General features: G+C 37.1%; 2 protein-coding genes and 1 non-coding gene across 4 annotated transcripts; 2 read left to right on the forward strand and 1 right to left on the reverse strand.

Annotated features, from left to right (window-relative positions):
• The first annotated feature begins 10,147 nt into the window (after positions 1-10,147).
• LOC120277691 (O-fucosyltransferase 19-like) lies at positions 10,148-23,362 on the forward strand. The gene is made up of 4 exons (XM_039284544.1): positions 10,148-10,227; positions 22,690-22,822; positions 22,914-23,147; positions 23,231-23,362. Exons 1-4 carry the CDS (start codon positions 10,148-10,150, stop codon positions 23,360-23,362), a joined length of 579 nt encoding a protein of 192 aa, XP_039140478.1.
• Positions 19,983-20,089, forward strand: LOC120278283. The gene has a single exon (XR_005541622.1). It is a non-coding gene; the product is annotated as a small nucleolar RNA R71 (small nucleolar RNA).
• Positions 23,363-36,269: 12,907 nt separating the features above from the next.
• Positions 36,270-42,002, reverse strand: LOC120276789 (protein BREAST CANCER SUSCEPTIBILITY 1 homolog). Of its 2 annotated transcripts, none has more exons than XM_039283492.1 (14): positions 41,877-42,002; positions 41,591-41,644; positions 41,449-41,519; positions 40,690-40,803; positions 39,685-40,169; positions 39,495-39,593; positions 38,390-39,376; positions 38,198-38,298; positions 37,906-38,092; positions 37,560-37,657; positions 37,340-37,457; positions 37,100-37,265; positions 36,897-37,015; positions 36,270-36,801 (listed from the first exon to the last, which is right to left on the reverse strand). In XM_039283492.1, the coding sequence occupies exons 1-14, from the start codon at positions 41,942-41,944 to the stop codon at positions 36,457-36,459; spliced, it is 3,012 nt and encodes a 1,003-aa protein (XP_039139426.1). In that variant the 5' UTR covers positions 41,945-42,002; the 3' UTR covers positions 36,270-36,456. The 2 variants fall into 2 exon arrangements, with proteins under 2 accessions (XP_039139426.1, XP_039139427.1); XM_039283493.1 differs by having other exon boundaries at positions 36,457-36,801; positions 39,685-40,154.
• Between the last annotated feature and the right edge of the window lie 30,087 nt (positions 42,003-72,089).

Genomic DNA, 72,089 nt, shown 5'->3' on the forward strand with positions numbered 1-72,089 from the left:
TAAGAGGTTGCAAGTAGATGTCGATTTATTTGCAGGACCTTTGTTGCCTGGAATAATTAATGATAAGATGAAAGAAGGTTGTTTCATCCCAATCCATGGCGGCAAATTATAGGGAATCAAAACTATTGGGCAAGTACTATAAGATGTACTTAAAATCTTGAATGGGTTAAATCCATCTGAAGAAAGCCCAAGCCTAACATTTCATGGTTCTGAAGCAAAATCAGGATATCTTGCATCAAATGATTTCCATGCCTCAGCATCGGCAGTGTCACACCCACCCCTTCTACCGAGGTAAATGTGGCACCCATCAGTTAAAAATTCCTTTTTAACTGGAAACCTGACACCTCTCAGAAACCAAATCAGAGTTACAAATTACAATTTATAACTTTACACCAACTGCAGGATTCAAATACATAAATACAACAAATATAATAACTCAAATTTGTGGGTACAACCGCTACAAGATCACGATACCAACAAATATAAAGAAAAGTATGGGACCCACTGCAGTCTTGGACTTAACCCTGACTAGCTCTAAACTTGAACAGGCAATCTAGGGTCTTGCTCCTGCAGTTACAGCACATTCAGTTGGTCGGTAGTGGCTTAATAATTTCAAATATTCAAATACAGTATATATAAAATATATAAATACCAACCTCTCAAATAATTTTCCAACTTTTCCAAAATACCAGAATTCTAGCAAAATACATTTTTAAAGAACTTTTGAAACATAAATTCATCACAAATCAATATCAAATCAATTTTCTAAGAAAATCCAAATTGTTGTGAGAGACTGCCCTCCTAAGAGCGACAGCTGGGCTTCGCCCCCTCATCACAAAACATAAATTCATCACAAATCAATATCAAATCAATTTTCTAAGAAAATCCAAATTGTTGTGAGAGACTGCCCTCCTAAGAGCGACAGCTGGGCTTCGCCCCCTCATCACAACCCAAAATAACAAGTAATATAAAAATCCATTCTCAATTCCACAGCCTGGAAAACTCTCCCCCACTTAGCCGCCGTCGCGACTAGGTTGGGAGCCGCCAAGGTCTTCGCACCCTTGACGTTGGCCCATCGGTCCCATGTGGTGACTCTAGGATCCCGATGTATAATCCAATCAGGGCTCTACGCTCCCACCTGATCTGGACAAATCAACACTCAGGTCCACCACGCCACCTCTAAAGGCTGGCCCGTGGGGACCCACTACTGCAGTAGTCGGGCCTTAGCCCGCCGTCACCATCCAAACCAACATGTAAATACAGCAATAAAACAATCTGTATAAATCACATCATAGGATCCTTATCCAGGACAAGCATTCACATCACGAAAATAAACATCATTTCCACAAAGCCAATGTCAAAAGTATAACAATGCATAAAACCAGTAAAATCCAGATCCATGATACCATTCCTATTCCAGGAATGAAAACCAATTCCACAAATATTGTCGGTAAAACATTTTAAAACGCTCACATGATTTCACAAATCATTCCAAATCAAAGCATATATAACCATCAAAAATAAATACATGAATTGAATAATTAAATCACATATACATGTATTTTTCACTATTCACAAATCACGTATAATTATACTGAAATCGATGTATCAATACGATTGTCGGGGAACATCAACTGTAAGTAAATATACATATATTTTAACCTTATACATAAATTAAACATGATAAAATGAAATACTTAAATAATTATTTCCAAAAATACTAGTTATTAAACAATTATTTTCAAAAATAATAATAATAATTAATATTAAAAAAATAATAGCCACTACTCAACTCACTCGGTGTCCTTGGGTTCCTTCCTAGATCCGGAACTCCCTCTCAAGATCGAACAACACCTAATGTAATAATATAATAAAAAAATAAATAACATATTTAAACTCAAAAAGAAAATACAAGAAACAATAATAGACTCTCTATTGGGCCCACTCACTCCAATCGGTTAAAAACCCCGACCATGCATAGTCCAATTGCCTTTCGGTTGTATTTAAACAAACTCGATCCCAGAGCTAAACACTCGAATCAATCGAACCAACCTTAATTGCATCGAACCAAACTTAATTTCAATCGAACCAGCTTGAACCAACTCAATTCTTATTCAAAATCCATTGAACCAACTTGGTTCAGTCCCAAAAACCCTTAACCCAAAAATCAACTGAACCAAACCCAACCTCATCTCAACTTGATTTGATCAAGCCCAACTCAACCAAATCAACTCAACTCAACCAAATCAATTCAACTCAATCAATTCAATCCAACTTGGTTTGATCTAATCAAATCAATTGGACTAACTCAACCCATTTCAATCTAACCATTATCATTAACCTCCTAATCATCATAATTATCAACTTAATTAATCAAACCAAACCCCTAATCTCGGTGCTACAAGAATACTACAGTAGAATCCGCAGAAACTCACCTCCATTTCAAGCAAATTCCAACTCAAATACAAGTGTTTTTTTCCAACCAAAAATTGAAGCAACAACTCTTATTAACAATAACTCATCATTTTTCATCATAAATCCTTCTTCTTTCTCAAGAAAAATTACATTTCTCAATCCAAAATACACACACATACATTCAAGTATACCAACAAATAAATCATCAAAAATACTTTACCAAATAATACTTCATCCATTCTTCTCTCCAAATACCAAGCTTTATCTCTTCCAATTTCTCTCCAAATCTCTCACTCTTTTCTCTTAACTCTCAGGGTTATCAGAAGAAATGGTGGAGAAGAAGATGAACAATCATCAAAAAGTCTAGATTTTTTTCTCAATTAACTCTTCAGCCGAAATTCACTTTTTAGTCCCTCAAAACTTAACTTCTTACAAACCAGTCCCTGAAAAAAACTCACAAATGGTCCCTGGATTATAAAATAATATTCTCAAAAAGGTCCTTTCAAATTATCCAATGGTCCTTGGATTATAACACAATATTTCCAAATGATCCCTTCAACTTACCTTTCAGTCCTTAGTTTTCACAAGCATTTCATATCAATCCTTTTTCTATTACTCTTTAACCCAAAATCTTTTAAAAACTTTTACACTTAAGTCCTTATTCCGTCCACTTGGGGTTTCTCAACAAGATTACTCAGAGAAAAATTTCTATCGCAATCGTAGTAATACCCTCGAATATTTTTTTCAACCGCTTATCCATGTGTTCAGTAGTATTACAATCCTTCCTCCTTATTTCGTCCTCGAAATTTCCTTAGCATACATCAACTCGATATCATCGATTTCACTTACCGGCCCAAGACCCGCTCTTTCTTGCTACAACCGCTTTCAATAGTAAATAATCACACTACAAATCACTATGTATCAATATAAAAAGCACGCCAAACACCTTTCTTTCGCATCTTTAAGTTAACTCATTTTGAATAAAACCAATTCCGACAAATATCTCAACACATGATCCTGATCACAGTACACTACTCAAATTGCCTCAAATGTCAAAAACCTACTATCCGTCCTCAATCCCAATTTGCAACTTAGGTTTTTAACCCGATCGGGAGACTCTAAATACTTCTACCGGGCCCTTAACTTTCTCGCTCTAATCACTACTAACCCTCTAAGTCTAGATACGACTTCTAAACTTAGGGCTCGGATCACAACCCGCGATCTCTACCAACCAGTGATATCTCAACCTACACCTGATACCAAAAAGATGTCACACCCACCCCTTCTACCGAGGTAAATGCTGGCACCCATCGCTAAAAAAATTCCTTTTAACTGAAACCCCGACACCTCTCAGAAACCAAATCGAAAGTTACAAATTACAATTTATAACTTTACACCAACTGCAGGATTCAAATACATAAATACAACAAATATAATAACTCAAATTTGTGGGTACAACCGCTACAAGATCACGATACCAACAAATATAAAGAAAAAGTACGGGACCCACTCATAGCCTTGGACTTAACCCCCGACTAGCTCTAAACTTGAACAGTCAATCTAGGGTCTTGCTCTCGCAGCATACAAGACATCTAGGGGCTGGTCGGTAGTGGCTTAATAATTTCAAATATTCAAATACAGAGATATATAAAAATATATAAATACCAACCTCTCAAATAATTTCCAACTTTTCCAAAAATACCGTAATTCTAGCAAAAATACATTTTTAAAGAACTTTTTGAAACATAAATTCATCACAAATCAATATCAAATCAATTTTCTAAGAAAATCCAAATTGTTGTGAGAGATCGCCTCCTAAGAGCTGACACATGGGCTTCGCCCTCATCACAAAAACATAAATTCATCACAAATCAATATCAAATCAATTTTCTAAGAAAATCCAAATTGTTGTGAGAGACTCGCCTCCTAAGAGCTGACACGGGCTTCGCCCCTCATCACAACCCAAAAATAACAAGTAATATAAAAATCCATTCTCAATTCCACACTGGAAAAACTCTCCCCACTTAGCCGCCGTCGCGACTAGGTTGGGAGCCGCCAAGGTCTCGCACCTCGACGTCGGGCCCATCGGGTCCCATGTGGGCGACTCTAGGATCCCGATGTATAATCCAATCGTGGCTCTACGCCTCCCACCGATCCGGACAAATCAACACTCGAGTCCACCACGCCACCTCTAAAGGTCGGCCCTGGGGACCCACTATCGCAGAGAGTCGGGCCTCAGCCCGCCCGTCACCATCCAAAACCAACATGTAAATACAAAGAATAAAACAATCAGATAAATCACATCATAGGATCCTTATCCGAGACAAGCATTCACATCACGTAAAAATAAACATCATTTCCACAAAGCCAATGTCAAAAGTATAACAACGCATAAAACCAAGAAAATCCAGATCCATGATACCATTCCTATTCCAGAATGAAAACCAATTCCACAAATATTAGTCTGTAAAACATTTTAAAAACGCTCACATGATTTCACAAATCATTCCAAATCAAAGCATATATAACCATCAAAAAAATAAATACATGAATTGAATAATTAAATCACATATACATGTATTTTTCACTATTCACAAATACGTATAATTATACTGAAACCGATGTATCAATACGATTGTCGTGAACATCAACGGCAAGTAAATATACATATATTTTAACCTTATACATGAAAATTAAACATGATAAAATGAAATACTTAAATAATTATTTCCAAAATACTAGTTATTAAACAATTATTTCAAAAATAATAATAATAATTAATATTAAAAAAATAATAGCCACTACCAACTCACCCGGTGTCCTTGGGTTCCTTCCTAGATCCGGAACTCCCTCTCAAGACCCGAACAACACCCTAATGTAATAATATAATAAAAAAATAAATAACATATTTAAACTCAAAAAGAAAAATACAAGAAACAATAATAGACTCTATCGGGCCCACTCACTCCAATCGGTTAAAACCCGACCTAGATAGTCCAATTGCCTTTCAGCTTGTATTTAAACAAACTCGACCGAGCTAAACACCTCTGAATCAATCGAACCAACCTTAATTGCACTCGAACCAAACTTAATTTCACCCGAACCAGCTTGAACCAACTCAATTCTTATTCAAAAATCCATTGAACCAACTTGGTTCACTCCAAAAACCCCTTAACCCAAAAATCAACTCGAACCAAACCCAACTCCATCTCAACTTGATTTGATCAAGCCCAACTCAACCAAATCAACTCAACTCAACCAAATCAATTCAACTCAATCAATTCAATCCAACTTGGTTTGATCTAATCAAATCAATTGGACTAACTCAACCCATTTCAATCTAACCATTATCATTAACCTCCTAATCATCATAATTATCAACTTAATTAATCAAACCAAACCCTAATCTCGTGCTACAGAGAATACTACAAGAACTCGCAAACTCACCCTCCATTTCAAGCAAATTCCAACTCAAATACAAGTGTTTTTCCAACCAAAAATCGAAGCAACAACTCTTATTAACAATAACTCATCATTTTTTTCATCATAAATCCTTCTTCTTTCTCAAGAAAAAAATTACATTTCTCAATCCAAAAATACACACACATACATTCAAGTATACCAACAAATAAATCATCAAAAATACTTACCAAATAATACTTCATCCATTCTTCTCTCCAAATACCAAGCTTTTATCTCTTCCAATTTCTCTCCAAATCTCTCTCACTCTTTTCTCTTTTTAACTCTCGGGTTATCAGTAGCAAAAATGGTGGAGAAGAAGATGAACAATCATCAAAAAGTCTAGATTTTTTTCTCAATTAACTCTTCAGCCGAAATTCACTTTTAGTCCCTCAAAAACTTAACTTCTTACAAACCAGTCCCTGAAAAACTCACAAATGGTCCCTGGATTATAAAATAATATTCTCAAAAGGTCCTTTCAAATTATCCAATGGTCCTTGGATTATAACACAATATTTCCAAATGATCCCTTCAACTTACCTTTCAGTCCTTAGTTTTCACAAGCATTTCATATCAATCCTTTTTCTATTACTCTTTAACCCAAAATCTTTTAAAAACTTTTACACTTAAGTCCTTATTCTGTCCACTTGGGGTTTCTCAACAAGATTACTCTGTAGAAAATTCTTACTGCAACTGTAGTAATACCCTGAATATATTTTTCAACAGTTATCCACAGGTTCAGGGTATTACAGGCAGGGTGTCTCAAATAGCCATCATTTGTTCGGCCGGTAGCATGCCAAACCATATCAACTACAGTCTTCGAAGACATGAAAATCTTCTACAACCGTGGTATTAAAGGAAAATACCGTAAAACTTTTGCGGGTCTCTTATGAATGATATCACCATCATCATCCAAAGAATGCTTGGGATCATTCGACACCCAGTGAGAACACCCGCACACATCAAAAGATTGTTGATGTTCATTATGCTCCCAATATAGCATGTAGTCATTAGGGAAACTATGAATTTTTTCATACCCAAGACCCAAATCCTTGATGACTTTCTTGGACTCATGACTACTTCTAGGAATAGCAACTAAGGGAAAAAATTCTTTTAGAAATTCAATCAGAAGATCGAGCCCTTTTCCAGTCATCCAACACATGCATTTCAGATGAAACAGGCGAACACAGAAGTACAATCTTGAATGCTTTGAACCCTCATAAAGGTTTTCATTCATATTTGTCAACAACTTGCAAAACTTTGCAGCTTCCTCTGAAGATTGTTCTTCATCTACCCCCCTGTAAGTTCTATCCCCGACATTCACATCAACATCAATTTCACAGATATTAGGATCTGAAGTCTCTTGATCAACTTGATGCATATTAAAAGCATCCCTTAACAATTCATCCATGCCATCTTTCCTGACTTAAGGGGTTATGTTCTGAGAATTTAAAATTGAAGCATCTGTGAAAGTGGTTGTTATATTATCAGTGGGTGATGAAACATGTTCTCCATGGAAAAAACCAACATGTATATCCTTGTAGAATTCCATCACATATTAAATGTTCAAACACTACTTCATGGGTTCGCCAATGAATATTTACGCACTTTACGCAAGGGCATACAATAATACAATCTTGGCTTGCATTATCGAATGCAAACTTAAGAAATTCTTCCACTCCATGTTCATATTCTTGGCTCAACCTTGATTTATGCATCCAACTCTTATTCATTTCTGCTTAATATATAAAAAATAATAATTGGATAGTTACAAATATTGATTATTATAAAAGAGAAATCCTACCTTGCAACTAATGTTATGTATGTGTATGCCCCATACAATGCATAATATAAAACTAATTTAAATTTGGCACTATTAAGAAATATAAGGTTTTAAACTAAATTGAAACTATTCAATTGATAACCTATAAATGTCAACTTTAATTGGTATTTTAACCAAAAACAAATCCAATCAACCCTCCATGCCAAAATGAAACTAAAAAAATGCTACAAATTTAAGGAACAAGACCAACATCAAAAGGAAAAAAAAACCAAATTCCAAACTAAGAAGGAAGGTCCAATTAAACCAACAAAGTGGGGAATTAACTGCCTTTCATCCTCAAATCAAATCTAAGAAAATTCTCTTGAATTAGACTCACTTAAACCCTAAATCACCACCTACATTGCACAATCAAATAGCTCGTGATAAGAAAAACCATAAAAAAAATAACACAATAAAATATAATCAAACTTAGACCAAGCCAAGCAAATCACTTAAAGATATCACAAAATTTGGGGATGAAGTGATGCACTAATCACTTCTTTGCTTTCAGATTAATGGATTCAATTGGATTTGTAAGAATTAATCTCTTTTACATCCACAAAATTTGGGGATGAAGTGATGAACTAATCATTTCCTAGCTGATCATTTTTAGCAGATAACAAAAAACTATAAAAAAAAATGATGATGATGATTACAGTTAAACAAGACAAGACAAGAAAATTCAGGTTTAATACCAAACTTGTACCAAGTATAGAAGAAGCAATTCTTGAAAGTGGGATTTGATCTCATGGTTTGTTCACATTAGTTACTTAAAAAAAAAATAAATTAAAAATAATATCTGTTACAAATAAATGCCTTTAAGTGGGATTATCCGATTTGGCTTCTTATAACTTGTAAGAGAACCAGTATTATAATCTTGATTTATCTCACTTATAATAGCTTTTAATTATTTCTTGATTGCTTGCTTTATTTTGAAGCTTTATCATTATATATATATATATATATATATATATATATACATATATATACATATAGCTCTTTTGTGTTTGAATGTATTTTAAATATCCAATACTATATTTGTATTTTAGAAAAAAAAAATGTTTATTACAATGACCTAGAACATGAATTTATATTTTTTTAACTTTATAGCATATATATTTGTAAAATATGTTGTATGTTAACATATCATGTTACATCAGTTCTTACTTGAATTTTTAACATAAGTTTTTTTTAATTTCAAATTAATAACAACTTGGCCAAAAATCTAGCTCATTGTTGTTAATATAAATTAATAAATAATTATTATTATTATATTTTTCAACCATCAACAAGAATGATAATGAATATTATTCCTAAAACACATGACTTATATTTTTATTAAATTATTAATATAAAACTAAGCACTCAAATATATATTTTTTTTGGTATTGTATCACAGCTATGATTCTACCCATTGTTAACAAAAAGTACACTTGTTAAGATTGGAAGCAAGAGCAAAAGAAGAGTTAGTAATGAAACTTAAAACCAAAGAAGTTGAAACTGTACATACAGTTTTTACTGTGCATATATAAAACACTAATTTATTGTTTTTTTCCAATATGGTGCTATGAATAAAGTTCTTATGAACCAAGCTAGCATTCTAGGCATACAATCATTACTTCAAACTAACTAAAGGTGATCTTATCACTAATCTATAACTTAATTAAACAAAAGTTGATATGAATATATAATTATCAGTGCATGATATCAGAATGAATTAAAATTCAGCAAAAGAGATGGTTCAAATTCTCAAATGATTATTGCTTGTTCTTGTTCTTCTTGTTCATTCTGTGAATTCATATCGATCGTCTTCGAAATCAATGCATAGTCACAAGAACATCACATATGATCCTCAGAAGGTATTATTTCTGCAGAAATATAACCTTTAATGTAATTTGATCACAATGTATGTTGTCTTTTTCTGCAGATGAAACCTCAACTCTCATTCCAAATCATATTGCATGCACTGATTCTCTAGTTTTCAGCTGATTTTTTAATGCCTCCAGAAATACTTATTGTAAGAATGTCCAACAAAGTTCATTGTTGAAGAAAACTCAAACTTTTGTTTTACTGTCATGTATTTCTACAGGTTTGTAATCAAAACCATGTACACGTGCTTCTGTACAAGTTCTTGAGATTTAGATGAAGCCCAACAACAATGGATACTATTAGTGTATTCAATGACCAAGAAACCATTTCAGTACGCTACATGTCAATCTGAAACTGTACATACAGTTTTTACTGAAGCTAATCTAATGTTAACTTCCTCGAATTTCAGGGAATGGTACTAATTCAGATGGTTACCTTCTAGTTCGTGCAAATGGTGGATAGAATCAAATGAGAATGCGGGCGAGATCACTGGAAAATTAACCAGTTCATATATATGTATACTCTTAGGTTGTGACATTATATAATTAATATTTGATGTCCATTCCTCTGCAAATAAGTGACATGGTTGTTGTGGCAAGGATGATGAATGGCACCCTAGTTCTCCTTTCTCTAGATCATGATTCCTTCTGGACTGATCCAAGGTACCAAACATCCTCCTGACACGTCCGTATATGCGTGTAAACCGCAAGTGCACGAGTGTCGAAGTAATAATCCCAGATGAGTGGGTATCGTATCTACAAAGAGTAGGAAATAAAGACACTTAAGTTATTTCTTAACTAATGTGGAAGATGAATAGTGATAAGTGTGACAAAATATGAAATAACGAAAATAAAAGCAACAAGATAGAGAGCACAAGTAAAGGAGAAGGTAAGCCAATCGATAAAGATGGGGTACCCGGATATTGATCCGCCTAGGACAATCATTTCAAGTGCAAGAACCCTCTATTATACTTCCTAATTGATGCAACAATGAGTCAAGGAAATCCTTAATTACATGATCCCAAATCTAAGGTCAACCATGCCTAACTATATACATGTCCCGGAGGAGAGATTGAATAACCACTCAACCTCGCACTCGCATAGAATTGCAATGAGCTCTAGGGATTCCAAGTGATAAACCCTATTCCTATGTATAAACCTAACCCTTTGGTCCAGGTGAAAAATCCCTAGCCACAATTAAGCCCTAGGTGCTAAAATCACTTCAACGCTTCACTCCGTTGCACTCACAACTAAGCCCCAGCGTAAGGTCATCCCTTAGCCCATTCACTCTACTATGGCCGCAAAGAACTCTTGGAACATGGAGGTAGGATAAATCACACCGGAGGGGAAAGGGAACACTCCGCTACCTCTCGAGTCACCCTCTCAACCCTCTCCAATCTAGCTTAGTCTAACTCTCATGGTGTGTCACTCACTCACAAGAGTTACCAACAAGAACTCTCAACCTAGTGTCACTCTAGGGGAGTATTCATACAATCAAGTCTCCAAGATTGGAACTCACAATAAACATCAATTAATTGAAAGCATAATAAAGAGATTCAATGAAACGAATACATCCTAGGATTCACAAATACCCAAGTACCCACTAGGGGTTTAGCTCTCCGTGGAGCTAGATACAATCAATGAAATCAAATGTAAAAACAAAACATCCATAGAAAACCGCCTCGTTAGTCATGGTGGTGGTCTTGTGGAGAGTCCTCTACTCATCGTAAGGATCCCTTTGTCTGGCCTAGGATACACCTCGCTAGATCGGTGCCGACGAAAGCTCTCCCACTAACCTTCTTCCAAACGGTGCGTGATGTCAGAGCCATAGAACCTCTCCAAAGCCCTAGCCAATACCTCTCAAAACCCTAGCCGCCGCCCTCTCTCATGTTGGGGAAAAGATGGAGAAAAGAATGCGGAAATTGGGGCTGAAATCGGCTTTTAAAGGGCTAGAATCGGGAATCTACACGCCCATGTGGGCGCCCCTGTGGATTTTTCACATGGGCGTGTGGAATTTTCACACGCCCGTGTGGATTCTCTATTTTCCTGTATTCTCGACCGACTGTAAATAGTGCTGGTGCGGTATTTTTGCTATAGTGTTTTCTACAATACCCTGCTACAGTACCGGCCTGAAATACTCCCGAATCCATACTTTCATCAAGGCAACGCAAACGGGTACACATTTACGTCGTGGATCACCTTGGTTCTTTAATAACGAACATGTTGGTGGAGATCTTGTTCTATATGCACAAGTCGGAATGCTTGAATGTGACTGCCCTTGTGCCCCTCTAAATAGTTGTGCTAACTCGAGTACGAGGAGGTTGGCACACATTCCTATATTTGGAACCCGACCTATGTCTTCACATTTGAAACTTAGCAAGATTTCCTCCAAATTAGTGCATTACCACCCACATTGTCTTCTTTCTCTCATAATTGGCCTCACAACCTTATCTGCATAAATGTAACATAAATACACCCATATTAGTGTTAAAACCCATGGAAAGTAATGCTCAACATAAGGAAAGAACACTTCGTATTCTTATCGCACAAGCACTTATCAAACTCCCCCACACTTAAGCTTTTGCTTGTCGTCAAGCAAATATTAAAACATTATATGCATAGATGAAGGAAACATTGGAAGTGCTTGTCATTATATTCACCAAAGCATACAAAGAGAGCATTCTACAAGTAAGGAAAATTTCAACACTAAATACGAAAAATCAATGCTCTAGCTAAAAACTTGAATCAAAAAGGACAACAAACCAGAAACCGTGTAAGTGTGTGAACTCACTCAAAACAACCCAAAGTATACTACTCACTGTTCTAAGTATAAGGGACTTATTTATCTACAAATAGTAACAAAAGTTTCAAAAATGGTAGTAGCTTCAGACATCCTCTAAGGTAGCCCTTTCCAAAGCGGCCGCTAAGGTGGCTTTCACACTTTCGAAGTGGTGGCCCTTTCTACCGGAGTGGTAGCTTTCACTCATCCTATGAGATAGCTCTTTCTCTCATTAGGGCATAACTAGTATCCGACTTATGAGAGTAGCTTCATACATCATAGGTGGTAGCTCTTTCCACCCAACAAGCACAAATAAATAATAAAACTATTTTGTTCCTTCTTTTCATTTTTTTCCATTTCTTTTTTCAAAATTAACACAAGAAACAACTATAACTAGTCCCTTATACATCAAACATGAGTTTCCAAAAAAGTTCAAAGAGTGAGTAGTGCAACAAGTGTCAATCGGGCAAAAAATCTTAGAAATTTATGCAAAAACTAGAGCATGAAAACATTCAATGTTAAAAAAAATCTCCTAAACTTAAGACTACAACCAATGCAACTAAGGTGAACCGCCATTGGCTATGGGAGCATGTATATCAATCAAAAACTACTATAAAAGAGATGCGTGCACTATGAAACTCCCCTCAAAGCTTAAGTTGTACATTGTCCCCAATGTACGCATGCAAGCTCATTCATAATGTAAATCAATTGAATTTAGAGTGGGGGAAGCAATCAAAACAATACTCCCCTGACTCCTAGTGTTGCATTTGATGGAGCTAAGTTCTTGGGAGTGTTGTTCCAACGGGTTGTGAAGCTCACATGGCCAAGTGCCAAAACACCTTGGTCGTGCCAATGACAAAGTCTCAATTCCCATGATGACAAGACCATCTGCACGTATACACAAGGGGGTTCAGTGAAGCTCAATAAAAATAAAACAACTCGAGTATATAAAAGATGAAGCAGTGAATACAACTCGAGACAACAAAATAAAAGATAAACTCAGAAGGAGAGTCCTTTCTGAGTGTACAAGTCCAAAACAAGATGCAAAAGTAAAATAAATGAAAAGTAAAATAAAATATAAAGTCAAGTGTCGATGTTGTCCTCTAGCTCTGCTGTTGCTGATGATGATGATGAAGTACATGGTGGATCAACTGGTGCTGGAATAGGGGATGGAGGTGCCGGAGATGCCGAGGGAGCCTGAGGAGTCCTCGGTTGCAGGACAAATGATGAGCTGACGTCTCGCTCTAAGATCAACTGTAATGTGTCGAAACATGCCATAAACTCTATATACTTGATAAGAGCTTGTGCGATAAGAATGCATAGGGTTCTTTCCTTATGATGAGCATTACTTTTGTCAGGTTTTAGTGCTAATACGTGTGTATTTATGTACTTTTATGCAGGTTGGCTTGTGAGGCTGATTATTTGCAAAAGAAGCCATTGTAGATCGTTTTACTCATTATTTGGAGGAGATTTTGAGAAGGCTCAAACGCAGAGACATGAGTCGGGTTTAGAATGCTAGAATGTGTGCCAACCTCCTTGTATTCGAGCTAAGGCAATGATTCGGAGGGGCACGAAGGCAGTTACATCCTAGTATTCCGGCTTGTGCATATTTAGCAAGATTTCCACCAACGTGACCGTTTATTGAAGAACCAAGATGATCTACAACGTGAACATGTGCCCATTTACGTTACCTCGATGAAAGCATGGATTCGGGGAGTATTTCGGAAATTACTGTAGCAGGGTATTGTAGAAATCACTGTAACAAATCACTATAGCAGGTATCGCTCACAGCCGGCCGAAGAAGGAGCAAAACAGAGGAGCCACACGGGCGTGTGGAAATTCCACACACCCGTGCATTATTTCCACAAGCCCGTGTGGAATATCCGCAGGGGCGTGTGGAATCCTGATTTCCAACCCTATTTAAGGCCGATTTCAGCCCCGATTTCAACATTCTTTTCTCCATCTTTTCCCCAACTTGAGAGAGGGTTGCGGCTAGGGTTCTGAGAGGTATTGGCTAGGGATTTGGAGAGGTTCTACGGCTCCGACATTGTCATCTCTTTGGAAGAAGGTTGGTAAGGGAGCCTCCGTTGGATTGATTCGGCGAAGCGTATCATATACTAGACAAGGGGATCTTGCGACGAGTAGAGGACTCTCCACAAGACCATCGCCACGACTATCGAGGGGGTTTTACTACGGATTATTTTCTTTTACATTTGATTTCATTATCGTTTGTATTGTGCTCCATGGAGAGCTAAACCCCTAGTGGTTACTTGGGTATTTGTGAACCCAAGGATGTATTAGTTTCATTGAATCTTTTTATTATGCTTTCAATTAATTGATGTTATTGTGAGTTCCAATCTTGAATATTTGATTGTTTGATTGTTTGAATACTGCCTTAGAGTGACACTAGGGTTGAGAATTCATGTGGTAACCTTTGTGAGTGAGTGACACACCACGAGAGTTAGACAAAGCTTGATTGGAGAGGGTTGAAAGGGTGAGTCGAAAGGTACAGGAGCGTCCCCTTTCTCCCCCGGTGTGATAGATTCTACCTCCGTTCCTCGAGTTCTTTGCGGCCATAATAGAGCGAATGAGCTAAGGGATGACCTCCGCTAGGGCTTAGTTGCGAGTGCAACAGAGTGAAGCGTTGAGGTGATTTTAGTATCTAGGGCTTAATTGTGGTTAGGGACCTTTCTTCTGGAGCAAGGGTTAGGTCTACAATTAGGAAGAGATTTAACACTTGGAATCCCTAGAGCTTAATGCAATCCTTCTTACGAGTGCGAGGTTGAGAGGTTGTTCAACCTCTCCTCCGGGACATGTAGAGGAATAGGCTTGGTTAACCCTAGATTCGGAGCCATGCATTAAAGGATGTCCCTGACTCACCATTGCATTAGTTAGGAAGCATAATAGAGAGTTCTTGCACTTGAAACGATTTTCCTAGGCGGATCAATACCCGGGTACCCCATCTTTATCGATTGCCTTATCTTCTCCTTTACTTTTGCTCACTTTCGGGTTATTTTACTATTGAGAATTGAATCTTGTCACACATATCACTATTCATTCTTTCATATAGGTAAGAAGCAAATTAAGTATTTTTATTCCCTTTTCCCTGTGGATACGATACCCCACTCACTTGGGATTTATTACTTCGATAACTCCGTGCACTTATGGGGAGCCCTGTCAATACTGTGCGACCTACGCAGCCCTAATATTGGCAATCTCTACTCGAGCCTCTGCTACCTCTGTTCGTATCACCCCCACAGGGCTCTCGAGGCTCTCAAAATGATCATAGGCTTGAGATGGTGAAAACATGCGCACGGGGGGTGGGTCCTCTATCACCGGAGGCGCCTCAGTCTCCATAGGTGCTGACTGAGGCTCGGGGCAGGCTGGGAAGCCTCAGCATCATCACCCTCTTCCTCGGCTATCTCTGGGGCTGGTAGAACCAGAGCATAAACCCTCGTGCGAACCCTGCGAACCATGACCATCAATCTCATCGTCTCCAGGCTCAAGGGCGTAGGTATACTCATCTTCTAGGCCCCACGAATCGCGCCCAAAAGACCCATGCCCGAAACTAGTCTCGTAATGTAAGGGCCCGAGAAGATCGCTCCCAATCTAGCATAGTGGCCCTCATGTCGAATGTACTCAACGACGATGTGCGCTAGATGGATCGGTATGCACTGCATCATCGAATACAAGTACAGAAGCTCCTGCGGGCTCAGAACGCCAGCGCTATCACCATGGTCATTCACCGATCTGCTCATGATGGCATGTAGATATTGGTACGTAGGTCAAGAAAGGCACGTGGCCTTGGACACCCCCGGCTCATACTGGCCCTGACCACATAATGCTCTATAAGCTCTCTGTGGGGTCAGGGCTCCATGATAATTTGTCGGTAACTGAGAGTACTCCTTAGTGTCTGTAAATGCCTCCTCATACAAGCCGAGCCGAATTGAGAACTGAGTGATACTCAGACTATAATGATGTCCAAGTGCTATGAACTGAACAATGTCGAGGTCGTCGAATCTCGCATAGGATCTGTCGAACTCGAATGACGACAGAACCTCCAGTGTAAGCTCCCGGATGGCAGACTCTCTAATCAACAACAACCGCCTCCAACCACCCACCGACATGAGATCCTTAACCTCATCGGCGAGCTCGTCTCCTTACTGTAAATCTCTCAGTATGCTCATGTCTAAGAACCGAGTCTGTCCGAACCAAAGTCTCAACAAACGCTCAAACTGAGCCTGGTGCGCGGGGATGGTGAATTTCATGCTCTCAGACTCAGGAGACGACTCTCGCGGTCTCTTATTAGCTTGCTTCATTGACCGAGGTGTCATAATCTACAAAAATTAAAAGAGAATCGATCAAACAAATTAATTAAACATAGCTGCAAAAATCCACACGGTCGTGCGGAATTTCCGCACGCCCATGTGGATCCACGGGGTTTGAACAAACGCACGACCATGCCTCAAACTCCCCAAATGCACCATTATAATGCTTCTACATCATTCTAAATATAAATAAACATTCTAATTGAAGAAACGAAGCATTATTGACTCGTTTCATCGATGAAAATCATGAATTTGTGAATGAAATCAAAGATAGGGCTTACCGTCGAGGTGAGATGAGAAAGCTTTGAAAAATGGCCGGAAAACCAAGCAAAATCCTTCCAAATTGGCGATACAAGGTCGGGAAACAATATAGGAGTGCTCTTAGACAAATGGAGGATATGAGGGTGAAGAGAAACGATAATCCTTTTAAGAGGACTCGCGTCTCTTGGCGTTCTATACATCCGCACGGGCGTGCGGAAATTACCCACGCCCGTGCGTCTCCACAGGAAAGCCTTACAGGGGCAGATGCATGCCCTTGTGTGATCTCAGAAAAATACTCACTGCCTCTAAATGCTCTCGCACAGGCATGCGGAAAATACCCACGCCCGTGCACCCGACCCACAGGGGCAGCCGCACATCTCTGTGGCAACTCCGGACATCCATGAAAATTTGCTAAGTGTTCTGCACGCCCGTGTGGAAATTCCACACGGGCATGGACATTCACAGGCCCAACTCACAGGGGCAAGCACTCGCCCCTGTGCCTTCTCGATATGGAGAGAGCTCCTCTGCAGAGATTCGCACGGGCGTGCGGAAATTGCCCACGCCCGTGTGATTTTCACAAGGTCGCCCACAGGGTCGAGTCCACGCCCCTGTGTGCTCTCGGGCTAATCTGCCAATCTCTGTAGGAATTCACATGCCCGTGCGGAAATTACCGACGGGCGTGCAAGAATCGCATAGTCGTTCACGAGTCCACGCCCCTGTGCCTTCTCTGGATGAGCTCGCAATGCAAATTCATGGGTGTACGGAAATTCCACACGGCCATGTGTTTTCTCTGGATGCCTTAGAAAATTCTGCAGGCTCTGCAAAAAATTTCTGAACATGTTTACACACTCAGAGCCTGCCCTAATATGCAAATTTTACTAGTGAAAAACATGAGAAATAACTCACACGACCCAACTTCGCCAAATCCACTTAAAAACACACGATGACAATTTAAAACCCATAATAAAATTGCAGCACAAGTATATAAAAATCAAGACACCAACACTCAACAATTTATTCAAGCAACACTAAACTACCAAATTAAGAAAATAGTAAACACTTGGGTTGCCTCCGAAGAAGCGCTTGTTTAATGTCACTTAGCTTGATGTACCTTATCTTACCTCACGGGGGTTCATAGATGAAAGTTGCCCTCTTACCCATGGCTTGGAAGCACGACGAGCAAAATCTCTTGAGGGTAGAGGGTGAATTATTGGGCTTGGGACCACCTAACAATGGTTCATCCAACTTCTTCGGTTCACGCACGTCTCCAACAGCCTTAGAGCATTTCCGGTGGCGTCTCCTAGCCCTCTTCATCTTCTGGAGCACCTTCTTCAAGATCCCCGGGGTAGATGGTACTTCTTCCATCGAACCAAGCATAATTACTTCTTCATTGTCCTCCTCTTGGTCGAACAAGCCTTCGTATGAATCCAGGTTGAACATTTCATGCATGTATATATCAACAATCTCATCAGTAGCGTTTAGAAAATACAAAGTATCATCGAAATCAAGAGAATGCCGCATGGCTTCAGCAAGGCGGTATGTGAACTTGTCATCTCCAACTCTCAAAGTTATCTCTCCGCTGTCCTTGTCAATCAATGCCTTGGAGGTCCGTAAGAACGGCCTCTCAAGTATCAAGGGTACATCCGCATCCTCATCGATGTCTAGCACTATAAAGTTAACCGAAAAATGTACTTTTCCACCTTGACAAGCACGTCTTCGATGATGCCCCTGGGATGTCTCACCGTTCGCTCCACCAATTGCAAAGTCATTCGAGTGGGTCTAGGCTCGCCCAAGCCTAACTTTTGAAAGAAGGTATATGGCATGACTTTGATACTGGCCCCTGAGTCCGCCAATGCCATTTCTTCAACTAGATTGCCAATATTACACGGAATGATGAAGCTTCCCGGGTCTTTCTTCTTGTTCGACATGTTCTTTTCCAAAACCGCCGAGCAAGATGCATCTAAAATCACTGAAGCACTCTCCTCTAACTTCCTCTTGTTGGTCAACAAGTCTTTTAAGAATTTTGCACACTTAGGCATTTGGGCCAATGCCTCAACAAAAGGAATATTGATGTGGAGTTATTTGAACAAACTCAGGAACTTCTTGTATTGTTCATCCCCTTGGTCATTCTTCAATCTAGAGGGATAAAAGATTCTTGGTCTCAAAGGTTGGGGTGCTACCTCCTTATCTTTTCTTGCTCCCTTCTCAACCTCTATAACCTCAGGTGCGTGTTCATTGGGCTTCTCACTCGGAAGCTTACCCTCAACCTCACGACCACTTCTCAAAGTGATCGCTTTCACATACTCTCTAGGATTTATCTCCGTATTACTCGGCAAGCTTCCTTGCGGCCTATCCGATAAGAACTTCGCAATCTGCCTACTTGATTTTCAAGATTATGCAAAGAGGCGGTGTGGTTGCGAAGTGTAGCCTCAACTAATTGAAACCTTGTATCAGATGATTGCACAAACCTAGTTAAGGCCTTCTCCAAATCGTTCATCCGGGTCTCCAAACTTGAAACTCTGTTTTCCATGTTTGGGGCTTGCTGTTGTTGTTGGAAACCCGGTGGCCCTATGGCCTTTTGTGGACCTTGGTTGCTCCACGAGAAATTGGGATGATTCTTCCAACCCGGATTGTAGGTATTGCTATATGGATTTCCTTGATTCCTCATTCCATTACCCACAAAATCGACATTCTCAACCGAAGATGCATCACCAATAGAGATCGGGCAATCGGAGGGAACATGTCCTCCACCACACCTGGTGCAAGTAGTCACAGCCACCACTCTATTCGAAGTTAGGAGATCTAGCTTCTTACTCAATGATTCTACTTGAGCAGCCAACGAAGTCACTGCATCTATCTCATGGAGACCGGCCACCTTTTTCTTCTCCCTAGCATTCTATTGGTAGTTGTTTAACCCCATTTCTTCAATTAGTTGATGGGCCTCACCGAGGGTCTTGCTACCTAAGGTACCTCCTGCTGCTGCATCCAAGAGTTTCCTTGTACTCGGATTTAAACCGTTGTAAAAGGTCTGAACAATCATCCACTCCGGAAATCCATGTTGCAGCCACTTTCTCAGGAGCTCCTTGAACCTTTCCCACATCTCAAATAGAGACTCCAATTCCAACTGTACAAAGGACGAGATCTCATTCCTAAGCTTTCCGGATTTTCCGGGAGAAAAATATTGGGCAAGAAAAGCTTCTACCATCTCCTCCCATGTGGTAAGCGAGGCTCTAGGTAATGAGTGTAGCCACTGCTTCGCTCTCCCCTTTAAGGAAAATAGGAAGGCTCTCAGCTTGATGGCATCATCCGTCACCCCGTTTATCTTCAGCATATCACACACCTCGAGAAAGCTCTCTATATGACTGTTTGGATACTCATCGGCCAAACCATTGAACTGTGCGGATTGCTACAACATGTGGATGAATGCCGGCTGTAATCGGGGGATGCACAATGCTCGATTGTGTCCTCAATACTGAAGGTTTGGTATAATCGGATAATATCCGTTGCTGCTCATTCTGTTCTGCCATGTTTTCATATTCTTCAACTTCCAAATCAGCTAGATTAGACTGTTCTTGTACAGGTTCTTTCCCTTTTCTTCTAAGTGTACATTCGAGCTCGGGATCTCTTTCAATCAGTAATTGGGGGGTTTCCTCGGGTCATAACCTGGAGCTGCAACCAAAAAGAATGAAAAAGAAATCAGAAAGATGATAGAATAAGAACGTATGAAATAGAATGAATAAATGAATAGCTAAGAAAACAAATTACAAAGTATCTCTAAACGCCTACTCCCCGGCAATGGCGCTAAAAACTTAACACGTCCGTATATGCGTGTAAACCGCAAGTGCACGAGTGTCGAAGTAATAATCCCAGATGAGTGGGTATCGTATCTACAAAGAGTAGGAAATAAAGACACTTAAGTTATTTCTTAACTAATGTGGAAGATGAATAGTGATAAGTGTGACAAAATATGAAATAACGAAAATAAAAGCAACAAGATAGAGAGCACAAGTAAAGGAGAAGGTAAGCCAATCGATAAAGATGGGGTACCCGGATATTGATCCGCCTAGGACAATCATTTCAAGTGCAAGAACCCTCTATTATACTTCCTAATTGATGCAACAATGAGTCATGGAAATCCTTAATTACATGATCCCAAATCTAAGTTCAACCATGCCTAACTCTATACATGTCCCGGAGGAGAGATTGAATAACCACTCAACCTCGCACTCGCATAGAATTGCAATGAGCTCTAGGGATTCCAAGTGATAAACCCTATTCCTATGTATAAACCTAACCCTTTGGTCCAGGTGAAAAATCCCTAGCCACAATTAAGCCCTAGGTGCTAAAATCACTTCAACGCTTCACTCCGTTGCACTCACAACTAAGCCCCAGCGTAAGGTCATCCCTTAACCCATTCACTCTACTATGGCCGCAAAGAACTCTTGGAACATGGAGGTAGGATAAATCACACCGGAGGGGAAAGGGAACACTCCGCTACCTCTCGAGTCACCCTCTCAACCCTCTCCAATCTAGCTTAGTCTAACTCTCATGGTGCGTCACTCACTCACAAGAGTTACCAACAAGAACTCTCAACCTAGTGTCACTCTAGGGGAGTATTCATACAATCAAGTCTCCAAGATTGGAACTCACAATAAACATTAATTAATTGAAAGCATAATAAAGAGATTCAATGAAACGAATACATCCTAGGATTCACAAATACCCAAGTACCCACTAGGGGTTTAGCTCTCCGTGGAGCTAGATACAATCAATGAAATCAAATGTAAAAACAAAACATCCATAGAAAACCGCCTCGTTAGTCATGGTGGTGGTCTTGTGGAGAGTCCTCTACTCGTCGTAAGGATCCCTTTGTCTGGCCTAGGATACACCTCGCTAGATCAGTGCCAACGAAAGCTCTCCCACTAACCTTCTTCCAAACGGTGCGTGATGTCAGAGCCATAGAACCTATCCAAAGCCCTAGCCAATACCTCTCAAAACCCTAGCCGCCGCCCTCTCTCATGTTGGGGAAAAAATGGAGAAAAGAATGCGGAAATTGGGGCTGAAATCGGCTTTTAAAGGGCTGGAATCGAGAATCCACACGCCCATGTGGGCACCCCTGTGGATTTTTCACACGGGCGTGTGGAATTTTCACACGCCCGTGTGGGTTCTCTATTTTCCTGTTTTCTCTATTGCTGCTGCGGTATTTTTGCTATAGTATTTTCTACAATACCCTGCTACAGTACCGGCCTGAAATACTCCCGAATCCATACTTTCATCAAGGCAACGCAAACGGGCACACATTTACGTCATGGATCGCCTTGCTTCTTTAATAACGGACATGTTGGTGGAGATCTTGTTCTATATGCACAAGTCGGACTGCTTGAATGTGACTGCCCTTGTGCCCATCCAAATAGTTGTGCTAACTCGAGTACGAGGAGGTTGGCACACATTCCTACATTTGGAACCTGACCTATGCCTACGCGTTTGAAACTTAGCAAGATTTCCTCCAAATTAGTGCATTACCACCCACATTGGCTTCTTTCTCTCATAATCTGCCTCGCAACCCTATCTGCATAAAAGTAACATAAATACACCCATATTAGCATTAAAACCCGAGAAAAGTAATGCTCAACATAAGGAAAGAACACTTCGTATTCTTATCGCACAAGCACTTATCACCTCCTGATATCAAGCATTTGATTGAACAACAGGAGCCTTCTACAGTGAATTTGATTAAGTTTTGGTTGTGTTGTGCAGTGACTTTAAGGATATATTTAACTGGAAGCACTTCATAGATGCATTAAAAGATAATGTTGAAATTGTGAAGTCTCTGCCACCGAAATATGAAAGAGTCAAACCATTTACAATGGCACCTGTCTCATGGTCTAAGGTCAGCAAATTAATTCTTTCATTTTGATAAATAGTTTCAGGTGGCAATTAGAAAGTTCCCATTCACCCACACTGATTTTTATCTTTTACAGGGTTCATTTTACAGAGCTCTACACAAAAATCTAAAGAAGCACAAGGTCATCCGGTTCACCCACACTGATTCTCGACTTACAAAAAATCTAGCAGTTCCATCAGTGCTGAAGTTAAGGTGCCGAGCTAACTACAATGCACTTAGATACACACGAGAGATTGAGGAACTGGGGAAAACACTAGTTGATAGATTGAAAAAAATTGTAAATGTTTCTTCAATCCTTGGAAAGTTAGAGGTAAATTATATATCAATTTAAAGTACTAATCCTCATCAAATACATATGAATACTGAACAAATTTAACTGTTTGATTACTGCAGCATTTTTCAAATAATGACAAGTTTCTTGAAAAATTGAGTGATACAAATGGATTAACTGAAGAGAAATTAGATAAAATGCTGAAAAGTTTTCTGAATGATTTCAAAGAGTTTCATTTTGTATTCAACCACTAGGCATAAACAATTAATATATGTTCATTTCCCCACCATACTAGACTAAGTTTTAAATTGCTAACTTAATACAACATTTAGCTTTTAAATCAAGTAAAGCACATGAAAAGATATTATATATATATATGAACATTTTATGATTAGAAAAGACCTAGAAATATGTTAGTTAAGGATACATGGCCATGAGGAATAAGTGACATAAATTAGAGTCAAATCCAAGGAATAAGAATTGTTTCTATAGTCCTTTTGTGATCATGAATTTCCTCAAAGATTATCAACTTTATAATGCAAAAAGCACACACAAAGGATGGAAAGAGGTGATGTTATGCTGTAGTTTTAGTGTGCACACCTAGGGGAGGCAGTGACACAAAAGTTATTGTCCCTTCAAATGTCTAAATCAAGCTTGTAGGAGATCTTTCCATTTTAGCTAATCTTGCAACCATCACAGACCTTTTCCTTCGCTTCTTTACATTTTGTACAATTCCCATTCTATTTTCCATGTGATTGATTATGAATTTTGTTTTTCCTCTCATTGTAATATCTATCTATCTATATTGATTAATTATAAATTGTGATGTATTTAAACATATTTGGTCATTATAACCAAAGACACATCTTCGAGCTACAATCAATTCTTCCAACAGCAAAACTCATGTTTGATTTTCCATTTTCAATCAAAACATCTGATAAATTTCTTAGTATAAATATAACAATCAATATTCCAAAAGAATAAATTTCTTAGGAAAAATTAGTAGCTTGATGAGTTTGTACATAAAGTACCTGAAGAACCTTTAGATCAAATGATCTTTTTTTCAAATGAGGAGGAGCGCGGCTCAAGTATAGATCCTAGCTGGAGATCCTCCTTATTCCTTAAAATCACACCAAAATCGCATCAAAAACCAAACAGAAAACATTCCAACAAAAAATGAATACCCAAAACCAAAGCTCACCGGATAGAACCTGAGATTCTTAAGGAGATCCCAAACTGCCAATCAACAACCCTTCCAAATCAAAACAATCCTTGTGGAGCTGCGAGAAAAGGTGCGAGTATAGTGATTTGGCAAGGATTTAGCACGAATTACTGAAAGATAAAAAGATGACAATATACGAACCCAACAAAACAAAAAATACCTAATAAAGGCACGATCAGGGACCAAGGCCTGCAAGGAACAGAATGATCAGGGTGCAAATCCTCATGTATCATGGAGAAAATTAGGGACCAATGCTCTCCAAGATGGCAGACACACACATGGAGTTTAAAGAGAGAGAGAGAGAGAGAGAGACAAATAGCGAACGCCTGGAGTTTTTGTAAACATATCTCCCGGCGTTTATCAAACTAATCGCTGCCGAATAAAAATTTTGGTCTTTTATTAATTACTGAGAAAAATGAAAGTCCCTGCGTTTATTACATAAACACCATTCCTATCAATAATATTCCCGGCATTTATAAGATATAAACGGCGCAAAAAAAAATTTCACGCGCCCAAGTTTTTCTTAGCCCGCGAAGCAACCTACCCGGCGTTTTAGTCAAAAATACGCCATAAAATGTGCTATATGGCTGGCGTTTATATAAAATGCCGGCATAAAAGTGCCCCGAAAACACTACTTTGGTGTAGTGACACTATTTACAGCACTCACTAAATTGGAACCTATATTCCAAGAAAGGGCCCTTCTTAATTCTTTGTTGCAAAGGTATGATGACCGCACCAATTAATTCAAGATAGGGGAAACCCTACTGAGTTTTAGGCCTGAAGATGTAGGTCTCATTCTTGGTCTATGATGTGATGGAGATGCATTCGTATTTTAGAAGAATAAAACACACTCATCTTTTGAAGACAAGTATTTATCGAAAACTTACGAAAGACACAGAGACTCCATCAAGATAACACTTGACCAAATTGTTCGGTAGAGGGGAGAAGAAGAAACTTTTGTAAAACTCATTATGGTGTACCTCATGGCTACTATCCTCTTCCCAAACACCTCATGCTCAGTTCCGAATTGGATCATTGATTATGTAGATGACCTGTCACGCCCTGACATATGGCTGGGCACACAACAATCACCGCAGAACTTTCAAACATGGGACACAAGTCTTCCCAAACTCGAAGTCCTTCAAGGCTGCTTAGTAACCTGATCTCAAACAATTTGTAAAACACTTGAAAATTAACTTTAAATAAGATAACTAAGTGAAAACATATAAGTATTTACAATTAAATATTGTACAAAAATATAAAAGGAATAAATACTTTTCAGAAATATAAAATTCACAAAACAACAACCCTAGTGGATCCATCCTAGAACTGGCCATACACCACTAGTCTCAAGCTCAACAACCTTAGGGTCCTGTACCTGAAAAGGATGAAAGAAGAGAGGCTGAGTAACTTGATTACTCAGTGAGTAGGGTGAGGGCAACTGAAAATCTCATAAATACCAACAAATTTGGAAAAAGGGTTATTTATACTTTTCCAAAATAGCAGTGTAAATTACAACACCATTGAATTAATACAGTAAAACAAAAGTAGGTAGAATAGAATATAAATGTATGCATATACACATAAGATTCCAATGTAAAACTTTGCAAACAAACCTTACAATTATTTCTCAATAAAATCTTGGGAAAACCAACTCTAAAAAGGTTGGCCTCAAATAATTCTAGAGTTAATCGTGGCCGTGACTAGATCCGGGACCACCAAGGTGTTTTAAAACTTTTAAAATTCAAAATGTTGCTTTCCTTGGTGTTGGCCATTGAGATCCCTGTGTGGTGACCCTGGGTTTCTCACATAAAAGAATCCCATGTCAATGGTTCCACACACCTCTTGACCAGGGTAAACTCATGGTTGACCACGCCGCCTCCCATCAGGCCAAACTGTGGGACCCCCACTGCAATGTCAGACTAAAGTTCATAAGTCACCATCAAAACCACACTGTCAAGAAAATCAAGAGCGTAGCCCACCACTTTTGTGGATAAGTTCAAGACCTGTAGGTGCTCAAATAATACAATCCATGTATATTACATACAAGAGTCCTTTTCTAGAACAAATATTCACACATCGGGAAAGAAAACCATATCACAAGAGCGTTTGCCAAAAGCAAGATATTTGCACAAAGTTTCATAATTCTTTTCAATCCTGATAACAACATAGTAATAAACATTTGCATTTCAGAAATGAAATCCATTCCTGCATTCCAATACATATTCGAGGAAACAAGGTTTTGTAAATCCAAGTAATGCATTCTCACAAGCATTGCATCGAATTCATTAAGATCAAAATAACAATTTCATCAGCCACAAATGATTTTCAAATTACTTAACAATGATAGAAGTGAAAATGATAAATTCTGAAAGCATGAAATTATCAACATCTTACATGGGATATGAGTAATAATTCAAAGGCTTGAACAAAACAAAACATGCTATATATATAGCATTTCATATAGAAATCAACAAGGAAATATAAAAATAGTTTCAAGGAACATGATAAAATACATTGAGTAAAACAAAGTGGTAAATGGGAGTAGCTCCATCCTTCCTCAACAACATAAGTCCACTCAAGTTAAATCATCAAAGTCCCTCTATCAGACTCCAATTATAATGAAATAAATTATTCTCACAAACTTAAAAAGATTAAACCAAAGGATTATAAGCAAGTTTCAACTTAACTTTTCTAATAAACATACATTCTCATCTTCTAATTCTATTCATCCCAACAAGATGCTCCATCTCTATTATACTTCCAAATCAACTTCATCAAGGAAATCTTTAAATACACATCATGACTCTAATCCCCACATCCCTTGTAATTAAAATCATTCAAAATTATTTATATAAATTCACCATAAGTATTGTCTCACCAAGATCTATAACCTTCTTATATCAATATCAAATAAACTTCTTGAGACCAAAATAATTTCACATTCACATATAGATAATTCATCATTTCAAATAAAATTCAACATTTAACATTTTCAATGTTTAAATCAATAGATTCGAATAAGAAACCTCAATATTAACTCACATTAACATTATAGAATTCATACCAATCCAAGATTTAACTCTGAAACAAAAACTGAAGAAAATGAGTCGGTGCTACAATGACGCTACAGTGCTTGAGAGATTCATGCAGCCTGTGTGGTTGCTGGCATACACCCCAAATAATCCCCTATTTCACTATTTACTTCTCCAAATGATCTCAAAAGCTTTCATAGAGTATGTAACCCAGTCTTATGCATAATGTCCTATGAAATTTCTTTTACTCAAATAATTGTAACTTGACCAACTTTCTTTACTCAAACTTCTCAATTTAATCATGAATTCTTTTGCATTTATTCTTCTTAATAACTCATCAATTATTCTAAATCATACTTCCTTCAATTCAAGCGTACACATTTTCATCTTCCACCATTATAAATCCATTCACAAAGTCACCAATAAGTTCCTCTATTTCCTTCACATATGCATCCCAATAAACATAAGTCCCACAACTTCCTTACAACTCAAGTTTGCCAACATAAGCAAAGTATACAAGCTAAACAACCCCAAAATTTACGATTAAACCCCTTAGTATTACCTCATCAATGACTTAATCCTCTCCAACTTACGCATCTCCATCACTTTCTTTTTAATTTATACCATCATACATAATAACAATTCCTCTAGGCACACCTCTACTTCACTAACATATTCTTTTATCATCATTTCTCACACTTAATTAATTATTGTTCACATTAAATACTCAAGAGCATTTCATTAAACATCTTACATGCAATGACTAACTTTTCACACATCACATCTAACATAATACATGAAAACAACCCATTTACATAAACCATTATTCAAGTATTTTTCTTCTACCCAAAATGGGGAAATCACCCCATTTAAAACATGAGATCCATATAATCATCTTGACATAGATAACAATCAATCTAACTCCTAAAAGCTTTAAATTTTAAAAAAATAAAGTTGACAACAAGTATGGAGTGTATTATACAAACAAAGTGAACTTATGTCCAATAAATTAACAATGAGGTAAAAATATACATAGCAAAACTTTTGATGTCAAATAATTCATCAATTAAATTCAATCTTCTAAGTAAACATGATATGGATTTCAGCAAGACAAAACCCAAGCTTGGACCATAATCATCCAAATCCACAACAATTCAAGTAAATAAAGAACATAAAAGCTTAAAGAGATAAATAAAGGTCCAGTTAGCCCACTCACCTTTCTTCCTCACCTCCTTCTCACTTCAATAGGTCTAGGAAAACAAAAGAGAGGGGATGAAGAAAAACTTAAGGTTAAGATCAACAAAATAAGCAAAGAAATAATTAAAACATAAAAGAAACTAAAAGATTTGTTTATCTTTAATAGTCCGAATGACGGAAGAGGATTAATGGAGGAGAAGCTAGGGTTCTTGATAGCGCCCTTTTGTGTGTTGTACCGCAAGTACACGGGTTTGTCGAAGTAATAATACCCCGGTGAGTGGCAGTCAAATCCACAGGGAACAATGATTAAAAACACAAAGATTGCTACTTAAATAGAACAAAAATGAACTAATAGTGATGTGAATAAGAATCAATGCAAATAGAAATAAAAAAAGATGAAGGAGGCGCAAATAAAAGATTAGAGAGGCAATCGACGATAAATGGGGCACCCAAACACTGCTCGCCTTAGGACTATTGTTTCAAGTGCAAGACCAAACATTATGTTTCCTAACTAATGTCTAATGAGTCGTGAAGATCCTTAAACACACAGTCACAAACTTAAGGTCAACCATGACTAATCCTACACTATGCCCCAGCGGAGAAATCTCTCAGTCTCGATACCTCACACTGTGCTAGGTTGCTTTAGGCTCTAGGGATTCCAAGTGATAAATCCTATTCCCTAAAATAAATATAACCCTTTGGTCCAGGCGAAAAACCCCTAGTCACAATTAAACCCCAGATACTAAGGATTACTTCAACGCTTCACTATGTTGCTTTCGCAACTAAGCCCCAGCGAAGTTCGTCTCTTAACACTTCACTCTATTGTGACCGCAAAGAACTCTTGGAAAGTGGAGGTAGGATAAATCACACCGGAGGGGAAAGGGGACATTCCGCTACTTCTCGACTCACCCTGTCAACCCTCTCCAATCTAGCATTGTCTAACCCTCATGGTGTGTCACTCTAAGAGAAAATCAATTCAACAAGCATTCGAGATTGGAACTCAATTAAAGACATCAATTAAAGAAAGCATAATAAAAAGTCAATGAAACAATAACATCCTAGGGTTTACAAGTCCAAGTACCCTCTAGGGGTTTAACTCTCCAAGGAGCACAATACAATCAATAATGAAATAAAAAATAAAGGTATATAATCCATGAATAAACCCCTTTGGTGTTCATATCGATGGTAATGTGGAGTAGCCTCGTCTTCTTCAAAGGTTCCCTCGTCAAGCCTAGGGCACACCTCACCAAATTGAGGAACGCGGTGTTGAAGGCCATAGAACCACTCCAAAAATCATGTCAAAGCCTCTCTAAACCCTAGCCGAGGGCGCCTCCAAAGATGGGGAAAAGATGAAGAAAGGATGGAAAGATGGATCCCTAAATCAGGCTGAAATCGCGACTTAAATAGGGCTGGAATCGGGCATCCACACGGGCGTGTGGAATTTCCACACGCTCGTGTGAATCTGCAGAAATTCAATTTTCAGCTGCCTATGAACAGTAACTGCTGCAGTAATTTCCTACAGTGCTTCGCCAAAAATGCTCCCAAATCCACACTTTTCATCGAGGCAACATAAACGGGCACATGTCTATGCTGTAGATCGCGTTGCTTTTTCAATAAAAGATCATATTAACGAAGATCTTGCTAGCATTGCACAAGTCGGATACGCAAATGTGACTGCCTTTGTGTCCCTCCAAACCATGTAATTGCCTAAGCACATGGAGATTGGCACACATTCAAGTATCTTTGAGCACAACTTGTGTCTTCAAGTTTTTTTTACTCCAAGATTTCATCAACAAAGTGCATTCACGATCTACTTTGGCTTCTTTCTTCTATACTTGTCTCCACAACCTTACATGCACAAAAGAACACAAATACACATGTATTAGCGATAAAATCTGAGAAAAGTAATGCTCATCGTAAGAAAAAAATACTTCGAATTACTAATACACAAGCACTTATCAGTTCTCAACTCAAGGATGAATGTGAAATGGAAAGAAAAATCTGATATTTTAAACAAGTTCTAGGGGTTGCTACAATAACCTTAATACAGTACTAACTAAACTCTACAGTAATGGCTGAAAAATGCTATAGTAACTGGCCAGTTAAAGCTACAGTGTTGGAATGGTTATAACATGACCTATCTGGCATGGGACGATATGCATGGGCATAAGCAACGCACAAGTGGCTTATAGAGAACGTTCCACAAATAACCGTTCAAGTGCAAGCAAGATGCGCTGGAGAGAAGACCAACACAGGGTACCTTAAAGATTGCGCGGTCGCATTGAACATATGGTTTTATGAGCTCACCGACATCGGCAAGAAGCTACATTTTTGCAAGACCCCAAGGATATTGTGTTATGGTGAAAATAGTTATCGGAAGCAAGGGTCGATAGGACCCATGTTGTCATCTCTCGAAGGAAATGAGGTAATAAATTACGAACAATGTGTGTTACAATTTCACATTTTACGTTAACTATAGTTTGGAGTGACATTTTTGTGTAGAAAACTTTGTTTCTTTATAAGTATACTTGTTATCGTTTAATAGTAGTATGTTATGTTTAAAAAATTGTTTTAGTGTTTAACAATATTGGTTATTGTTTAATTTTACTGGTTACTGTTTAAAAATATTCTTTTAGTATTTAACAACATTAGTTATTGATTAAATTGAGGGGTTTCACCGAGATTGTGTTATTTACAAATGTTAGTTTCCTGAAGTTGTCGCCGCTAATACGGATGAAGAAGTCTTTGTTCGGGTCATCCGCCGTGGAGTTGATATTGCTCCCACACCACTGCCTCGAAGAAAAGATGAGAGGCTAACCTCTTCAAGGCGCGTTCGATGTCGTTCCTCTTCTCCCAACCCAACCCGCGCATGCACTTCTCGTTGTTGGACAAGCCCCCCTACCACGCGCGTTCGATAATGTCACTGCACAGCTATTGCAGGCGTGCGAAATACTGACAAAAGAGTTCTCCTGGCTTTTTGCTCTTGTCGAGGCGTTAGAAAGACGTTCACAGTCGAGTACTACGTCCCTACCAACAAATGAACTACCAGGCAACGACGCTACTAGGTATAGCCCTGATGATACCAACGTAGCCCCGGAGTTTGCCGACGACGATGTAATTGGGATGGCCATCCGCAGACGCCCTTATTGGAAAAGGCTTGCGACGAGAAGAAAATGAACAATATCTCTCCCTCCACCGGCTGATGTTGAAACAATAGTAGCACCACCCACGGTTGATCGGCCGGATACAAGGGATGTGTCAGAGGAAATTGCCCCAATAGTAGCTCCACCTGCATTGAACCAACCTCTAAAGGATGTGTCTCCGGTTAATGATGTCGTCACGGTCGATGTTGACAGGATCATTGAATCTCTTGCCATTGAAATCCCTGTCTTAGTGGAACTAGCAGATGACAGTGGCACATCAAAGAAAGACACAATCTCACAACGAATCTCTTGCCAATAAAATCCCTGTCTTAGTGGAACTGGCAGATGACAGTGGCACATCAAAGAAAGACACAATCTCACAACAACACGAAGTGGCAACTATTGGCGGCAAACCATTGTTGGACCAGCAGGAAACAACTTGTACACCAAACACATAACACCAACAACCGTCAACAATATCACCCAAAGGGCCATTATCAGGAGTCAAAGATGTCTCGGCTATTCCTGATGATGAACCCTTTGGTAATAACTCAAAACCGAAGGATGCTGCTAATGAAGGGCAAGGAAGCGTCAACAAAGAAACAACGATTATTGACGTGGATAGTACAGTCCTTGCCAACCAATAGTATGACGATGTGCGGAAGAATTTTTTTCACAAGAAGAAAAGATACGATAGATACATGAGCCTTGACGAATTCGAGTAGGAGATAATAAGGATCTTCCTGAACTGCTTGATAGACTTATAAGTATGAAGTATTTATGTTACAATTTAAATATATGTATTATGATTTAAGAGAAGTAGTTTCCGCTTAAATATTTATGTTATCAATTAAATATATGTGTTACCATTTAACAGTATTAATTTATGTTTAAATATTTACGTTTTCATTTAAATATTTCTAGTTTCCGATTAAGTATTTATGTTGTCATTTAAATATATGTGTTACTATTTAACATCAAGACTGTCATCTAGAAAAATGATTGTGTTAAGACAACACGATCCCGCTTGTTCACAATGCTGGATGGGAAGAAAATGGTCACAGATGATATCATGGATGCATTTATGTGCATAATTCAGAAATCACTGAAGAGAGTACCATATCCGTATAAGAAACGTGCTTCCATCACGCGACCATTGGCGTTATGTATGTCCAAACAAGAAGACGCATCTGAGACGACTCTCACTATGATCGGAGATGCCGCGCATAACTTGCATGATGTTGATATCGTCGTTCTGCCAATAATCCTTAATGGCCACTTCCATGTTCTTGTTCTGGACAATGACAAACAAGAGTACATGCATTATTCTTCATGCGAGAGTGAGGAATATGACAGAGACGCCATCGACATGGTAAATTACATACTAAATAGAGCACACACATCATAATTTCTTAATCAGAATTTTAACTTGAAAATGTATTTCCTGACATCAAAAACTATTCGACAATTATGTGGAGATGGAGTACGGTGAGACAGTGATGACCTCGTACCCCTTAATTCATGACATTGACACTCTAAGACAAAACGAGGAAGTGTTGACTGCGCAGTATATGTCAAGTAGTTTATTGAACAAATACTTGACGATGAAAAGCTACGGCTACCGCATACTGATGTTCCTTATTTAAGGCTAAAGTATGTCGCACACATACTTATGGAAGGAAGCGTAGCCGGTATTAGTGAGAAAGCCTATACATCAACTGGGGGACAAAAACATTAAGCCTGTTTGTAATGTACTCTCATGCTAACTTATTCTTTTCCACTAACTTATTTCATTTCTAATGTAAATATTGTACTCTCTTTTAAAATATCATAAACTTGCCACCTGCAACATGAACAAGTTTTATTAGATAGATCAACGGAGTTGTTGCATTGGTCAATCACTTCATAACAGTCATCGACACAACGACCAACAAAAAGATGTCGACTTTCCACAACAAGTTCCTCTACCTTCTTATGTATGTCAATACATAAGTATGTCTCTCATTTGTTCGCTTGCTCACAGCGGGTGCATAACATGCGCATCAGCTTGAACCTATATGACGTAGAACACGTATAATTAAACATTGTAAGTCATTGTTAAGCTAAGAAACTTAAATTTAAGTAGAAACAAAGAAGTTTAAATGATGAATAAACAAAGTTAAGCAAAGACCCTGAAATTTAAACAGAAACAAAACTTGTTAAATGATAACAAAAAAAAGTTAAACGAAGACCCTGTCATTTAAACAGAAACAAACAGGTTTAAATGATAACAACCAATATTTAGCATCAAATAAAATCAACATTCAAATACTGTATGGAGTTGACCATTTTCATCACCGGTAAATGATGGGCTTCTTTGATCCACGCATTGAATGACTCTGCGACATTTGAATACATCTCGCCCCAATATTCACCTCTGAACAAATAATTTGACCAATATGACATATATGATTTATGAAGCAACCAGTGATAGGAATCGAGTGATGTGGGTTGCAGTTCATTTTTTTTTAAAAAAAAAAAAGGTGGATAAACCACTGCAATTAATTAAAAAGAGAGGAGGGATACAGACTGAGCACAAGCGCCTACAAAAGACAAAACAGAACACCACGAGAAATGGCAGAAAGCACACAGAAATAGTAACTGAACAAACATCACCGAATGAGAATCAGCAAGGGATTCTCAGCCAAACAACAGAAACAGACTAGCCCGTGAGATGAACATGATCTACCCTGAATAGTGGATCGCCGCCAGACTCCACTCCACTGGTCCCAAGGGCCTCCGTGCTCTGCCGAAGCATGGCAATAGGATCCTCCATCGTCTCTCGCGAACCTTCGACAACTAAAGAGAGCCAAGATATCAGCATACGGTCAATCTTCAAAACAAGAGCATGCGTAGACAAACAGTTGGCATTAAAGATACAATCATTTCTAATAAGCCAAATATTCCACACAATAGCCCTCACAACTAAGTCCCCAATCTCCCTAAAGTTAACCTGAATCGAAGTTCTCCAACCCCGCCAGATCTCATGCAGTGACCCGGGAGGATCTGGAAGCTGCAGTAAATGGACGAAATACCCCCACACCTTTCTAGCAACCAAACAATGTAAGAAGAGATGATCTGCTGACTCGATGGCAGAATTACACAAGACGCAGGTCACCGTAGGGAGACGATTGTAGCTCCTTCTCGCAAGAACATCCATGGTGAGAATCTTACTCTTCTCAGCTAACCAGTTAAACAGAATAACTTTCTTCGGACACGGCTTCCTCCAGAAGAACCTAGCAATAGGGCAACGCACACCACCATCAATGAGGAAACAGTAGAAAGATTTCACCGTGAAAGTTCGATTGCCATTCAACCTCCAACTCTTTTTATCTCCTACCGCCCCATCATAATCCTTGAATCTTGCCCACTAGTTCCAGCTATCCCCCTCCTCAGAGAAAGGGGTCTGATTTAAGAGGTAACTCATCTCGCGCACCGTTCCGTTGGATAATTTTAAGCGGAAAAAGAACATGGATAACTAAGCGAACATAAGTTTTAAGCTGAAACTGGAATAATTAAACTTGAACATATATTTTTAAACAGAACCTGGGATAATTAATCAATAATTAACTTGTACAACTATGTAAAAATAAAGGAGAAGATCTTTACAACGAGAAGAGATCATTTTCAGTAGAAGAAGTCTCAACCACAAGATCGACTCCAGTGTATTTGAAGAAGGCGTACATGTGACACATGCAGTGGAAGTCAATCTCGTTTTTTATTGGACAAACCGTTTTATGTGCATCGGGTGTGATAAACTTCACCCTGATACGGGAAACATCGAGATCACATCACTCACATATCTCCACTAACACTGATTCCCAAGAAGTTAATGCCATGAACACTAGCACTCATCCCTTCCTTTTGTTTTAACAATAACACAGAACTCCTCCACAGTAAACCTACATAAAAATAAATTGTTACTCTCTTTCGCAGGATGATCAAGGTCAGATAAAGGAAGAGATTGTCACCTTATCAAGCAGTCGTCAGAACTCCAACACAACAAATGGTGATGAATTGAAAAACTTCAAGGCTCCAAGGTGATAAAAGCCTTTCAAAGTTTGTTTGAGAAAAAGAAAAAAAAGAATGTAAAAAAGTTGGACATGATGTGATTGAGAGGTTTTTTTCCACTATTTTCAAGGGTGATGATGGAATTTCACAACATGGACCCAATCAGAGTGATCTTTTGGTAACAAAAAAAGAAGTGAAACAATAACAGAAAAGTTGTTCGGAGTATTCAAAACTTACCGAGGCTGTTTGGTAAGTTTTAAAATTACTAAGTAGTAAACAGTGATTTTCTCTTTTAAATATCATATTTAACTAATTATGTTTTTAAATTATTGAAATATAAGTTATATTATTTATTAGTATTATTAATTATTATAATATATTTTTTAACATTTTATTATTAACTTCGGTTCAATCCCGGTTTGACCCAATCAAACACATCAACCCCTGACCCCTTGATTTGACAGAGTCAATACTTGGGCCAGATTTGACTGCCTTGATATTTTTCTTCATTTTGGTTCATTTTTCTTAAGGAAAATGAACTACAAATTGCATATAAATTTTAAAATGAGATGCAAGCTACGGAACCCTCCAATTTTTCCAACATAAAAAAAAAAAATGATTTCCAATATAAATTCACAAATTGACAACCATCAGAACTAATTACTAAATGAAGAGACTTTATAAGAGTTATTCAACCCTTGCTAATTTAACTTCTGCAGTTCACAGGCAGCAATGGAATCTATGATCCATGTATTACTTGCCACTTTGGCTCCAGTAGCATCAGCAAGAACCTGTGCTTCATCTCTCCTGCTAGAGATTACCGATTCCCGGTTGCTCTGATGCATATCAGATATCTCACTGCTGTAAATTATGTAGGTCACCTGCAAATGTGAACCATCTAATAACCTTTCCTTGTCCCTTGAAATTGGTTTCCTTTGTAGAACCACACCACCTGCTGCATTGATAAGTTCTTGTAGATAGCCTTTATAGGAAGCTGTGAAGGCTCCATTGAGATAGAACTTCATGCTGTCAAAGAGCTTCTGTTTCTGAAGGTTTAACAAGATAAACAAATCTTAGTATATATGCCAATACAAAATAGACATATATATATATATATAAAAGCTTAGCTAAGACAACTAACCTTACTAATGGCCCTCACTCTTCCTAATCGAGGACCATCTCTAATTCCATTCACATCAGCTTTGATTTCGTATTTCTCTTCGTCAACTGGTTCCATGGCTTCCATGCAATCTTTGATCCCTTTACCAGATACATGACATTAATTGACATAAGAAATTCGGAAATTGTACTGTCATGTAATGTTTTTGAAAAACTTGATCTTACAATTGATACTCAGTATCCATTTTCCATGAATGATGGCCATTAAAAACTTGAGAGTTCTTCTGCTTGCTCCATTCTCATCAGTTGAAGCAATTACATGGGTAACTGTGGGTGTCCAAGACTTCAAGACTGAGGCACCAACCAACTTTGCAAACTTTGAAACGGTTTCCTGTCATTGGAGTATTCAGGTTAAAATCATTCACACGCTGTATCTAGAGATATTTCTATGAAGTTCCAAATTACCTTCTCATCATTAGTTAGGGCTGAGCAACAGAGGACCCACTTGAAAGGTGAACCAGAAGGCCACTTCCACTTTAAACCTGTGCTTTCATAATTACTTCTGGATAGGGTCTGTGGTTCCCTGGACATATCAAACAAGGTAATTTCAGGGTTATTCTTAATATAGATAATTTTCAGAAGCCGAATTATTTATTGAATTTCTTAGGGTAAGTAAATTGATAACCTAGGAGCAGTTCCTTTTCTGCACTTCTTCTGGGGTTCAGAAACTTCAATTGGCAATTTTGATGATGAATGAAGTGGGCAGAGCATCACAAAGTTCTCCTGAGATATTTTAGAAAAATTTCTATGAACAAATAAGAATAAATCTTATTCCATGATATTTCTATAATATCAGGATACCATATATCCATGATTGATTTTCATCTTCATTTATTTTGCCCATTTATTTGATTGAGAAGAACATAGGGTGCAAACATCTTGTTTATGATTGCACCAGAATGATTATAATGGGTCCTTGGATGAGTTGATAATATGAGTATGGTTATAAAAAACACTAATAAATAACTTACAATGTCCCATCGGCATTCTGGAATCAATTTAGCACAAGTGAAGTGAAAACTCTTGCGACAACTTCTGTCAAAGCATCCAAGAGCAGCCCCTTTGATGCTGCAACAACTGCATTTGATTCTCTTGCTTCGTCCCACTTCAGCCACAAGATTGATGGCAACTTCATCTTCAAAGTAAACATCAGGAGCCCTTCCATTTGTGTAATTGCTAAGTGAGGTATAAAGATAAACAAGGGAAAAAAGAAACTACTACTTGGAAAGTTGAACTTAAACTTTTCAATAAAAAAGAACTGACCATTCAGTGCAGTTTTTGTGAGCATGTATGATATTCAGGGCACCATTATGATCAGCGGTTACTGGCTTCCCATTGAAGTAATGCATCATTTCCCCAGAAACCTGCATTTGTGTCCCGTGAATTCTGTTTCTTTTCAAGTGAATAACATAAAACATCAGGAAAGAGAAGTATAAGATATGAAGATAGAACTACCTCTGTATCATTATCTGACTGACAGAAAGAGCATTGAATCTTCGAAGGAATGTTCCCGCATTTCCTCATAATAGCATCACTGGTTCTGAAAAGTGCTGCCCCAGTTGTTTTCGTACCATTGATGGACATACTCTCAGATTCTGGACCGAAACTGGTGGTAGTCAGACAATTTTTTATATCACCAGTACTCATTGAAGCTAGAGGCATAATGTTAGCATCTTTTGCATTATTATGATCTACTCTTCGTGGTTTTTTCATCTTCCCTTCCTGCTGGATCTCTTTTACCCTTTCAGGTTTTCTCTTGCGAATAGCTTCACCATTCTCACCATGGTTATTTGGAAAAGCTAGCAGATTTGCATTTGCTTCCTGATTATCTTCATCTTTGAATGCTTCCCCAGTGTCACCTTTTGAAGGAAGTAAATCAGGTGCCTCCATTACAGGAAGTTTAGATGACTTCATATTTTTCCTTTGTGATCGAATCTTAGCTTTCTGCTTCGCACTGCTGGGGTCATTCTCCTTTCCTCCTGCTTGATCATTTTCAGTCTCAAGAATTGATGATGCATGCAATAACTCACTTGTTTCATTTCCTATGCTATGATGTTTAACTTCAGCAATAATGGGAAGAGGTTGTTCAGCAGCCTGCTTCTTCCCTGATTTCATAGTATGCTTCTTATTATAATTACTAGATTCCTTGCTGAGCTTCTTGCATGCTTTCTTACCTTGATTCAGAAATTTATTGTTCTCCAAATCCTCAGAACTGGAGTTTTTTGCTATATCCAAAGAATCCACAGGGAGCAGGTGGCTAGCAGCCTCTGAAATACTGATACGTATTTCATTTGCATTCTTTTTTTTCTTTTTGGCATTGCTTCTTTTCTTCTTAAGACATTTCCTTTTTGCACCAACTGCAAGAATTTCCCCGCTTTTTCCAACTGGCAAATATTTCTGGTGTTCCTTATCTTCAATGCCATCTAGGCTATCCATACATATCTGTTCATTGGAACAAAGTTAGCCACTATTGAAATAAGCAGTTTGCGAGAATAAAGGAATAAAAGAAAAACGTATGGTACCCAAAAAAAGAGAAAGCATCATTTAGATAAAACACCACCTGATCTTTTAGTGGAGTTGAACAAAGTTCAGGAGAACAAGCTCTCTGGGTCCATTCAAACATTTCACTATCATAAAGTCCAGGAGCATCGAGTTTGCTCTGCAAGACACCCCCAGAGAAAAAGTTAAAATGACATTGCAGGTAAGGTATAGATAGGTACTATATAGAATGTGAGAGTTGCGCGACGTACTAGTGGAGTATTTTTCATTTGATCCTCATCGTCCGAATCTTTAATATCACTAAAACAGGGAAGAACATTAAATGGAGACACATCAGCAGTATGCTGAGTAGTATGTTTGTCTGAATCATCATCATCAACACCCTCATTTCTTTCCCTCAGCCAAAAGAAGGGAGAAAACACAGGATCACTCGGCTTGTGATTATCATTGTTTTTATTGAAAATTTGAATGGCCTCAGATTGAGTGCTTGGATTGGCTGACTTAATAACCCTTTGAGGTCTTATTGGGGTTTCTGTGGGAGGGTATGGAGTCACATGTACCCGCTTTTTAGCTGGGAAAGAAGGCATCATTGAGGAACTAGAATTAGATCCAGCATCAGCTTTGTTCAACTCCTTCTTTTTCTTTGATAATCTATATCGCTTTGATTTTTGATGTGTTGCTATTGAGGTTTTTGCAGCATCACAACTTCCCTCTACATTATCTGGGAGTTGAGCATCTTTAGCAGAAATTAAAGCAAACATGTTATATTGATGCCGAAGAGTAAAGTAATGAACTTCTATATACATGACTTTTGCAATTAAAGAAACAAAAATGCATCAAAAGGTTATTTTGAAGTTTGAAATGCTATTGTTAACTTCAGCAAAAATTTAGACGTCAGAGATTATAATGTAGAGTCCCTCTTTAGATATATGGATGCCAGTGGAAGAGCTAAAATTGCTTGGGAATGTTATCAGAGTTCATGCATCAAAATAACCTGAAGGCAGTAGCAGGTGTAGCAGTTTTTTCAGAAAACAATCGCCAATAGCCAAGTACAAGAAAGGAGAAATTAATTCACACTTTAGTCATCTTCAATCCCAAAAAAGTATTCAAGCACTTGTAAATTATTATCATGCAGCAGTACAAAGGATGTAAATGCAATGATGATCTGATATTAGCAAAATGCAAACTTGAGCAGAAGCAATATAAGAATAGGAAAGCAAATAGGGAGCCCTACTCACTTAATTGACACAACATACCTGACTTTTTTACCATAGGCCCAATTTGTGTCGTAAATATGTTGACTCCAGCAGCAACTTCCATGCCCTTGTAAATGCTTACCAAATTATCCATGTGAGGAGTAGGGCGCACCTCTACAACAAAACAAGGCCTCCTCACTCGTTAAAGAAATAAAAGGAAGAGATTTTGACAAAGGATGATTCATGCAAATATTAGAAGTCAGATGACAGGCATTTTCTTTGGTTCCTCACAGATAACATGCAAAGCTAGTTTTTGACAGTGGAAAGCTAGCTTATGAATTGTTTGGCCAAGTAGAGACTAACAAATTTTATTATCTGGCTATATTGCTTGATAAGGGGAGAACTAGACGAACTGAGAAAAGAACCTGCATTTGTAAATTCTCCGTCAGTAATTCTAATCAGAAATAGGTTTGATAATCAAATGCAAATGCTAAAACATTAAGGGCACATTAATAGGAATCTAAATTTGTGACTTCTGCACATTTGAAAAGCCAATAAGACGCACTTCTGAAAATCAAAGAACTAACTTCAGTCTTTAGGTTAGACCAAAAATTTGTCTCTCTTTGAAACTATCCCTTAAGAACTATGTTGCCCATGTTTAATTACTACACAAGAAAATACCAAATGACTTGTACACCAAAATTTCATAGTTATCCTCTTCCACACAGAACACACATAAAACATATAGGCTGCTGATTTGTCATAATAGTATTTCTTTCTTAAATAACCTTTCTGATAATACAATGCTGCTGGGCATACCTCTCCGGTGAAAGGGCACCTTGCATACCGGGCAATCCGACACTGATTTCATTGATTCCATGATGCATAAACTGCAAGAAATTAACAAACAGATCAATAAATTACAATTTCCAAATCGAGAAATAAACAAGTGGATACTCACTTGCAGAAGACATGATTGCACGGAAGGGAAACAGATGATTTCAAGAGGCTCAAGCTGACAAAAAAAAAAAATCAAGAAAAAGATCAATTTTTTTTCGCCAGATATATCATGGCTTCTACAATTTATACCATTCAAAGCACTCAAACGATCCAAGGGGGAGACGATAACACCATTGATTCAGTGATGATAAAAAACAAAAAAACAAAACAAAACAACAACAACAACTTCAAAATTCAACAATTAGGGTTGAAAAAGAAGCAGCCGTTGAGAGGGATCGTTGTCTTACCAGATAGGGCACTTGAGCTCCCTGCCCATCTTCTCCAAGTGACATAGATCAGCCATTCTCGTCCCCATGGAGCTTTCTCTAGTTCCAGGATATCAAACGAAGAGAACCAGAGACAGAGGGATTAATTTAATATAATATGCTTTAAATTATTTAAGTTCAAAAAAAGGCGGGAGTTTACTTAATTTTTAATGGTGAAAATATGGCGCCAAATTTCCCTCTATTTTGGAGAAAAATTGAGAATGGTTTGTTGTAATTGGGCTTGTTCAATTTGGCCTGGCCCGTTAAGGCCCACAGCTAAAATATTTTTCATGTACAAGTGAATTATGGCATATTACAGCTTATAAATTGCATGAGAAAATAACTTAGAAAACAGGGTTAAAAAATAAATTTGTTTGTTTATAAGAAAATTCTAATTACTTATGATCAAAAGAATAAAACAGATAAGAAAATATACTTTTTGGAGGGGCATATTATGGATTACTATTTTTTGAACAATAGAAAAAAAATCTTATATTAGAACAAAAAATAATTAAAAGGGGATCGATTTTATAGAATGGCTCATTGAGCAACATAATTTTTTATTTTTTTTAAATGATAATCAATTTTCCCTATTTCAATGGTCTCCTGATTCAATTCACTGGAAAAAAAAAAATGATCAATAGTAAAGCCAAATACCACCAAAAAAAAGAATTACAGCAAACAACTAAAGATCAAAGGCTTTAAGCTGGAGATCTCATAACCCTAGGAAATGGTAAACAATAGAAGAAAGAAGATGACGATCCAAGATTCAAAGATAGCTTTTCATTCAATTCTCCCACCTTTTATACTCTTGCTGTCTTGATTGTCAGCTGCCTCTCCAGTAATTTCTTCCAACTAACTTGCAAGTATCCAACTCATCATCCAATGACAAGTATGCCCTTGATCTTTTAGGGGGCGTTTGGATCCTTAGGAGTGGGAATCACAAGTACCCATGCATCCCACTCCCATGTTTTGGGTTGAAGTAATGGGAGTCCCATTGCTCTGATGGGATGGTTGGACCATCCCATCAAGGGGATTCCCATTACCCTCAAAATTGGGGATAATGGGACTCATGAGGGGGGGTAATGGGGTGTAATACCCATATTACCCCTCTTTTTATATTTAATTAATATTTAATATTAATATAATTAATTAATAAATTTAATTATATTAATTTCAAATAAATAATAATTAAAAATAATGATATTTAAATTATTTTATAAGTAATTTTTTTTTATTTTTGTTAATTAATTATATGTTAAAAAATTATTACTTTAAATAATTAATTATAATAACATATTTACATATTAATTAACATAATAAAATAATTTAAACATCATTATTTTTTTTAACTATTATTATAATTAATTAATGGGGTGTAATACCCTATTATTATTTTAATTATTATAATTAAAATAATTAATTAAATATGTAAATTAATTATATTAAGTTTAAATATTTAATTATAATAAATTCTAAATATTTAATAATAAATAATATTAAATATTTATTATTAAACATAATTCATTATTTTATACAAATAATTTATTTACACAAAAGGGTATTAGTGTAATTTTCATCCTATCTCTCTCTTACTTTTTCCTATTCCTAACTCTCATTCCCTCCATCCAAACACCTTCTTCATTATCCTCCTCTTTCCCCTAATCTTATTCTCATTCCTCCCTTCTTTTCATTCCCCCTCTTCTCATTCCTATTCCGCAATCCAAACAACCTCTTAGTGTAACAACAAATCAACTGATAGAGATACTTAATGTAAAATCACTTCTTTTAACGACTTTTACATGAAATGAATTTACCACTATGCCCTCTTTCTTATGAGTACCAAAATTAACTGCCAGGGGTACTTAGAATAAAATCACTTTCTTATTAATTTACCACTATGCCTCTTTCTTATGAGTACCAGAATCAACTGCCATTGGTAATTAATGACTTTGGTCCCCCACCACTTCCCTATAACAGCTAGCTTGTCTTCAAGAATCACCTTCATTCTCTTCAGGCTGATGGAACTTGATCGATTTCACAATAGGAAAAATCCCTATGAAAAGCCAAGATCTTTTTGAATGGAAATTATTGTGAACAACTAATAAAATACGGAAGTGTACCTGCACTTAAATCCATTGATTACCATGAAGATGATTGGGTCTTATGGTTCTTCTCACTGATCACGCAGAAAGGGAAGATGGGAACCCTATTTCTGAATCTCAAATCATTGCATGCTCAGTCAGGGACCACACCTTATTTATAAGAAATATTATGGGGCTGATTACAAGTCTGCCCATCATAGACTTAACAATTTTACCCCAATAAATTCTACACAAGATATGATTAATATGTAAATCAACACATTTAAAATTAGATAATTAGGACCCTATTCAAACTTGAATTGGATCACAATAATTGGGTACATTCAAACTTAAATATAATAAAATATATACAATTATAAACATTAGTTGTGTATGTCTACACAACTTATGCACATAACTCCTTATATCCCTACATAATGTGTGGTCCACAACCCAACAATCTCCCACTTAGACCATACAATCATGCACATTCGGGAATTCAAAATTGTGTATAAAATACTATCAACAACCAAATGTAATTACAACTGAAAAATTATCTAAATCAATCTCGTCCATCAACTTCATCAATACATGGAACATAAGGGCAGTTGTCGGCAATACAATGCAACTAAACCCACAATGCTCACACATACCGACTTAACTAACGACATAGATAAAGTGTGGATGTATAGCATGGAAATTACAAGCTAATGTGATCTACGCTTGTCTATTTCCAACTAGTCCAACTTTAAAGTCTTTATGAGATCATAGTTAAGAGCAAGTAATAGAAATAAATGGTAAACTTCATTAAAAAAAAAACTAATCAAAAAGTGTCATGACATTAACATGAGTATCAAGCTACTAAATATCAAAATAAACTCCAACTAATAAGAAGCATTCATACTAACGACACCCATTCTAGCAATATGTTCATGAAAAACTGTAGGTGCCAATGCTTTTGTAAGCAGATCCACAACCATGGATTTTGTCCCTATAAGCTCAGTACTAACAAAGCCACTCTGAACCCTTTCTTTAACAACTAAGAACTTAATGTCTATATGCTTAGACCTAGAAGAACTTCTGTTGCTATTTGAGAACAAAACTGCTACTCTATTATCACAATAGAACATCAAAGGTCTCTCTACGTTTTTGACAACTCGCAATCCTTCAATGAAATTGCTTAGCCAAATAGCATGAATGGATGCCTCATAACACGTGATGAATTCTGCCTCCATGGTTGATGAAGCAACCAAGGACTGTTTGGCATTTCTCCATGAAATAACACCACCAGCCGTAGTGAAGATATAACCAGATGTCGACTTACGACTATCCAAGCATTTAACAAAGTCGGAGTCAGAATACCCAATGATCTCAAGCCTATCCAACCTCTTGTATGTGAGAGCGTAATCCTTTGTCTTCTAAAGATATTTAAAGATCCTTTTAGCTGTACCCAAATGTTTTCTACCTAGATTACATTGATATCTTCCAAGTATTCCCACTATAAATGCCTAGTCAGGATGAGTACTGACCTGTGCATGCATAAGACTTCCTACTACAGATGCATAGGGAATGTTTTACATGTATTTGGATTCAATTCCTTCCTTAGGATATTGTTTTAAACTAAATTTATCTCCCTTCGACACGGGGGTGTCATGAGATTTATAGTTCTGCATGCCAAACCTTTGCAGTATTTTCTCAATATAGCTCTTCTGAGATAAACTCAAGGAGCCTTCTGAATGATCATGATGAATCTGGATCCCTAATACGAAGGATGCTTCACCAAGATCTTTCATTTCAAAACTTTCAGAGAGAAATTTCTTAGTTTCCCAAAGGATCCCTTTATCACTACTGGCAAGCAAAATGTCATCAATATATAGAATCAAACATATGCACTTACTCCCACTGAACTTGTGATACATATAATCCTTAACAGTGTTTACCTCAAAACCAAATGAGAGAACAATATGATGGAACTTTTGGTACCATTGACGAGAAGCTTGTTTAAGCCCATAGATAGATTTCTTAAGTTTGCAAACCATTTAGCTGGTCTCCCCATCGACCAACCCCTTTGGCTGCATCATATAAATGGTCTCCTCGATGTCTCCATTAAGAAAGGCCGTCTTTACATCCATCTAATGTAGCTCAAGATCCAAATATGCCACAAGTGCCATAATGGTCCTAAAAGAGTCTTTTACAGAAACATGAGAAAAAGTCTCTTTGTAATCGATGCCCTCCCTCTGAGTAAACCCTTTCGCAACTAAATGTGGCTGGTACCTTCTAACATTGCCTTGTGAATTCCTTTTGGTCTTTAAGACCCATTTACATCCAATAGGTTTCACACCTTCCGCCAATGGGATAAGGTCCCAAACGTCATTGTCCTTCATGGATTGGATTTCCTCACCCATAGCTATGATCCATTTATGAGAGTTTGAGCCATTAATTGCCTCACTAAAGGTAACTGGATCATTTTCCATTGAGTCAACATATCCTTCATGCTCATGGAGAAATACCAAATAGTCATCCAAAATTGGACTTCTCCTTACTCTCGTGGACCTCCTTAGAGGCACTGGTTCTTTAAAATTTGAGGTTGAATGCCTTGATCCTCACCCATAACTAATTGAGGAATTTCCTCTTGATGGGTAGGAAGAACATAATCTCTATTATGTACTAAATGTTGTGTTTGAATGACAACGAGAAAAGAAACCTGATTGTGATCCTTAGTAACAGCAGAGAAAGATGTAACCAAATCCTCACTAAAGACAAAATCATCACTTTGACTCTCCTTCCCAACCTCAACATCCTAAAAAAATAGGGTATTTCCAGTTTTAAAAAAGGTTCTTGATGTAGGATTATAAAACTTAAAGCCTTTTGATTTTTCAGAATACCCCACAAAATAGCTACTTATTGTCCTTGCATCCAGTTTTCTTTCATTAGACCTATAAGGATTTGCCTTATCTAGATAACCCCAAACTCATAAATGCCTTAGGATAGGCTTCTTGCAAGTCCATAATTCATAAGGGGTCTTCTTAGTAACCTTAGTGGGAACTCTATTTAGGAGATAGACTGCGGTCTTTAATACTTCACCCTAGAGAGAGTTAGGCAATGTTGTAGGAGTAATCATACTTCTTGCCATATCTTTAAGGGTTTTGTTTCGCCTCTCTGCCACACCATTCATGCTAGGATACCCTGGCATGGTGTACTGAGGAACGATTCCACACTCTTCTAGGTATTGAGCAAAAGGGCCTGAATGTTGTTCGCCTGATCCATCGTACCTACCGTAGTATTCACAACAATGGTTAGATCTAACTGCCTTTATAGTCATGCCCAATTGATTTTCAACTTCTGCCTTGCATGACTTTAAAAAGTCCAAAGCCTATTATTTTTCATGTAACAAGTAGAGGTAACCATAGCGAAAGTAGTCATCAATGAATGTAATAAAATAACGTTAACCATTCCAAGATGACATAGGGAAAGGTCCATCTCTTACAAGCCTATTAATTCTCTTTTCAGAGATGTGACCCAAACACTTGTGCCATAATGAGTAGGAATTTTCATTTTATAATTTACGTTTTATTCTTTTAGTTTCAGTATTATAGGATTCATTGTTTGTATTAACCATATCAAGCAAATAAAGATTATCACTTTCACTTAATGAATTGGTTCTAACCAACATTGAATTAAAATGAAGAACACATTTTTTATTACCAAATGAATAAAAATAACTTTCTTTGTCTAAAACTAAAATAGAAACTAAATTTCGTCTGAAGGACGGTACAATGAATGTGTTATTCAACTCTAAATAAAAACCAGTACGAAGTAACAATCTAAAAGTACTTATGCCTATGACTTCTGCCCTTCTAGTCCCCATATAGATGTATCTTTCACCATTACTCGACGCTCGGTAATTCAGGCAACCATGCATTGATACACTTATGTGAGTTGTAGCAGCTGAATCCAACCACCAAGTTTATCTAAGAACTGAAGCCAAATTAACTTCAGTATAAACTTGAATAAAAAACATACCTTTCTTTATGTGCCAAGTGCGATACTTAGGGTAGTCTTTCGTTACATGAGAAGCCTTCTTGTAGAATAAGCATTTCAATTCTTTATGCTTTTTTAGGGCCTTTGGTCTTCTTATACGATTTTGGTGTTGAAGCTTTATCATATTTTCTTTTCTTTTGAGGGCCTAAGTTAGAAAATGCCAAATGTCCACTCTCAACTTTATGCTTTTTTTAGGGCCTTTAGTCTTTTTATAAGATTTTGGTGCTGAAGCTTTATCATATTTTCTCTTCTTTTGAGGGCCTAAGTTAGAAAATGCCAAATGTGCACTCTGAACTTTATGTTGTTTTGTTCTATCTTCCTCTTGTACCAAATGTGAGATGAGCTTATTCAATGTGCACTTATCCTTCTGACAGTTATATCTCATTTCAAACTGACTGAATCTAGGAGGGAGGGAAATCAAAACCAGATGCACCAGAATATCTTCTGGCAACTCAATTTTTAAGCCCTTCAATTTCCCAGCTAGATGAAACATATCAGGAACGTACTCACGTATGTTCCCATCACCCTTATACCATATAGAGACATGTTTCCTTAGGACAACACTCGTCTCCGCCTAATCACTTCTTACGAAGCGTTCCTTGAGGGTGTCAAGAAAGTGCCTAACATTATTTTCCTCAGACATAGTGTCCAGAAAAGTCTCTGAGATTGTATTCTTTATTATCATCAAACCAATACAATTAGACCACTCCCATCTCTCAAAAGCTCTCCTATCCTCAAGAGAGCTTTGATCCGTAAGAGGTGCAGGATGGTTCTCTTAATGCAAAGTCTAGATCCACACAACTCAAAACAAGTGTCTGTTTTTATAAGCTTAAAGTTTGTGCCGTTAAGCACATGAACGATATTAAGTGTAGCAGATACATTGCCAACACTCATAATATCAACTATATATAGAGAAATTAACAAAATTAACTCACAATTAAATAAAAAAAAAAATCTAAGAATCAAGTATATAAATAACAATCACCCAGCTGCAAGTCAATTGTTGAGACATTAAACCTAGTCTTTGGACATAGATTTAATTCACTAGTACATAATTTGTTACAATAATCAAGTTTTATTGTAAAATCTAGTCAAGTATAAAGTCTTCCTTTGGGCCGACTAAATACTCACAATAGACACCTAAGAACTATAAACAACTTATTACCATATGTGCAGACAAATCTCTGCCAGACAACAGTATTTCTTTAGGGCGATGTGTTGTCTGCATGAGAATAAGCATGCACTAACACCATGGTTTATCATAAATAAAAAAGTTTTCATAACAGAGGTCACTATGGTGACAATGCTGCTTCTACCAATTGTAGTAAATACCCAAAAAAGCTATACAAGCAAGTCTAAATTGTTAATTATTTTCCTAATGATTATTAAAACATCTTTATAATCATAGGCAAAAAATTAATTTCATGATAATCTAAAATAAACTCAACAATTAAATTAAAATCCAAATATTATCCTAATCCAAATCAAAGTAAAATTTAAATTAATATAATTTATTAATTGTCCTCCTACACCTTGATTTTGGTGATAATGGAAATTAACTTAATAAAAGTAAATATAAGCATGTATTGAAAACCATGAGCAGCATGATCTAATAAAGAAATCATGATATTCTATATATATAGAAAATGCATTAGCATGATTTCTTAAAGATTTCAACTCAACATAAACAATATATATTAATTAAATATGTATATATATGGCTTTATCTAACCGATTCTCAAAGACTTAGAAGATTTCTCGGGAGAATAAAAATTAAATCCAGCATTAAGATTTCTTGGGAGAATAAAAATTAAATCTAGCAAAAATTAAATCCAGCATATATATATATATATATATATATATATATATATATATATATATATATATAAAATGAATATCAAATTTATCACACTCATCACATATAAATGTTAACAGAGTCAAACGATTTCTACCCTGAGATCGCCACACACACACACACACACACACACACATATATCTCAGGGTAGAAATCGTTTGACTCTGTTAACATTTATATGTGATGAGTGTGATAAATTTGATATTCATTTATATATATATATATATATATATATATATTACTTAATTTAATTTATATTAGCATGCAAACCAGCCCAAACATCCAAACCAAATTATATATATATATAAATCAATAAATTAAAGTGTTAAGATTTAATCCAAAAGATCTAATTAACCATAGATCCCAAAAAATTCCAAAACAAGATGGCTCTGGTACCACTTGATGGAACTTGATGGATTTCACAATGGGAATAATCTCTATAAAAGCTAGGATCTTCTTGTTTGGAAATTATTGGAAACAAACAATAAATTGCGGAAGAATACCTATACTTGAATCTATTGATTACGATGAAAGATAGAAAGGAGGAAAAAGAAGACAAAAAAGATAAAAAAAAAATGAGGAGAAGGGTGACTAGTGTCTGACGAGCAGAACAAGGCATGCATATATGTATGTCAGTAGCGAAGCCAGAAATTACAGGGAAAGGTGTGAACTATACGCTAAATAAATTTAATTAACAAATTTTTATTAATAAAAAATTCAAAAAAAAAAAGGATAATATTTAAATTATAAAATAAAAATACCTCTAAATTAATAATGAATAATAGAGAAATATATTTAATATATTAAAGCTTGATGCAAAAATATATAAGTATATTACTACGAGTCTACCGTTAATATCAGAAGATTCATTTCTTCACGCACAGCAACTCTACATGCCCATATGTAAGACACGTGATGGGTCCATCCGAATCAAGCACAATCCTGACGCACGGCAACAAAGATTATCTAAAACCTCCACTACCACATGGCACCATCTTATTCATCATGATCAAAATATCAAATAAACCCCCACATCATCACCTTATCAAATTTGGAAAAAAAAAAACACAAGGTTTTACCTGTAAAGCTTTCTTAAAAAAAATTTCATTAAATTATATATATATATATATATTGGTTTCTAATTTATGAAATACATCAATTTTTAGGGTTTAACCTATAATATCCACGATTTTTTCTTCACAGAATATCTAAAAAATCAATTTTATCATCATCCAAAATATATAATTTTTTTTAATTTTTTTAATAAATTAATTTAATTAATTAATTTTTTCTTTGGATAAACCTTGAAGGCTAATCAAATCTCTTAGATCCTAAACACGATGACCCCATGGAGTCACAAATGGATAAGGAACAGGGGCAACTGGGGTGGAACTATGGAAGTAGTGGAGGAACGTGGTGGAGGAGGGGGTATGGTGGGACAAGAGGGGAGTGTATGGGGTAAAGGGAGTGGGATCAGGAGGGGGTCCATTGACCCTATTGGCGATAAAGGGGTGGCCACCCCTTGCCCCTCTGCCCTTGTACACTGTGTGCGTATGTATATATATATATATATGTGTGTGTGTGTGTGTGTGTGAGTGTGTGTGTTTTGATCATGTCTTTAGAAAAGCATGCATGTAATTAGATAAATAAAAGAAAATAATGATTTTTTCATTCATGGCCATGCTCCTTGTTGGTTCTCTAACATCCTCAAAATTAAAAACTCTTAACTAAATTCACAATTAAATTTTCTTTGCTATTATACATATTTATATTAAAATTATACAACTATTGAGTAAGTGTTAAAAAGTATAGAAATTTGTGACATATAAATAAGCAATAAAATTAATAAATAAAAGTAAAATAAATACCCAAATTACTTATAGGAAATAAATAAGAAATAATATAGTGAGAAGAAGAATTATAATATTCAAGATAGTTGTATATCAAACACATATCGGAACCCCTATATATAGTACAATGTTTATGTAACGAAAGGGATATTAATGGAGGAGAAACACATCCACATTTATAATTCTCAATGCATCGATTCATAACACTCCCCCTTGGATGCATATAACCAAAGGATATGCCTTGTTAAAAGCCTTAGTAGAAAAAATCCAATGGGATAAAAACCTAGTGAAGGAAAAGGAGTACATTATCCTTGATATATGGAGTAATGGAGTATATGTCCAATTATAGATTGTAACCGCTGGCATTCCCGACTAGCTTCATGGAGAGCTAGGATTTCAGCATGATTTGATGAAGTAACTGTAAGAGTTTGTTTTGTAGAAAGCCATGAAATAGCTCTAGCATATTAAGAGAATATATATCAAGTTTGAGATCGTCTTTTATGAGGGTCAGATAAGAATTTGGTATCTGCAAAACCTGTGAGATTGGATGAAGACTCTTGGGGATAAAACAAACTCATATTTGTAGTCCCTAATAAATAATGTAATACATTTTTAACTCCTTTCCAATGTCTTTGTGTCGGTGTAGAACAATATCTTGCCAGGAGATTTATTGTAAAAGCTATATCTGGTCTGGTATTGTTTGCAATATACATTAATGCACCTATTGCACTTACATACGGAGTTTATGGGCCAAGAATTTCCTCTTATTCACTAGGTGGACGAAATGGATCTCTCTAACATTAGGGTACTTAATGGATCAAGTGTCCGGACAAGCATTAGGGTACTTAATGGATAGGCCTTATCCATATTAAATCTTTTTAGCACCTTTTTTGTGTAAGCTGACTGGTGAATAAATATTCCAGCAGGTAATGCTCAATTTGTATACCAAGAAAAAATCTTATCTTTCCCAGATCCTTCATTTCAAACTCCTTGCTTAGATATAATGTTGTAATTGCAATTTCATGAGGAGTACCTACAATATTTAAATCATCAACAGATACTACTATCACAATAAATCCGTTAGTAGAACTTTTAATAAATAAACAAGGACATATATTATCATTTTTGGTATCCTTCTTTTATGAAATAGTCACTGAGATGGTTACACCACATACGTCCAAATTGTTTTAACCCATAAGGAGATCTTTGTAATTTAATAGAGTGCAAATGCCGCTGCTTTGAAGCGTCTAGCATTTTGTATCCCTTAGGGATTTTCATATATATATATATATATATATATATATATATATATATCTTTTTCAAGTAATCAGTATAGATATGTTGTGACAACATCCATCAACTACATATTTAATCTATTATTTGTTGCTATGGCAATTAGAAATTGAAAAATGATCCCATTCATTACAGGAGAATATGCCTCCTCATAGTCAATACTAGGTATTTGAGAAAAAAACTCGAGCAACCAGTCTATCTTTATATCTTATAATTTTATTATTTTCATTTTAATTTCTCACAAATACCCATTTGTAACCAACTGATTTTATCCCTTCAGGTGATACCATTGTCAACCCAAACACTTCACCTTTTGAAAGGAAATTTAGGTCATCCTGGATAGCTTCTTTCCATTTTGGCCAATCCTTTCTTTATCTACATTCATCAATAGATCGTGGCTCTGGATCATTATCTGTATTTAATTCTTTGTATGTAGCCACATTATAGATAAATATATCATTTATATCAGCTTCACATTGATTTATTATTTTACCATCATCTACATAACATATTGAGTTTTCAGTATTTTCAGAGGTATCATTCCCCATTAATTCTTTTTCATTGACATGCTCTGAGGGTTTTATATTTTCATCTTCCTTTTCACATGGGAGATCCTCCTCTTCAAGTTTTATTTTTTCTGCTTCCTTTTTCTAGGACCTGAATCTTTGGCACCTATTGGCCTTCCACGTTTTTGGTGTGGTTTGTTTTCTATTTCTTTTTTCTTTTAATGGGTAATAGGAATCTCAATTCTTGCAGGAGCATTGACAACTGGTATATATGACTTGGTTACCCTTTTTGCATATGTAAATGCATCAGGTATTTCATTTTCAATATTTTATAATTTAATAATCCTTTGAACTTCAAGATCACATTGTTTCGTGCAAGGATCATATGTACATAATTGGGATGTGTTCCAATCAATTTATTTCGGCTCATTTTGAATAACCATGTCTCTCCCTAATGAAGGAAAGGTGGATTCTTCCTGGTTAAGACCGTCTGTGATTCCATCACTTTAGTACGTATACAATATAATCTTGAAGATATACAGGGAAAGCTTTTAAAAATGCGTTTTTAGCATGAAACATCCTCAGTAATATAAAGATATTCTTTTCCCTCCTTATCAACTATCTCTATATGATATCCATTGAAACGTATATCTTTAAAACTTAAAAGATTTCTTCCGGATTTTGGAGAATATATAGCATTTTTAATTTGTACAGGTGTCCCATTTGGCAACACCAGTGCTGTTCTACCAGAACCGTCAATTAGGTTTGATGACCCAACTATTGTGGATATAAAATCCCTTTTTTCATTGATAAGGATGTAAAATATATTTGCTTTTGCAATACAGTGTGCGTCGTTCCATAGTCAACAATGACCCTCTAGTCCACAACGATGACATGTATCTCTTTTCTTGTCTAATCCATCATTGTGGTTTTGTTGTTTTTGATGATGCACATTTATTTTGTCTAATCCATCACGACCACGTCTGCTACGACCACCATGATAACCTCTTCCACCTCGGTTCTTATAACCGTCATTATGGCGATGCCATTTTCCTTGCCCATAATTCGTTTCAGGCAATGGCGTTCATCCGGATGGTCGGTTTTGATGATTTAGCATCAATGATTCATTATTTTGCTGCGGCATAAGGAGACAAGAAATCAATTCAGAGAATTTAGTAAAATTCTTTATTTAGTATTGTTATTGTAATTTAACATCTCAAGCATGAAACTATTTTAAAATCATATTTTCTGTCACCGTTTCTCCATAGAGACATAACACCGAAACTATTTTAAATAGCTAGGAATTATATTCTTTCACACTTTTAAAATCTTGAAACTTGATATTTGCCCAATCATTACGTGCTTTAGGCAAATAAACCATTTTGAGATGTTCAAATCTCTCTTTTAAGGAAAACCACAATTTATGTGGATCCACAATAGTCAAGTATTCATTTTTTAGGCTATCATCAAGATGATGGTGTATGAATATCAATGCTTTTGATTTATTATCAGTTGGCTCATTGTTAGCTACCTTAATTGTTTTTTCTCAGGTTTTTGGCATTTAAATGGAGCTTAATATCAAGGTTCCACGATATATAATTGCTCCCAGAGATATTAAGAACCTCGAATTCTCTTATTGCGATATTCGCCATGATATTAAATTCTAAAGAAAATAAATGATATAACAATAATTCAATAAATAATTAAAATAAAATACTAAAATAATGGAAACGACAAATAATAAATTTAATATTAGTCAATATAAAGATAGAGCTTGTATGAAGTAAATCAAAATAATTTATATATATATCAAAAGCAAATTTGTGTTGATAACGTGTATAATGTAAATAAATTTGTGACATATAAATAAGCACTAAATTAAATAAATGAAAGTAAAATAAATACCAAATTGCCTATAGGAAATAAATAAGAAATAATATAGTGAGAAGAAGAGTTATAATATTCAAGATAGTTGTATATCAAACACATATCAGAACCCCTATATATAGTACAATGTTAATGTAATGAAAGGGATATTAATGGAGGAGAAACTCATCCACATTTATAATTCTCAACGCATCGATTCATAATAGTAAGGAAATTTTAAATAGTCATTAATAATTCACATGGGTTGAAATAGAAATAAAGTAAATACTATAGGTCAATATGAAAAACAAGGGGCTAATATAAAATTAAACTAAATCCTAGGGATCAATGTGAATATTAAAATATCGAACCCTAAATTTAATATCTTATTTTCCTTTCAAAGTACCGATTTTTCCCTTCTAGATCTTCCAAATTTTCTCTTCCCCTTGTCTTAATTTTTCAAGATTTCCAAATTCTTTTCAATCTAAAGGAGTTAGATCAGATTCTAAAGGACTATTGGCATTCAATATATATTAACAAGTGAGCAGGATAAGGATAAAGTAGATGGTGGACAAACTTATGTTTAACGTTAGGCAAGAGGTAAGTACTTACTTATACTTGAATATAATTGTATGCTTGATGGTTTGAGTGATTGCTTTGTAAGTACTTTATTTATGCTTATTGTGATTGTATGTTTGATTATGTTAATATATATATATATATATATATATATATATATATATATATATATCATTGAGTGTTGGACTGAGTGATTGTTGTAAGTGTTTTACTTATAAATATTAAGTACGCTGTTGTTGTTTTTGGATTGATGGCATGTTGGAATTTATATTGTCCTAAGATAAGAATAAATTATTCTATTTGAGATATAAATGTGTTGAAAGAAGATAATAAAAATATGTGGTAGCACGAGATTGGTTTTATGTTATGATGTGAGATATGTGATATGTGCTTATTTACACATGTTTTATTATGATATTTTCTATAGATCGATCATGGTTTTTATTAGATATGTGCGCTCATATTGTGTGTATTTCGTTCTTTTGTGCAACTAGGATGTGTGAAGGCCATTTTAAAAGAAAGGAAGCAAAGATGGTGGTGTGAAGCACTTTTGGAGTTTTTCTATAAGACACCAATCACACTGGTTTAGGAGATTCACATGGGTACGTGTGCCAACTTTTGGGAGTTTCATAGTAATTTTCAACACAGGGGTAGTCACACAACCATGTCCCATCCAGTGTACATTTTCTAGAAGAAAAGTCCAAGATTTCATCAAGACAGAATGCCACACACCCCACCACATAGGCATGTGCCAAGCCATGTGCTTTCACACAGACGTCCACACAGGCAGTTGCACCTCCATATGTAACCCATATAATAAGTTATAAATAGGCCTAGTTTTCAATGTTTGGTATCTTTTGAGCAAGTTTGAGTTAGGAAATCAACTAGGGTTTAGAGAGGGAGTCTTTGTATTGAAGAACAGGTTCCAACATCAACCTCCATTGGTTCCATCATTGTCAAGGTTATCAAGGGAGTCACCCAGATTAGATTCAAGGTGACATACCTCTTGCTAGTGAAGTAATCCTTTGGAGCTTGAGGAGCTGCTCATCGGCACAATCACTCGTTGATTTTTTGAGGTGGTTTCTTATATGGATTTTTATTGCATTCATTTATTATTTTGTTTAACAGTGTATTGCTCCATGGAGAGCTAAACCCTTTTGGGCACTTGAGCATGTGAACTCTAGAATTTATTCTTTGTATGATTTAACTTTTGCTTTTCTTAATTTGAGATTTATGTTGAGTTTTATGTTGAGTTTTAACCTTGTGTTTTAATGACATGTAATCTTTATTAGTGAGAGCTCGATTATGTGTTTTAATCACTCTAGTAATGTGTTGAGAGACCGACTAGGGTTAGATTCACCAAGGTTGGAGAGGGTTGAGAGTGTGAATCTTGAGGCAGAGGAGTGGCCCCTTTCATTTTTTACTTGATTAATCTTACCTCCGTATACATCCGAGTTTCATGTAATTGTATGAACCTTAGTAAAGAGAGAGATAACCATCGTAGTTTATATAGGATTAGGGGTCAATCGTCTTCAGAAATGGATTGACATAATTTTAGGAATTGGGTTAATCTATTTGGGATCCCTATAGCTCCATACACCATATGTGGTTTAAGCGTAGACAGATCACTGCTAGAAGCTCATATAGGACTAGTCATCGGTTGCCTTAAGAAAAGAACCGGTATGTTTTAGGATACCCATGACTCAACTTATCTCAATTAGGGAGCCTTAGTTAAATCTTGCACTTCATAGAAATCCTAGGGGGAGCATCACATGGGTGCTTATGTCATATTGATTAAATCCTTGCTTTTTTTGCCCTATTGTTCGTTTATGTCTTAGTTTAATTGCTTGCGAACATTTTCATTGCACTACTTGATTGTGGTTAGATAACAAGGAAGTGGTAAATATTAGTACTCTCATTCTTTGAAGATTCAACTACCTGACCTTCAGGTATATTATACTACTTGAGCGACTTGTGTAGTTACAATATACCCAAGGGGCGTGTCAATATGTAATAATTGGAAAGTGGTAAACGACCAGTGTTTACCTTGCTTGGGTTTGTCCTTCAGAATAAAGATTGATGTTGGGTGTTGTGATCTTCCTTGCACCTATCCATATAGGCGATGTTAGGGTGTTGACATCTATTCATATAAGCGATGATAGGTGCCGAATTTTTGTGTCCATATATATAGGTGACAATAGTAGTACTTGAGATTGATGAGATTGGGATGCATCTTCATATAGGCAATGATAGCACGTGCTAGGGGACAAAGATATGACCATTAGACCATTGAACATACTTAACAAGGTCAAGCAAGACCCTAATAAATAAAACAGAATAAAAGATGATGGTAGAGAATAGGTTAAATAATTTGGGATTATTAAATTAGTATGATTAATTCGTGTATTATGTGAATGTTTGTAATTCTTATCATGAGAATTGAATTTCTTTGATTATCTACTTGTTATTGATTGTATTTGATTGTATGACTACCTAGATGATAGCATAGGTATAGTATTTACTAAGTCGACAGCTCAGTTTTTCTCACCCATTTTTCAGGAGTAGACGATTGAGGTGTCACGCCCTGACCAGTAGGTCCCTGCACATCAACACTACCGCCGCGATAACCTGATGGTGAGACAAGGTCCGCCTTGACCTTGGATGGCCGTAATGGCTAACCTGTAACCCAATATGACCCTGTTAGTAGGAATAGTATAGAATAATAATACAACCAACTAGGATACACCCCTGAACCACAAACCAGGGTACACCCCTGAACAACACTTAGACAAGTAGGAACATCCACAACAATGTTTGCAATAGCACAAGCCAGGGCACAAACAAATACCTGGCGATTAACACAAATAGAAAACACATAAAACAAACACAATTCAGAATTCAAGAGAGTGTAGTACAAGTGGATCCCACCTATGTGCACATATATCCAGGAGGTGTAATGTACACAAAAAGAAATGCAAACCAAAGACTGGTGTAGGCTCTAGCCTAACCAGCCCATCCGCACTGCTATTGAGACCTATCATCTGGAAAGGGAGGGAGATGGGTGAGTAACTACGTTACTCAGTGAGAAGATGTGAGAGACTGACCCATCTCAGTGAGACTCAAAACAAAACTCATCACAAGCTAGGTATTGTTTTGCTTAATCGGGGATTCGCACTCCCTCGGCGTTGAACCCGTGACCTAAGTCTTTTGTCTTACTTAAAGTGAGTACCTCTCATACAAGATATGCGGTGCAAACATGTTCTATAGTTTTATATAAAATACAAAATATGTGTCCTTGTAGCCATATAATTTGTAAAGTTGGCAAACCACGTAGGCTCCTCTTCCCTCACCACTTGAATGCTATATAAATGCTCGTTGGGGAATGTATCATTTATTTATTTTTTCTCAGAGACGTTCTCTAGTGGATTATCAAGCGTGATAGGTGGTCTGTAGCTAGATTCTTTGCTCCTCATTTGTCCTTTATTTCCAGTTCAAACTCTTGAAGCAAAAGTACCCATCAGATCAATCAGGATTTTGCATCTTGTTTACTCAAAAGATATTTCAGAATAGAATGGTTAGTGTACACAACCACTTTTGACAACACTAAGTATGACCAGAATTTGTCAAATGCAAAGACCACTGTGAGCATTTCTTTCTCAGTAGTGGTATAGGTTTCTTCGGTATCGTTCAGAGTTTTGCTTACATAATAGATAGGATGAAAATGACCTTCTCGTCATTGCCCAAGTACTGCCCCGACTGTGAAATCACTAGCATCACACATTAGTTCAAACAACAAATTCCAATCAAGAAAAACTAGTATTGGTGCTTCTTCGAGTCTTTCCATAAGAGCGAGAAAGGCAGCCATGCATTCTGCATTGAACTCAAAGGGTATATCCTTCTCAAGAAGCTTCGCCAATGGTTGGGTGATCGAGGAAAAATTCTTGATGAATCTCCTATAGAATCCAACATGCCCCAAGAAGCTTCTGATGGCCTTAATAGATGTTGGGGGAGGTAGCTTTTCGATAGTGGAAATCTTAGCCTTGTCTACCTCAATTCCTCGATGTGAGATTTTATGCCCATGTACTATACCCTCTTTTACCATGAAATGATACTTCTCTCAACTAAGAACCAAGTTACTTTCTAAGAGTCATTCCAAATTTTTGAGACATAGCTCAAAAGTATCACCAAAAATTGAGAAGTCATTGATGAAAACTTCCATAATGTCTTCTACCATGTCTTCAAAAATAGCCATCATACTGCTCTGAAAAGTGGTCAGTGCATTGCATAACCCGAAAGGCATATGACGGTAAGCGAATGTGCCATATGGATAAGTGAAAGTGGTCTTCTCTTAATCTTCTGGGGTAATAGGGATCTGAAAGTAGCCAAGAAGACAAACCAAGAAGCAATAATATGAGTGCGCTGCCAATCATTTGAGCATCTAATCAATGAAGGGTAAGGAAAAATTGTCTTTCCTTGTGGCATCATTGAGTTTCCTGTAGTCTATGCATACCCGCAACCTGTAATAGTCCTAGTGGGTACAAGCTCATCATTCTCATTGGTGATCACTGTCATCCCTCCTTTTTTCGATACCAATTGCATTGGGCCCACCCATGAACTATAAGATATTTGGTAGATGATACTTGCATCGTGGAGTTTGATGACTTCATTTTACACCACTTCCTTCATATTAGGGTTAAGTCTCCTCTGGGTTAAGGACTGATCCTCTTAATATCTGAAATTTTCCAAGAGATCGCTTTTTTGTACTTCTTTAATACGCTCAAAATCTTGCTTTTTTGCTCAACTGTCACATTTGAAGCAATGATGACCGGGAGTTGGGATCCCTCTGCCAGAAATACATACTCTAGGTGCTCAGGCAAAGGCTTCAACTCTATCTCTGGCGGTTCTTCAATTGATGACTTTAGCCTTCCATATTTCCCAGGATTAATATTCTCAAACCTTCTATCTTTTTCCTTTGATGAATGACCATTCTCTGAACTGTCTTCCATGGCATTAACCTCAATCTTTGACGAATCCGAATCCTTCCCTTGGAAATATCTTCACAACTATCCGGTATCACGCAATCTATGTCCTCTCTTGTTTATTGAAGTAACATTGGGGGTTCAACACTGATACTATGTGGTTTCTCACTATTGTCAAGGACCTATGGGATTGATGGATCCTTCTCCCCGATAAGGACCACCTTTTTTGAACTCATATACTGACTAAACATATCCTGAGAATTCCATCCCCCAAGATCACTATTGAATATTTTGCTGAAATACTGTCCTTGCCAAGAGTTATTATCATAAGTTATGCACAATACTCCCATTGATTTGGGTCAATCTACCTCCTTAGATGGATGGTAGGAATGCTTATCCTGCATAAGATTGCATTCAAACTAAAAGTTAGCTAATTCCATTATTACAAAGAACAATTAAATAGATGATTATGATAAAAAGATACAAAGAGGTGAAAAGGAAAAGCAAGGAGAAGAACTAATCACAATAAGGAATTGAAATATATATATACAAAAATGAATAAAAGAATAAATACAAAGACAACAAAGGAAAATAAAAACAAGAGATATAAATAATGTGAAATGGTTAAATCAATAAGCTACAAGTTTCATGAGTATTCCTTGTAGGTCCCCAACAATAAAGCCTAAAACTTGATTGACCTCCCGCAAGTACTTGGGGCCGTCAAGTAATACCCTGTGTGTGACAAAGGGGTCTTATTCCTCAAGGTCAAGGATCTACCCTTACTTCCTCTTCACCTATTGTCTAACCGGCAATTTTGAGTTCAAGTGATTTAAACTACTAAAAAGACTTAAAAAGAACTTATGGAGAGTATCCAAGTGTCAAGATGGTTGGGTGAAAATATCCCGGAGGAAGATGGTCACCAATGCAGATCCCCTCAGGACTACTAAAGCTAGAAGAATGGTAGAGTTACAAAAGCAATGATGGTTTTGGTGAAGAGATTCCTAAAGTAGGTTAACCCTGAATCCCTAGGGGATTAACCCCTAATCCCATAAAAGTGTTGATCAAAATCTCTTCGGATCAAATCCTCCTATGATTTCACTACGCTATATAAAATCTCTAATTAGGGTCAAACTCAATACTTAGGTTCGATCCTAATGGTTGGAGGGATACCAAATACCTGAAACCCTCGGTGTATTAGTACATGGATATATTTCAAGCTATTTGAGTCTAACACAAGGGTGCTTCCCACATTCCTAGTACAAACTAGAAATTGAACCATAGAGTTCTCATGCAATCCAATACAATCAAGAACACATAGCAAGAACCAAAAATCACAAACATAGCATTAAATGTAAATCACAATATCCAAACAAACAAGTTCATCCCAAGGTTCACCGTTGATAAGTGTTTAAAAGTGCATATTTTATATATTTTTTATACTGCATTTAGAATGATATTTGACATATTTAGCAAGAAACTAGTAGATAATTTCATTCTTTTGTTCCCCCATGAGCTCTTATTCTGTTTTAGGGCCAAAGAAATGAATACGAGGGGTGTTTTAAAGCAAAACAGATCAACTTGCTGAATTAGGGTTTCTCCATGGCTCACAACGATTGTGGTGACATCTTACTGTGGTTGTTGTCCATCTTTATTGCAGCCGTTATCAAGCCGTGGCAGTATGGAATCATAGAGAACAACATATAAGTCATAACGGTCTCAATAACGGCTATTGTGAATGATAACGGCTGTGACCCATCCACACAACACACCAATATAGACTGTGCAAGGATGCGACTTAGAGCCCAAGCAACCAAATTACTCACCACAGCCTCCACAATGGGTGTGGTAAGGCCGTGGCAAACTCGTTACTATAAATACCATAGGGTTTTTTTGAATATGGGGAGATTCTTTTGCCAAATTTGGGAGAGGCGGCCAGATTTCTAAAGAAGTATATGGCTAGAGACAATTTCCATCCAGATTTCAGTGGAGTTCGGTGAGTTTTCCAAGGATGATTCAACGCCCGTTGATTGCTTACTCGCAAGTGTACGGGATCGCCAAGTAATACCTCGTGTAAAGACACGAGGATCATATTCCATAGGGCCTAGAAAGTATTATTACTCACTCCTCATCTACTTTATAGCCTATAATTCCAAGTGAAAGGAACAAATAAAGTAAACTAACTAATCTAATGGCCAGGCTACTAGCACACATAAATAAATAAACAAGGGAGTGTCAAGCAAGAGAAGGCAGTGTTCGGATAAGGAATCCCCCTAGGGTTATTGTTAAGGTCCAAACTAGGATGGTTTAAAGTGTATTGACGGTATTTAAGACCTAGAGATCTTTAAGATAGGTTAACCCCAATCTCTCGGGGGCTAACCCCTAATCCCATACGAGTGTTAATCGGAATCTCTTCCAGATCAACCCACATATGATTGTAAAAAGTTCAAGGAAATCTCTAATAGGAGTAAACCTACTATCCTTTGGCTTAAACCTAACATTAGAGGGCTACCAACACCTGATCTCTCTGCGTGTCAACACAAGTATCCCCTTTCAATCTATGTATGACCTAGTACAAGCACGCTCTTGCGTTGACAAATACAATTCAAGAATGAACTATGGATTTCTCCATTCGTAGTTCAAGACATGCAAACCACAATAGATTGAACCTTAAACAACCATCAAATAAAAGAATAACAACATCTAAGGTTTTTACACGAGAACTACCCTAGGGTTTATCCATATCCAAACACCAAAATAAGTTAATGTCTCATAATGAGGGATACTTATACATCTGACAAGTTCCCCTTGCTTATATCCCGCAAGTGCACGGGCTTGTCGAAGTAATAATCCCGAGTGAGCGGGGTCGAATCCACAGGGAGTAGGGAGTGAAAATACTTAATTTGATTCTTAGCTATGTGGAATATCAATAGTGATAAGTGTGAAATTGATTCAATTCTCAACAATAAAAACAACAAGTGAAAGAGCAAAAGTAAGAAGAGGGTAAGGCAATCGATAAAGAATGGGGTACTCGGATAATGCTTCACCTAGGATGATCCCTTCAAGTGCAAGAACTCTCTATTATGCTTCCTAATCAATGCAATGGTGAGTCGTGGAAATCCTTACATACATAGTCCCAAATCTAAGGTCAACTATGCCTAACTCTATACATGTCCCGGAGGAGAAATCGAACAATCTCAACACCTCGCACTCGCATAGAGTTGCAATGAGCTTTAGGGATTCCAAGTGATAAATCTCTTCCTAAATATAGACCTACCCCTTTGGTCCAGGTGGAAGGTCCCTAGCCATAATTAAGCCCTAGATACTAAGATCCTCTCAACGCTTCACTCCATTGCACGCGCAACTAGGCCCCAGCGGAGGTTCATCACTTAGACCATTCACTCTATTATGGCCGCAAAGAACTCGAGGAACGGAGGTAGAATCTATCACATCGGAGGGGAAAGGGGACGCTCCTGTACCTCTTGACTCACCCTCTCAACCCTCTCTAACCTAGCTTTGTCTAACGCTAGTGGTGTGTCACTCACTCACAAGGTTACCAACAAGAACTTTCAACCCTAGTGTCACTCTAGAGGAAATGTTCATACAATCAAGCATTCAAGGTTGGAACTCACAATAAACATCAATTTATTGAAAGCATAATAAAGAAGTTCAATGAAATGAATACATCCTAGGGTTCACAATCATCCAAGTACCCACTAGGGGTTTAGCTCTCCATGGAGCTTAGTACAATCAAAGAAATCGAATATAAAAGCAATGAATCCATAAAGAAACCCCCTCGATGGTCGTGTCGATGGTCTTATGGAAAGTCCTCTACTCATCGTCCAAGGATTCCTTCGTCCGGTATAGGATACGCCTCGATGGACTCCCCTACCAACCTTCTTCCTAATGGAATCACGATGTCGGAGCCGTAGAACCTCTCCAAAACCTTGGCCAATACCCCTCAAAACCCGAGCCGAAGCTCTCTCACAAGTTGAGGAAAAGATGGAGAAAAGAATACCAAAATCGGGGCTGAATCGGCTTTAAATAGGGTTGAAATCGGGCAACTCCACGGGCGTGGACGATACACGCGCCCGTGCGGAATTTCCACACGGGCGTGGATAATTTCCACATGCCCGTGTGGATTCTCTGTTTCTTTGATTTCTCGGCCGGCTGTGAACAGTGTTGCTGCAGTGCTATGCTACAGTCTTCGACCTGATTAACTTCCCAATTCCATACTTCATCGGGGTAACGCAAACGGGCACACGTTCACATCATGAATCACTTGCTTCTTCAGTGATGCACATGTTGGTGGGGCTCTTGTTCTTATATGCATAAGTCGGAATGCTCGAGCGTGACTGCCTTTGTGCCCCTCCAAATAGATGTGCTCACTCGAATGCGAGGAGGTTGGCACACACTCTAGCATCTCACACCTGACCTATGTCATCGCGTTTGAACCTTAACAAGATCTCCTCCAAAATAGGTGCATTATGATCCACATTGGCCCATTTCCTTCATACTCGGCCTCACAACCCTACCTGCGTAAAAGTAACATAAAAACACACATATTAATGTAGAAAACTGAGGAAAGTAATGCCCAACATAAGGAATGAACGCTTTGCATTCATATCGCACAAGCACTTATCAACAACATACAAGGAAAAGAAAGACAATAAAGAAGCAAGAAAATTCCATCCACGATCTTGATCTCCTTGAACTAATGATGCTTCGAATAGTGATGCAATAGTGGCTTAGAACTTCAGTCCAACTCCTTCTCCTTTGCTCCTCTCCCTCTTGGTGATGATTTGTGCTCATTTTCCACAAGGATCATTGTTGAAAGACAATAAAGCTGCAATAGTGTCTCATAATGAGGGATACTTATACAACATACAAGGAAAAGAAAGACAATAAAGAAGCAAGAAAATTCCATCCACGATCTTGATCTCCTTAAACTGATGATGCTTTAAATGGTGATGCAATAGTGGCTTAGAACTTCAGTCCAACTCCTTCTCCTTTGCTCCTCTCCCTCTTGGTGATGATTTGTGCTCATTTTCCACAAGGATCATTGCTGAAAGATGGCCAGAAGGCCTCAAGGAAGTGCGGTGGTGGTGGCCCATAAGGCCAAGAAGAAGTCCCCTTGTTTTTGCCCTAGAAGAAGCTTTTTATAATGCTACAAATCGATGTATACCGGGGTCAATACTGGGGTAATACTGGGCTGCATTGGGGCCGTATGACTTAGGCCAAACTTTCTGGATCGACTAGTCTAAAAAATTCTACAGGTGCTATAGTGTCTGCAATAGTGCTTTGCTAGATCACCTATACTACAGTAATCTAGATACAGTAAATATGCTACAGTATTATTACACCTGTTTTCTTCCTTTTTCGCCCTAATCATGTCCTCATGTTCTCCGTGGCTTCTTCATGCCCTACAAAAACAAATAATGCACAATTAAACATAAAACAAGCATCCATTCCTATAAAAAAAATACATGCTAAGTGTATAAAATATGTATAATATAAAGTATACATTTAGACACTTATCAAGCGTCAATAGTGGAGTGCGCGTGAAGAGATTCGAAGTTCTCTTGATGATCTTAAATCTAGTCAACCTCAAACCTTGGAGACCATATTAGAGGGAGTTACTCTAGGAATTCTTTTGATTTATTCTTTGGATGATTGCTATTCATTGATCAATACTTGTATATCCATTGGAGGACCCTAATTCGAGGGGAATTTCATGTCAATTCACCTTGATTATTTCTTGTGAATCTTTATTAGTAATTCAATATTCTTTCTAGTCTTTTGTGATTTGTTGCATGCTTGTTAATGCTATTTTGTTAATGTGATGAGGAAGATGTGCCCACACATTAGAAGGCCCATGCTATGTTAGATCTACACATGTGCTAAGAAGTTCGGTATTGCTAGATCTTTGGATTGCGGTTTGATTAGATTTTTTAGGCTTAGGATTTGATTAGTCCTTCCAGTGGAGTTCTTGAATTTAAGGTGGACATAGGAGGTTGGGGTGGAAGAGATTCCATCTTAAATTCATTGTGTTTAGACTTAGTTACCAAGAGATTAAGACCAGTAGGCCCTTGAATACCCCCGGTCCAACACTAGATTGAATCATCACACCTTAACGTTATTTCACAAGTAATCATTAAGAGAATCTTCATACGATCTCCCAAACTCCTTCCAATTAGACTTAACAATCCTCAATTGTATTATTTAATAAATTTTATAGATGTAAACTTAAGAACACCGTAGATGTTTAGGCTATTGATTAAACGAAAATAAAGTAATAGGAGCCTCTCACCGTTCCCTGAGGAATACGACCCTTGTGTTCACCCACGAGGTATTACTTGATGACCTGTACACTTACGGTATTCACAGACTTAACCTTATCTATTTACACACCCATTAGCAGTTTGTCAACCGGCATCGGATGAACTTGAGATTTAGACGTTCATACAAGGAAATAACAAGAATAAAGCCATGTAAATAACTAAAGTATTCATAAAAAGACTCCCTCAAACAATGGAGATAAGATGATGAGCAGGATCTCATTGAAAGCTTTCGCCGACACCACAATGGGGCGGCTTTTCTTGTTGCCTTCAAGCTCTCCTAAGGGAAGATTGGTGAAGATCTTGCCAAATAACACTTCTCCCTTCAATTTTGACTCTCTAAAGCCAAGAATCTGTCCTCTCTTGCCTGGATTAAGTCTCTTTGCCCTAGAGCTTCAAAGCCTCTCCAAAAGTCCGTCTTAATTTTGCCCTAATGCCCTTATAAAAGTCATCCACCTCGAGCCTTACGGGCTCCATGCGGGCACATGGATGGCAGTGAGGCTCCCAGACTTTTTAGCTCAAAATTCATCTGGGTACTACAGTGTTTGCTACAGTAGCCAGTGCAAAAATTGTCCAGTAAGCCTTACAGGCATCCATGTGGGTGCATGGTAGCCCGTGAGGCTTTCAGCCAAGTTCTTGTAGCTACAAATAGTGATTCTACTATAATACCCACTACTACGTCTGGAACCCTAAAACACTGTTTTTGATGCCGATTTCTTCCCAAATGCATTTTTGAGCTCACCTTAGCTTCTTTAAGGCTTGTAACACATATAAAATGAATTTAAACACAAAATGGGAATTGATTCATCCATAAATGCATGCTAAGATATAACAATCGTGTATATAAAACATACATTTAGACACTTATCAAAGACACTCATAGCCATTTATCATGTTTCCTCCAAATCTACTCACACATTCAAGATAAATTCTGTCTTAGATGACGCGATCAGATTAAGGTTATTTTCATTCAATTTAAGGGGGAAAGCTTACCGATGGCTCACTTCACTAGCTTCCCGGTCGATCAAGATTTCCAAAGAAATGGTGGAAAAATTCCTTCCAAGATATTTCTCACCAAGCAAGGTAGCCAGACTGAGACAGAAAATTTCAACCTTTAGACAAGGGGATTTAGAAACACTTTTTCAGGCTTATTTAAGGACTTTTTGAGAAGATACCTCATGGTTTTTCTTCTTGGATGAGAGTTCAAATGCTATACAATGGGAAAAATTATCAAATAGGACAACTCATTGATGACATGGCAGGGGGATCGTTGAGCAATAAATACTGCGAGGGTGTCGAGCAGTTGTTTGAAAACATGGCTAGCGATGAGTCTTATTGGAGTGCCCAGGGGAAGCCCCCAAAGGCTGCATCTGTTATACCATCTATTGTACCAAATTCGGCTATGCATAATTAGAAATACTCCTTTGATTTTTTGCTATTGGTATCTCTTATTCGACTTCAATACTGATTTCCATTGACCCAGTATCTTTGAGGTTAGCTTGCCTCAATCTCTTGTGAAAAGTGCTTTCAATGTTTGGATCGGGGCTCACCAAAGGAGATTAATTGTCGCAGGTCATACAAAGTCAACTTCCAACAATGTAAAAGAAAGAATCAGAAAAATGAGAAAAGAAAAGAGAAGAAAGATGAAATCAAGCAATGTAAAAATGACTAGATTACTAGAATCCTAATGTTCCTATAAGTTGGCAGTCCTACGCAACAACACCAAAAATTTGATTAACCCCTTCCATATCTGCAAGTATATGGGTTGTTTGAAGTAGTATAATGTACCTAATAAAGGATCGCATAATCGATTCCACAGGGACTAGCAATCTTTCGGTACTAATTGTTCTTCCAATATGTAGTCTACTCAAATATTGGAGAAATGTTCTAATTTATGAATCTAAAAAAAGAAAAAGAGAGGATAAGGGAGGATGGAAAGAGAAATGGGATAAATCTAGAAAGTAGCAGTGATGGGAAGTAACTCCCTGATCAATCCCTTAGAGAAACATATGGTGACTCTCTTACAATGATTATCAGGTACATCCTATGAATTCTATATGTGATCTCAAAGCCTTGTCACATCTATGGTAATCAAATACGCTGAGTTTTACAATTGTAACTATGGGAATTATGCACATAGAGTTTTACAAGTACCCTACGGTAATCATAAGTTTGACAATCAACGCATGTTAAGTTTTACAATTACAACTATACAAATTATACACATCAAGTTATGCAACACAATATTTAAGATAGACAACAATAAAACTCCATAATCATTGAAAGAGAGTAAGTCAACTACAAATTAACATCTAGGTTCATGAATCTAGGGCACTGGAGAGTGGTTAGCCCCTTATAAGTTTACACAACATTGGAAAGATAAAAGAAACAATCAAGTAGAAATCCATTGACTCCCTATTGCTTCTTAATCAATCTGATCGTGCTCCAAAGATCTATCCTTCAGCAAAGATCCACTCCCAATCATGCGTTTGAATCATTGCTCTACTCACCTGATGGATGGTGGTGAAGGTCACCCAGAAGTCGCCCCCTAATCTCCAAGCCAAACTCCCTTTAAAAACCTAACTTTGGGGCTTAAAAAAGAGTTTTCAACCCAAGCACGGGCGTGCTTAGGCTGTGATTCTCAGCTGTGCTGTTTGAGGCCAGATCTAGGGTTTAGCATCAATTCAAGTTTTTGCCAGACAGTAGAGTGCACGGCCCAAAAGCATACCAGTGCTTGGGCCATGCTTCCATAAGCATGACTGTGCTCTGAGCTCCAAGACTGTGTTTTTGTTCTTCTGAGTTTTTCTTGAAGTCCAGTGATCTGCATGACTCAAAAGCAAGCCCGTGCTTAGGCCATACTTACTTTGGCTACTTGCAACTTGGTTCTTTTGATCCCAAATTTTCTCCAATACTTCTTCTAATGACCCAAGACCTATTAATCTGCATCCCAAACGCAAAGAAACCTAAAGTAGTAGTAGAATACATAACGCACATGCTACAAGACAAGCAAAGCAAGTTTTTGATGTTTGGGGGATTGAATTCATTAGACCATTCCCTAGCTCTAATGGTAGTAAATACATTCTAGTCACCATGGATCATGTGCCCAAGTGGGTCTAAGCTCAAGCTTTACCCACCAAAGACGTAAGAACTGTGGTCAAATTCCTTAAATGGATTTTCACTCGCTTTGGAACTCCTAGACTCATCATTAGTGACAGAGAGACTCATTTATGTAATGCTTAACTTGAAAATATTCTAAAACACTTTGGGGTGCATCATCATCTTGCCACTTGACGCATGGAAAACCACGCGAATGGTTTACAATGTGTAACATCGCAAGTATACGGGTCATCAAGTAATACCTCATGGGTGAACAAGAGGGTCATATTCCTTAGGGAACAATGAGAGGCTCATATTACTTTCTTTTAGCTTAATTAATAGCCTAACGTCTATGGTGATTCTTCCAGTAAAATAAATCTGCTTCTCCAAATTAACTATGCTTGGTTAACTGTAACAAGCTATAAAGTAACTTTTTTTACATGTAAGTGCATGGAATCATGTGTTTGGTTTCATGTAAAATTTACTTCTACTTGTAAAACAAATTACAACATATTATACTTTTACAGAATTTTAACTTGACGCAAAAATGGCTGTAAGTTGAAATGTTGTAAGACATTAATAATGCACTCACCACACATGGCATTCACTTGACCACCAATAGTTCTCACACAGTCCCCAACTTCATCACCGAGAATACTTCTGGTGAATAGATTTAAGCCACTTTAAGCTCTGTCGTCAGCCATATTTATCGGTAGACAAACCTGTGTGGCTCTTGGCTTCACCACCCTTGACAGCGAAGAGATCCTACGCCGCCTTGTCTCCATGAATCTCTCCGTTCAAGTCTCTCATCCGACATTGTCCTCAGCATCTCATGAAGAGAAACGACAAAAGATAAAGGTCAGTTAGTTGGATCTAACTTTCTTTCTAATTTTTAGAATTTATTAGTTGCTATAATTCATTCTGAAAAAAAAGGATAGATTTTTAGCCGTGAATCTCATGTTTGTTTCTTATGGGATTGAATGAGAGAAATTTGGTCCATTAGTTAGATTTTTCTGTTTTTATTGTTTGTTTTTCTTGAGATCGTTTAATGAGAGTTTGGAAATTTAGGGATTTCTAATGTCCTTTTTGGTAATTTAGGTATTTCTAATGTCTTTTTTAGCCGTGAATCTCTTGTTTGTTTTTATGGGATTGAATTTAGATATTTCTAATTTCGGTATTTTTAAACATGGAAAACATAACTATTTATATTTATTAGATAATCCCATAATTCCTTGGTAATTTTTTTGTATCATGATAAAAAATCTACTTATCTTAAATTTATTTAATCTAAATCAATCATATGACTACTTTGTTAGAGTCCTTTGATATTTATGTAGGAAGAGTATAGGTTTTCTTTGCAGGCTATGCACAATGACCTTTAATAACATTATTAAACACCTATAAATATTATGTTAATTAAAACAATTAGATTAAAAATATAAACCAAAATTAGTTATTGGTGTGCTTGTACAGTCTTAGAGCTGCCTCTCCCTAAACAAGTAATTTTATCATACTAAAACTGTTAAAATGCATCGCAGAAATACATTTGCACTCCATTTCAAATTAAAATAAATTCAAACTTAATCAATGAAATGGGATTAATTAAACTTATGATGAGATGATTACTTTTATCAAACCATCCTCATAATTGACTTTTCTGACAAGTGAGAAAATAACAAGAAATCTATGTGCACTTCCATAACTTGATGGC

This window comes from Dioscorea cayenensis, chromosome 15 (genome assembly GCF_009730915.1).
Source record: "Dioscorea cayenensis subsp. rotundata cultivar TDr96_F1 chromosome 15, TDr96_F1_v2_PseudoChromosome.rev07_lg8_w22 25.fasta, whole genome shotgun sequence".
In the NCBI taxonomy this organism is placed as follows: Eukaryota; Viridiplantae; Streptophyta; class Magnoliopsida; order Dioscoreales; family Dioscoreaceae; genus Dioscorea; species Dioscorea cayenensis.

Excerpts from the sequence above, each read along its gene's own strand:
- LOC120277691 (XM_039284544.1), top strand. The coding sequence starts at position 10,148 with ATGGTTGTTGTGGCAAGGATGATGAATGGCACCCTAGTTCTCCTTTCT. Across the intron at positions 22,823-22,913 it reads CACCTGTCTCATGGTCTAAG|GGTTCATTTTACAGAGCTCT; the intron begins GTCAGCAAATTA and ends TATCTTTTACAG. Across the intron at positions 23,148-23,230 it reads CAATCCTTGGAAAGTTAGAG|CATTTTTCAAATAATGACAA; the intron begins GTAAATTATATA and ends TGATTACTGCAG.
- LOC120276789 (XM_039283492.1), bottom strand. The coding sequence starts at position 41,944 with ATGGGGACGAGAATGGCTGATCTATGTCACTTGGAGAAGATGGGCAGG. Across the intron at positions 39,594-39,684 it reads AAATGAAAAATACTCCACTA|AGCAAACTCGATGCTCCTGG; the intron begins GTACGTCGCGCA and ends GGTGTCTTGCAG. Across the intron at positions 36,802-36,896 it reads GAGTGAGGGCCATTAGTAAG|AAACAGAAGCTCTTTGACAG; the intron begins GTTAGTTGTCTT and ends TTAAACCTTCAG.